This window comes from Hyla sarda, chromosome 2, assembly GCF_029499605.1.
Source record: "Hyla sarda isolate aHylSar1 chromosome 2, aHylSar1.hap1, whole genome shotgun sequence".
NCBI lineage: Eukaryota > Metazoa > Chordata > Amphibia > Anura > Hylidae > Hyla > Hyla sarda.
The window spans coordinates 148,522,079-148,594,167 of record NC_079190.1 but is presented as its reverse complement, the minus strand read 5'-3'; positions in this window follow the sequence as shown (position 1 = coordinate 148,594,167).

The window sequence follows — 72,089 nt, the reverse complement described above, 5'->3', positions numbered from 1 at the left end:
TGACGTTGCCTTGACGATGATGCACAGGGACGTTCATGCGCAAGCTGCGGAGGTGAGTAGAAAACTAAAGGGGGGGGGGTCTGGATGATGACGAAGGCCGCAGTGGTCTTCAACCTGAGGACCTCCAGAGGTTTCAAAATTACAACTCCCAGCATCCCCGGACATGCTGGGAGTTGTCGTTTTTCAACATCTGGAGGTCTGCAGGTTGAAGACCACTGAGAAGGGATTGACAGGCGGAGAGTTCCCTCGAGTATAAGCCGAGGGGGGCGTTTTCAGCACGAAACATCGTGCTGAAAAATTCGGCTTATACTCGAGTATATACGGTATTTCCTTAAAGTGTGTAAGCTGTTGTGTGCAGGGCCCTAACTCCTCTTGTATCGACCCTATTTTCTCTTAGATTCTCATAAATTGTGAGCTCTTATGCGGAGAGGGGGATATTTTTCAAAACCTGTGCAGAGGAAAAGTTGTACAGTTACCCATAGCAACCAATCAGATTGCTTCTTTAATTTTTAAAAGGGCCTGGGCAAAATGAAAGAAGCGATCTGATTGGTTGCTATGGACAACTAGTAAATTTTTCCTCCACACTGGTTTTGATAAATCTCCCCCATGGTTCTTACTCCTCTTGTACCACCATTATTTCCTCATAAATCGTGAGCTCTTGTAGACAGGGTTCATACTCCTCTTGTTTTAACTGTTACATGGTTTCATAGTACAGCTGAAAAAAGACATACGTCCATCAAGTTCAACCAAGGAGGGGAAGGGAAAGGGTATGGGATGATGAAGGGGAGGGGATATAAGCCTGTTTTAAAGCCCACAACTGTTTTGCTGTTAAAAGTTGTACGTAACGTTTTGTGATTTTATGTATACATGTCCCTCGAATGCTGAAAATCAGCAGAATATGTTGGTGCTAAATAAAAATCTTCACAAATTTATCTTATTGGTGCATTGAAGTATTATATTATCTTTTGTCTACCATGTAAAAAAAAAAGAAAAAGCTTATACTGCGTGAATCTGGACAAATGAAAAAACAAACAAAAAAAAACCCATAAGTTGCCCGCACTTTACACATGATGTTTGTTGTGTTTTGTGATCACATTTGCAATGTCTCAGTCCCTGGAATTGTCTGGATTTTGATACCGTCTCCCGCCCCCTTCTCTCTGGATGATTCCACAGCCCATTGGCTTGGCTTAAGTGCAGTTGGAAATGCCCTATAATGGCTCTTTGTTGATTTTCGCCTGTGCTACAGCCTAGTGTTGCTGTGAAGCACACTGCCATTGAATTTGTTCACTCAGGCAGAACACTCAACAGGAAGGAAGGAAACAGCCATTCTTTGGGATTCTATTGTCTGACCACCAGGCTTAAGCAATCAAACAGCTCTGTGGACTGAACTGTGGTGCTTGCGCTCCAATGTGTTATGGTGGGCGTAGAATGGGGAGGGAATCTGGCTCCTCATGGCTTTTGTTATTGATACACTACAGGAGAAATCTATTCACGGCTCAGAGCCTCAGGTAGCAACATACTGGCACTTTTCATTCCTGAATTCATTCCTGAACTGAAAAGTTGAAGAACCACTTTGCTATGCAGTGTGTAGCCGGCAGAATGTAGACAGGTGATTGACACTGGCTGTATTGTTCATAGAGAAAAGCTGCTCTGCTTGACTTCATCATTAATAAATGCAGGACCTGCGCTTAAGACATCGCATTGATTTTATTGTGCTGTACAAATATGAATCTATTTGTCATCCAGAACTGTAAAATAGATCACTCAGGAATATTTGATGCGAGCACATAGGCGGAAAAACACATAATGACTGTGAAAACAAGGGATCGTTGGCAATTATTCTTTACTTTTCTACCTAGTTCCTGATATACCGATTATACCGCTTATTAAACAAGCATGCCTTGGGGATTCAGGGATCTCCCTTCTCTGTCATCGGAGACAAATAGAACAGCACCAAATATGCCATCGGATACCAGTTCCTTCTGTAGCCAGTGGATTCTCACACCCATCACACAATCCTGGATTGGCTGTGCAAACATTAAAGGGGTATTCCAGGAAAAAACTTTTATATATATATATATATATATATATATATATATATATATATATCAACTGGCTCCAGAAAGTTAAAAAGATTTGTAAATTACTTCTATTAAAAAATCTTTATCCTTCCAATAATTATCAGTTGAGTTGTTCTTTCCTGTCTGGCAACAGTGCTCTCTGCTGACATCTCTGCTTGTCTCGGGAATTGCACAGAGTAGAAGAGGTTTGCTATGGGGATTTGCTTCTTCTCTGGACAGTTCCCGAGACAGGTGTCATCAGAGAGCACTTAGACAGAAAAGAACAATTCAACTTCAGCAGTTCATAAGTATTGAAAGGATTTAGATTTTTTAATAGAAGTAATTTACAAATCTGTTTAACTTTCTGGAGCCAGATGATATATAAAAAAAGTTTTTTCCTGGATAACCCCTTTAACTCCTTTACTCCTAACATTGCTTGTGTCCTCTCCCAGGAGCAATGTCACTTTATATCTGCTGTTCTATTTAGGTCACCATCCAGATGACAAGTGTATGGGTCCGATTTACTAATTCTGCGTAATACTAAGGGCATGTTACCATGGCTTATAACCGCATGCATTTAGGTGCAGAAACTGCGCCCATTTCTGCATCAAAAACCACACAGTTTAACCTATGAAAATCTTACTCCCATTGACTACAATGGGGAACAAGGTAATGTGCAGAATATAAGTAACATGTGGCTATGTTCTAGAGCTCCCATCAATATCAATGGGAGTTTAAGGGATCCCCACCACACTGCCAGCAGCTCACTCACAGGCACAGAATATGCCCATGTGCATATGCCCTAAGGATGTTTCAAACTTAAAGGGGTACTCCTCTGCCCAGAGTTCTGAACAAAATGTTCCTAACGCTCAGAGCCAGCGCCAGGAGCTTGTGATGTCATAGCCCTGCCCCCTCATGACATCACCTCCCACCCCCTCAATGCAAGTCTATGGGAGGGGGTGTGACAGCTGTCACGACCCCTCCCATAGACTTGCATTGAGGGGGCAGGGTGTGACTTCATGGGGGCAGCGGGACTAGGACATCCAGCAATAGAAAAACAGAGCTACTTTCTTTGAAAAAATCTCTCCCAGCCTGGTTCTGCAGCTCAGTTCCGTTGAAGTGAATGGAGCCAAGTTGTAAAACCTCACACAACCTGGAGACAGATGTTTAGCTGTTTTTGTACAGAAATGTACCATGGGGAAGATTTATCAAAACCTGTGCAGAGTAAAAGTTGCCCAGTTGCCCATAGCAACCAATCAGATTGCTTCTTTCATTTTCAAAAGGGCCTGTGGAAAATGAAAGAAGTGATCTGATTGGTTGCTATGGGCAACTAGGCAACTTTTCCTTTGCACAGGTTTTGATAAATCTCCCCCATATGTATATACATTTCTATCTCTATAGATATAAAGTTTCTCTAAATATGGTAAGTGACGTTTTTTTCATTTTCATTACGAAGACAGACATATTTGTCATAACAACTATTATTTGGCCTATTATGCACAATTATTTTGCATCAAGATGATGACAAAATTCTGTTGCCCATTGACATATGGCAGTGTTTCTCAAGCGCGGTCCTCAAGTCCCCCCAACAGGTCATGTTTTCAGGATTTTCTTAGTCTTTTACAGGTGATATAATTATGGTCAGTGAATCAGGAATCATGACAGTTATATCACCTGTGAAAGACTAAGGAAATCCTGAAAACATGACCTGTACTTGAGGACCACGCTTGAGAAACACTGCCATATGTCATGTCTTCGCTCACTGCATAGGAAACTAAAAAAAGGGCGAGCTGGCTGCTTCTTAAAGGGGTACTCCACAGGCTAGAGTTCGGAAGTGAATGTTCCGAATGCTGTTTTCGCACTGCAGTGGTCGGCCACGCCCCTTGTGACCTCATGGTCATGACCCCTCAATGCAAGTCAATAGGAGTGGGCGTGATGGCAGTCACGCCCCCTCCCAAAGACTTGCATTGAGGGGCCGTGGCCATGACGTCACAATGTGTTCAAAAAGGTCTGGGCATAAACAACTTACCAAATCTACTTCTCTATGGTTTTCAGTTTACCTTTGTATAAGTCATCATTGTATTTCGATATATGAAAACTGTGTTGTGCGTTGTTATTAGTTCACTTGTACAGTTGCTCATAATAGGACTGCAGGACTTTTGACTAATGACTAATAACAAGACTATACTGTATCTCTACTTCGGTGAGACAAAAGATAGCCAAATTAACACATATAACTGAAGGCCCTTTCCAGTTAGCGGGAGGTTAGCAAAGCCTGGTCACTTTTCCAAAGCAAAATATTAAATATGCATATGAATGAAGAAATAAACCATAGATTCTACAATAAATATTCTATTAGCATAAACAATGCAAACATTTCCTACTGAATATATTAGGGGAATAAAGAAGGGATATTTAAAGTACATTTTCTAAAGAAAAATGGACTAGGTTATGCATCACATAGTCTTCAATTTTTATTAAAGACTATGTGATCCATACCCCAATACTTTTTTACTTTAAAGGGGTACTCCGGTGGAAAACATATTTTTTTTAACCCCTTAACGACCACGGACGTACATTTACGTCCTGTGTATGACCGAGAGCATCGGAAGGGTGCTCGCGTCATACACGGCAGGTTCATACACGGGGTGCCACCCCTCCTATCTCTGCTATTGGTGGTCTAGACGCGACCACCAATAGCAGATCGGGGGCGGGGGGCTTTACTTTCGGTTTCCCCGTTCTGCCCACCCACAATAGGCGGGGCAGGACGGGGTAACCGCCAGGGACTGGCGCCGAAGATCCACTTACCCATCGGCAATGGCAGCAGGCGACAATCGGCGGCGGCAGAGGGCGACGATCGGTGGAAGAAGAGGACGGCGACGCAGCTCCCTGGATCCAACGGAAGCCGGTGAGTTACTTAGCAACATCTGGAGGGCTACGGTCTGAGACCACTATAGTGCTCTCTAAACTGTAACCCTCCAGATGTCGCAAAACTACAACTCCCAGCATGCCCAGAGAGCTGTTTAGGCATGCTGGGAGTTGCAGTTTTGCAACAGCTGGAGGTCTACAGTTTGAGACCACTGCACAGTGATCTCTATACTGTGAACCTCCAGATCTTGCAAAACTACAACTGATAGCATGCCCACACAGCAGTTTCTCTAAACTATAGCTGTGCAGTGGTCTCTAAACTATAGCTCTCCAGATGTTGCAAAACTGCAACTCCCAGCATGCCTAAACAACAAACAGCTGTCTCTGCATGCTGGGAGTTGTAGTTGTGTACCTCCAGCTGTTGCATAACTACATCTCCCAGCATGCCTTTCGGCAATCAGTACATGCTGGGAGTTGAAGTTATGCAACAGCTGGAGGCACACTGGTTGGAAAATACTGAGTTAGGTAACAGAACCTAACTGAAGGTTTTCCAACCAGTGTGCCTCCAGCTGTTGCAAAAGTACAACTCCCAGCATGCACGGTCTGTCAGTACATGCTGGGAGTTGTAGTTTTGAAACAGCTGGAGGTTTACCCCCCATGTGAACGTACAGGGTACATTCAGACTGGCGGGTTTACAGTAAGTTTACTACCTCAAGTATGAGCTGCGGCAAATTTTTCGCCGCAGCACAAACTCCTAGTGGTAAATTTACTGTATACCTCTGCCAGTGTGAACGTACCCTAAAAACATTACACTACACTAACACATAATAAAGGGTAAAACACTACATATACACCCCCTTACACTGTCCCCCCAATAAAAAAAAAAAACGTATTGTACGGCTGTGTTTCCAAAACAGAGCCTCCAGCTGTTGCAAAACAACAACTCACAGCATTTCCGGACAGCCACTGACTGTCCAGGCATGCTGGGAGTTTAGCAACAGCTGGAGGCACCCTGTTTGGGAATCACTGGCGTAGAATACCCCTATGTCCACCCCTGTGCAATCCCTAATTTAGTCCTCAAATGCACATGGCGCTCTCTCACTTCAGAGCCCTGTCGTATTTCAAGGAAACAGTTTAGTGCCACATATGGAGTATTTCCGTACTCGGGAGAAATTGCACTACTAATTTTGGGGGCTTTTTTCCTTTTACCCCTTATGAAAAAGAAACTTTGAGGTCTACACCAGCCTGTTAGTGTAAAAAAATATTTTTTTTTACATTAACATGCTGGTGTTGTCCTTTACTTTTTATTTTCACGAGAGGTAAAAGGAAAAAAAAGACCCTCAAAATGTGTAATGCAATTTCTCCTGAGTACAGAAATACCCCATATGTGGGCGTTAAATGTTCTGCGGACGCACAAGGCTCAGGAGTGAGAGCGCACCATGTACATTTGAAGCCTAAATTGGTGATTTGCACAGGGGTGGCTGATTTTACAGCGGTTCTGACATAAACCCAAAAAAATAAATACCCACATGTGACCCCATTTTGGAAACGACACCCCTCACGGAACGTAACAAGGGGTATAGTGAGCCTTAACACCCCACAGGTGTTTGACGAATTTTCATTAAAGCTGGATGGGAAAATGAAAAAGGAAAATGAAAAAAAAATGTTTTTTCACTAAAATGCTGGTGTCACCCTAAATTTTTCATTTTCACAAGGGAAAATAGGAAAAAAGCCCCCTAAAATTTGTAACCCCATTTCTTCTGAGTAAGAACATACCCTATATGTGGATGTAAAGTGCTCTATAGGTGCACTACAATGCTCAGAAGAGAAGGAGCACCATTGGGATTTTGAAGAGAAAATTTGTCCGGAATTGAAGGCCACTTGTGTTTACAAAGCCCCCATGGTACCAGAACAATGGACCCCCCCCCACATGTGACCCCATTTTGGAAACTACACCCCTCATGTAATGTAATAAGGGGTACAGTGAGCATTTACGCCCCACAGGTGTCTGACAGATTTTTGGAACAGTGATCCGTGAAAATGAAAAATTTAATTTTCCATTTGCACTGCCCACTGTTCCAAAGATCTGTCAAACGCCAGTGGGGTGTAAATGCTCACTGCATCACTTATTAAATTCTGTGAGGGGTGTAGTTTCCAAAATAGGGTCACATGTGAGGGGGGGGGTCCACTGTTCTGGCACCACGGGGGGGCTTTGTAAATGCACATGGCCCCTGACTACCATTCCAAACTAATTCTTTTTCCAAAAGCTCAATGGTGCTCCTCCTCTTCTGAGCATTGTAGTTCGCCCGTAGTGCACTTCAGGTCAACTTATGGGGTACCTCCATACTCAGAAGAGATGGGGTTACAAATTTTGGGGGGTTTTTTCTGCTATTAACCCTTGCAAAAATGTGAAATTTGGGGGGAAACACACATTTTAGTGAAATTTTATTTTTATTTTTTACATATGCAAAAGTCGTGAAACCCCTGTGGGGTATTAAGGCTCACTTTATTCCTTGTTACGTTCCTCAAGGGGTCTAGTTTCCAAAATGGTATGCCTTGTGTTTTTTTTTTGCTGTTCTGGCACCATAGGGGCTTCCTAAATGCGACATGCCCCCCGAGCAAAATTTGCTCTCAAAAAGCCAAAAATCCCTACTCCTCTTCTGAGCATTGTAGTTCGCCCGTAGTGCACTTCAGGCCAACTTATGGGGTACCTCCATACTCAGAAGAGATGGGGTTACAAATTTTGGGGGGTATTTTCTGCTATTAACCCTTGCAAAATGTGAAATTTGGGGGGAAACACACATATTTGTGAAAAAAAAAATTTTTTTCTTTACATATGCAAAAGTCGTGAAACACCTGTGGGGTATTAAGGCTCACTTAATTCCCTGTTACGTTCCTCAAGGGGTCTAGTTTCCAAAATGGTATGCCATGTGTTTTTTTTTTTGCTGTTCTGGCACCATAGGGGCTTCCTAAATGCAACATGCCCCCCAAAAACCATTTCTGAAAAACGTACTCTCCAAAATCCCCTTTTCGCTCTTTCGCTTCTGAGCCCTCTACTGCGCCCGCCGAACAATTTACATAGACATATGAGATATGTCCTTACTCGAGAGAAATTGGGCTACAAATATAAGTATACATTTTCTCTTTTTACCCCTTTGTAAAAAAATTGGGTTTTTAAAAACATGCGAGTGTAAAAAATGAAGATTGTGAATTTTCTCCTTCACTTTGCTGCTATTCCTGTGAAACACCTAAAAGGTTAAAACACTTATTAAATGTAATTTTGAATACTTTGGGGGGTGCAGTTTTTATAATGGGGTCATTTGTGGGGTATTTCTAAGATTAAGACCCTTCAAATCCACTTCAAACCTGAACTGGTCCCTGAAAAATAGTCATTTTGAAAATGTTGTGAAAAATTGGAAAATTGCTGCTGAACTTTGAAGCCCTCTGGTGTCTTCCAAAAGTAAAAACTTGTCAATTTTATGATTCAAACATAAAGTAGACATATTGGAAATGTGAATAAAATATTTTTTTTTTTTTGAATATCCATTTTCCTTACAAGCAGAGAGCTTCAAAGTTAGAAAAATGCTAAATTTTCAAATTTTTCATCACATTTTGGGATTTTTCACCAAGAAAGGATGCAAGTTATCAGAAAATTTTACCACTATGTTAAAGTAGAATATGTCACGAAAATACAATCTCGGAATCAGAATGATAACTAAAAGCATCCCAGAGTTATTAATGTTTAAAGTGACAGTGGTCAGATGTGCAAAAAACGCTCTGGTCCTAAGGTGTAAAATGGCCTGGTCCTTAAGAGGTTAAGGTGAAATGGGCTTGGTCATTAAGGGGTTAAATCAACTGGTGCCAGAAAGTTAACAAATTTGTTAAATTACTTCTATAAAAAAAATCTTTACCCTTCCAGTACTTATTAGCGGCTGTATGCTACAGAGGAAATTATTTTCATTTTTAAATTCTTTTTTGTCTTGTCCACAGTGCTCTCTGCTGACACCTGATGCCCGTATCAAGAACTGTCCAGAGCAGGAGAAAATCCCCATAGAATACCTGTGATGCTCTGTACAGTTCCTGACATGGACAGAGGTGTCAGCAGAGAGCACTGTGGACAAGACAAAAAATAAATTAAAAAAGAATAGAATTTCCTTGTAGCATACAGCTGCTAATAAGTACTGAAAGGATTAAGATTTTTAAATAGAAGTAATTTACAAATCTATTTAACTTTCTGGCACCAGTTCATTTAAAAGAAAAAGTTTTCCACCGGAGTACCCCTTTAACTGTTCCTTCTTTATTAACATTTACATTTTTTTACTGCTCCTCATTGACTTGCAGGTATTGATACCAATTCTTTTTGATATTCTCTTTTTCCAATTGTTGATTTTTATTTTTAACTTTTGTTTTCTGTACATGATAATGGGGCGGCCATCTTGCCTGAGCAGATTCTCTTTAGTGTAAACCAGTGGTCTCAAACTGTGGCCTTCAAGATGTTGCAAAACTTCAACTCCCAGCATGCCCGGACAGCCAACGGCCACATTTTAAGACCAATTTTGGAAACAGTTGCTTTATCCTTCATTTAGCGCCATTAAATACACATACATTCATCTCCTACAGAGTTTTTCACAACTTCCACCGCTGTTCTTCATCAACTTATTATGAGATTTAGTGACCAGATTGAAAATTGCCAAATTTTAGCAAGCCACAGATAGGAAGAAACAGTAAACAACAACAAAAAACATGGTCTCAAATGGCTGGAGGTGCTCAACCCCAAATGCAGTTTTCATTTATACTGGGGGAGCAGATCCTGCCCTTGTAGTCCGTTGCTAGGGGCAATCCCCAGCATACAAATGCATACAATGGAGGATGCCTGCAGTGGACTACAAGTGCCACAATAGAATCCTACACCAGATTGACGGTGTGGATGTGTAACAGTTGGAATAATACAATACAGAAATTTAGGTGCACTACTGTGATAGATGTATACAATGACATTGGCTATCCCTCAACACTGATGTTAAAATTTAGACATTCGCAAGTATATCCTTATATGAAGGACATACCAGAGCCCGCACACCAACACCAAGGTTTCTCAAATTGCACGGGACCTAACGCTAACCTACCTGTGCGTGATAAGCAAAAACCAGGGGCCAGTGGGCAATTACAGCAGCATTAGGCCGACATGCAGCCTGGCGTAGGATTCTATTGTGGCACTTGTAGTCCACTGCAGGCATCCTCCATTGTATGCATTTTTATGCTTGGGATCGCCCCTAGCAACGGACCACAAGGGCAGGATCTGCTTCCCCAGTATTTATACACAACCGCATTCAGGGTTGAGCACCTCCACCCATTTGAGACCACGTTTTTTGTTGTTGTTTAAAATGTATACTTGGAGGTGTGTAAACTCCATATGTAATGCGCCTTGAACATTTTCCAGGCAGCATTAAAGTTGCACCTGTGAGGCCATGCACCTATATCAGCCAACTTAGGTGGGGCTTGTAGCCTGTCTTTCCCTCCTCCAATTGTATGTGTGCTCAGTCACACTGGAGGCAACTGGGAGCAGGCTGCATGTCGGCCTAATGCTGCTGTAATTGCCCACTGGCCGCACAGGTAGGTTAGCGTTAGGTCCCGTGCCATTTGAGAAACCTTGGCGTTGGTGTGCGGGCTCTGGTATGTCCTTCATATAAGGATATACTGGCGGATGTCTCAATTTTAACATCAGTGTTGAAGGATAGCCAATGTCATTGTATACATCTACCACAGTAGTGCCCCTAAATTTCTGTATTGTAGTAAGAAACAGTAGTAAAAATTCTTAAAAAATAAAAAAAGTGAAAAATATAAATGGGGTATAAATTTTTTGGGGGGCTTTTTTTTTATCTGACAACATATTGCTAATGATTTTTTTGGCTATATGATAGAATTAATTGGTGGTTGGAGTGAGACATGATGTCCCAGATGTGCTCAATCGGATTCAGGTCTGCAGAACGGGAGGGCCAGTCCATAGCAAGAACTGATGACACACTCCAGCCACGAGAGGTCTAGCATTGTCTTGCATTAGGAGGAACCCAGGGCCAACTGCACCAGCATATGGTCTCACAAGGGGTCTGAGGATCTCGGTACCTAATGGCAGTCAGGCTACCGCTGGAAAGCAAATGAAGGGCTGTGCAGCCCCCCAAAGAAAGGCCACCTCACACCATTACTGACCCACCACCAAACTGGTCATGCTGGAGGATGTTGCAGGCAGCAGAAAATTCTCCACAGCGTCTCCAGACTCTGTCACGTCTGTCACATGTGCTCAGTGTGAACCTGCTTTCATCTGTTAAGAGCACAGGGCGCCAGTGGTGAATTTGCCAATCTTGGTGTTCTCTGGCAAATGCCAAACGTACTGCACGGTATTGGGCTGTAAACACAAGCCCCACCTGTGGATGTCGGACCCTCATGCCACTCTCCTGGGTTCTGGCAGTGCTCCTCCTACTCCTCCTTGCACAAAGGCAGAGGTAGCGTTCCTGGTGTTAGGTTGTCGCCCTACTACGGCCTCCGCCATGTTTCCTGATACACTGGCCTGTCTCCTGGTAGCAGCTTCATGCTTTGGACACTACGCTGACAGACACAGCAAACCTTCTTGCCACAGCTCGCATTGATGTGCCATCCTGGATGAGCTGCACTACCTGAGCCACTTGTCTGGGTTGTAGACTCCATCTCATGCTACCACTAGAATGAAAGCACCTCCAGCATTCAAAAGTGACCAAAAAACAGCCAGGAAGCATAGGAACTGAGAAGTGGTCTGTGGTCACCACCTGCAGAACCACTCCTGTATTGGGGGTGTCTTGCTAATTGTCTATAATTTCCACCTGTTTTCTGTTCCATTTGCACATCAGCATGTGAAATTGATTGTCAATCAGTGTTGCTTCCTGAGTGGACAGTGTAATTTCACAGAAGTGTGATTGACTTGGTGTTACATTGTGTTATTTAAGTGTTCCCTTTATTTTTTTGAGCAGTGTACTATCGATATTTCTAAACATTGTATAAAGACTGATCACATGTATCTTTGTATTTCATCTCTATTTTGTGTTTTTAAGGTTATGTTCTCATACTAGGTTCCGTTTTCCCCATTGTTAAGGTGCCCTGGCGTTACAGAGGGAATGATCTCAGATTCATATATGCGTTGAGACATGGTTAATTAATTGCAATCTGTGGAGTGGCCCCTCCTGTTAGTAATCCCTAAGATCTAAAGGATAAACTGGTGGAGGTCTAACAATGCAAGGTGTAGGCAATAAGATAAGCGGAACCCTGAGAAGCCGAGGTTTGGTAAATCCTTCCTTCATCCCCTTGTCCAAGAGTGACCAGGTGGCAGATTAATGAGACAAGCGTCTCCTGGTTTCTTTATATACCTTCCTTCCTTTTAACAATTATTTTTGTTGCGCCTGAAGACATTTTGTCAGGAACATGAGACGAAAAAGAGAATAAATGAAAATTTCCATTTCTAGTAGCAACATCCTAAAAGATAAAATTAGAAACCAACCTAACAGATGGCTATTAAGCATTATATCTGAATGCATCTCAATAAAGCGGATACACGTGTTCTTATTTCACATAAGTTTCAATCATATATTTATAGTTTCATGGTTTTCTAGGAAATTAGTTTAAAGGGAAACTTCGTTTTTTTTTTTTTTTTTCCCCAAATCAGTTGGTGCCAGAAAGTTAAACAGATTTGTAAATTACTTCTATTAAAAAATCTTAATCTTTCCAGTACTTATCAGGAAGTTGAATAGTTCTTTTCAGTCTGACCACAGTGCTCTCTGCTGACACCACTGTCCATGTCAGGAACTGTCCGGAGCAGGATAGGTTTGCTATGGGGATTTGCTCATACTCAGTTCTCGATATGGACAGAGGTGTCAGCAGAGAGCACTGTGGTCAGTAAAGAAAAACTCAACTTCTTCTGTAGCATACAGCAGCTGATAAGTACTGGAAGAATTAAGACTTTTTAATAGAAGTAATTTACAAATCTGCATAACTTTCTGGCACCCGTTGATTTGAAAAAAAAAAAAAATTCCACCTCTGGAGTACCCCTTTAGGCCAGTATTGTCTATACATGCTCCCCTCACCTCCTAGATCATTTTGAGGACTGGTGTTCTGTATCTATCGCAGACCAGATTCAATGCGCTTGTACTTTGCAGTTTTGGAAGAATTGCTGATATTTTGTAATTTTTTTATGCATGTTATGACTTTACAAGCACATGTCTAGCTCATTTTATGTATATTTGAGTTATACCTGGCAATTGTTCTGTATCAGTTGTTGGTCATAGCCTACCATGACCTTGTGTAGCTCTAGGAGGGATGGTATGTAGCTTATTTGGCAACAAACCGGACACTGGTGTTTTTAAATGTTTTTAACAGTGTTTGGTGTTTGTAGTACCATATTATAATAATAATAATAATTACATTTTCTGTGAGCTTTTAAATAGTGGTTGTGCACATATTGTGGGGAATATTGTATCACTGGTTTTACACTTTTTTTGGTGGTAAAAAGTTGCAACTTTTTTTGCAATGGGACAAGAAGATTTTTGTAGTATTTACTAAAGGGGTACTTCGGTGGAACACTTTTTTTTGTTAAATCAACTGGTGTTAGAAAGTTAAACAGATTTGTAAATTACTTCTATAAAAAAATCTTAATCCTTCCAGTACTTATTAGCTGCTGAATACTACAGAGGAAATAATTTTCTTTTTGGAACACAGTGCTCTCTGCTGACATCTCTGTCCATTTTAGAAACTGCCCAGAGTGGCATTTGTATGCTATGGGGATTTTCTCCTACTCTGGACAGTTCTTAAGATGGGCAAATATGTCAGCAGAGAGCACTGTGGTCATGATGTGAGCAGAGAGCTGTAATATGCCCCAAAAGCTTTTTAATCAACTGGTGCCAGAAAGTTAAACATATTTGTAAATTACTTCTATTAAAAAATATTAATCCCTCAAGTACTTTTCAGCTGCTGCATGCTTCACCTTTCTGTCTGACCACAGTGCTCTCTGCTGACACCTTTGTTCATATCAGGAACTGTCCAGAGCAGGAGAGGTTTGCTATGGGGATTTTCTCCTATTCTGGACAGTTCCTAAAATGGACAGAGGTGTCAGCAGAGAGCAATGTGGTCAGACAGAAAGGAAATTCAAAAAGAAAAGAACACATAAAGCAGCTGATATGTACTGGAATGTACCTTTATATGTATCTTTAATAGCAGTAATTTACAAATCTGTTTAACTTTTTGGCACCAGTATATTAAAAAAAAAAAAAATGTTTTCCAGTGGAGTACCCCTTTAAGATTAATACTTGCACGTTTCGTATCCATATCCAAATCCTGGCCAGACTGTAGCCCAACTGGAATCATTATAGATCCTGGAAACGCTGTCAGATCAGGTGATTAGACCCACATTTGGGCAAGCACTTGTGTCCACCACACGAATGCAGAATTGTGCCCATAATATACTTATCTTAAACCGGCCTTACTCTGTAGATGTAATTTCAAAGCTATCCTCCATATTTTGCTGTATAGAACATGGCTTTAGGTAAACATGAGACAAATTCACCGATGTGGTCTAAAATAGCAGATGATCCTCAACCCCAAGTGCAGTTGTGCACTGTAAGCTGGGGTAGAGGTCCTGCATTTATGGACCACAATATAGGTTCACTACTGTGGTAGATGTAACAATGTAATTGCTGTAATTTGGTTCCTGGTTTTGCCTATCATGCACAGGTAGGTTAGTTGTTAGGACCCGTACCATCTGAGAAACCTTGGCGTTGGTGTGCGGGCTCAGGTATGTCCTTAATATAAGGATATACTGGCTAATGTCTCAATTTTAACATCAGTTTTGAGGGTTAGTTAATGTCATTGTTACATCTACCACAGTAGTGAACCTATATTGTGGTCCATAAATGCAGGACCTCTACGCCAGCCTACAGTGCACAACTGCACTTGGGGTTGAGGATTACCTGCCATTTTAGACCACATCGGTGAATTTGTCTAATGTTTAAATTTCATGCATTCACACGTTCATCATGTGTAGGATGCCCTTGTGGTACTTGTGACCGTTTGCAGGCATCCTCCATTGTATGCATATTTTCATGCTGGGGATCGCCCTTAGCAACGGACCACAAGTGCAGGACCTCCACCCCAGTATAGGTGCACAACTGCACTTGGGGTTGAGGATCTCTTGCCATTGCAGATCACGCTATTGTAAGTTGTTTTAGGTAAACATGGCTAGAATGAAGGCTAGTGACCTCTTCTCCACTTCTTTCCAGGACTTTCCAGCAATATTGGAATATCATTGCCTACATTTTTTAATTCAGCATAATAAGGCCTTAGGCTTCAGAAGAATATTATTGAAGGCCATGTTTAGCTCTCTTACCGTATATTGTACTGTGATTGTACATTTTCAGGTACAGGACTGCAATAATTAATCTGGCCTGTGTTAGGCTGGGTTCACGTTCTGTATGTCCAGCATAGGTGAACTCAGCCTAGATCTCGACGCAACTGATGCCACAACTGATGACAAGTTGTCATCAGTTGTATGGCATCCGGCATCCAAGCTGCGTTCCCCTGTCCGGTGCCCTCCAGCGTGTCCAACCAGCCAGCATCAAAATTGAGACGCTGGAGGATTATGAACTGTCCCATTCAAATGAATGGGATCAGTTCTAGCATCAGTTTCCCCCTGGTGCATGCCGGAGGGAAACTATGCCGGATGCCTGATATATGTGTACCCAGCCAAATAGTTTACTGCAACCCAAAAAAAAAAATCCCATAAACCACAGTGGTCTTATACTCTTTCCTTCAGTTCCCTCAGGGCATGTTTTAAAGAATGTTGCAATGGTTGGAGAAGCACAGGTTCGAGAATACTTATCTAAATTGTACATTGCAATGTGTTGTTATTATTATTCATGAGATTAGGATATTAATTTGCTGGTTTTGGTCATACAGTAATATTAGCATATTTGGTGTATTGTTATTTCCCCTTTACGGAAATACTATAGTAAGTGACTATAATTTGACAAATAATAGTGCAGGATCCATTAAGCTTTTACTTTATTACCTATGCAGAAGACAAAAAAGAAATTCCATCCAGGCTTAGTACATATTCAGTTGATATCATACGTTGGCAAATGAGATTTTTCCCATATACCTAAATATTTTATAAACATCTATGCTCAAATATTTAGATACCAGTTCTAATGGTAAATATCACTCCTCAGAGGGGATATTTTTCTTTAATCACTGCAGTTCCTTTTGGTTTTATGCCACGGTGCATGAATTTTGTAGCGATGCACTAGTATTTTTAAAGTCACATAAATTATTTGTTCCTTCTCGTTGTCTCTCTACACCAATAGATTTGTTGCCGAAATTTCTATAACTGTCCCATTCAGTCCTTCAAAGACAAAGTCCTCATATAAAAGCGAGGTTCTGTAGAAACACTTTATGTTGCTCTGCTTTTTATTTTATTACTTTTTGTACACATTTGTCATTTTTCTTTATGTATTTTTTCATTTGTTATTACAGTGACCCCCTCGACCTACAATGGCCCTGAAATACGATCATTTCAACATACGATGGGAAGGCAGCATCAACATACAATGCTTTTGTATGTCGAGGCCATGGCATAAACGGCTATCCGGCAGCGCAGACTGCTTCAGCTGCCACCGGATAGCCGTTTACGGTGCTCCGTGTGGTCCGCTTATGATCACTTACCTGTCCTCGAGGCTCCGGCGCGTCCTCTTCGGGATCCCCTACATCGCCGGCGCTCTCCATCGTCGTCATCACGTCGCCGCGCATGCCGTCATCCAATAGGAGCGGCGTGCGTAGCGACGTGATGGCGGCGACGGAGAGTGACGTTCCAAGGCAGCAGAGACCTTCCCGGAGCGTCGTGGACACCACAGGGACGCGGCGACAGTGATAGAGGACAACATACAGGGTAGCGGTGACGGTCCGGAGAGGCGGGGACATGTGAGTATAACCTCCAATACCAGTGGTCTTCAACCTGCAGACCTCCAGATGTTGCAAAACTACAACTCCCAGCATGCCCGGACAGCCGTTGGCTGTCCGGGCATGCTGGGAGTTGTAGTTTTGCAACATCTGGAGGTCCGCAGGTTGGAGAACACTGTCCTATACTTTACATTGGACGGATCCCTCAACATACAATGGTTTCAACAAACGATGGTTCATTTGGAACGGATTACCATGGTATGTTCAGGGACCACTGTATATACATTTTCTTTCCATCTTTCTAGGACCAGTTGCCTTTCTAATAAACCTAATGTGTATGTGTTTATGGTTATTGTTACACTGTACATGAATCTAATGCTTTTGATTGTTATACCCATTGTGCTTAACACATTTTAGCAGCCCTATTTTATTGAGTAGTGCCTATTTGTTCCATTTACCAAATGTAAGTGTCTTTAGATACTTTGTCCCCAATGTAGTAGTCACAGTAGTATCATAACATCAGCCTCATAGCAATGCAGATAATGCCAGCTTCACAGCAGTCAACATGGTGCCAGCTTGATAATAGGCCCCACTGGGCCACATTAATTATGGTACTGGGAGTCTCAGCAACAAAGAAAAGCAAAACGTGTATCTCCTATTCTGCTATCCCACATCTCCACTGCCAGCAGTCAGGATGCTACATGTGATCATCCCATCAGCAACTATTAGAGATGAGCGAATTTACAGTAAATTCGATTCGTCACGAACTTCTCGGCTCGGCAGTTGATGACTTATCCTGCATAAATTAGTTCAGCTTTCAGGTGCTCCGGTGGGCTGGAAAAGGTGGATACAGTCGTAGGAAAGAGTCTCCTAGGAATGTATCCACCTTTTCCAGCCCACGGGAGCACCTGAAGGCCGAACTAATTTATGCAGGATAAGTCATCAACTGCCGAGCCGAGAAGTTCGTGACGAATCGAATTTACTGTAAATTCGCTCATCTCTAGCAACTATTGTGCGCAAATTCTTCTTTTGCTGAGTTGTTATTAGAGATTAGCACAGAAGAAGGGAGGAAAGGGATTTATTATCATTATTATTATTATTATTATTATTGTTATTATTCTTATTCTGCTCATGATACTAATGGACAATAGCCTTATTCACTTTGTATCCTATATAACCAATTATGAATACTCATCACAATAAACTTTGGGTGTCTAAATATTAAATCTACCCAAGTGAAATCTGGGAAGCCTTTTTACATACATGGCATTTATTTCCTATTTTGGTCATAATTTTCAAGTTATAACACATACTCAGCAGCAGCATAAGGAATCACAATTTATATAAATTACGTAGGGAAATAGAGAATCTTTAGTCGATTTGTGAAGAAATCCTGACTGCCTCCTTGCCGTCCGATTGGTGCTCTGATGTAGAGCCCTGCACCGGACTGATTTTTCAATCCTGCCCGCCCCTGATGATTTTATGACCAGACCACCCCCGCTCCCGCAGGGTGTTTGCTTCGCTCTCACAACATTTGGGTCCAATCCCGCCCACTCCTGCTAAAATGTTTGTCCAATACCCCCGCTCCCGCTAACATAGGAATGTACAGACACTAGGGTGCAATGCTCTGCACATACCTCCAGTGAATACTGCAGAGCATTGCACCCTAGGGTCTATAGAAGACACTAGTGTGCAATGCTCTGCAGTCTGCACATACCCCAGTGTGTTTGCAGTTGCACTAGTTCAGAGTCCTGCTATACACATGGTGGTATGTACAGAGCATTGCACCCCAGTGTCTGTAGAAGACACTAGGGTGCAATGCTCTGCAGTGCACTTACTCCAATGTGAATAGCAGTGCAGACAGAGGCCCTGGCTTGGAGGATAACAGACAGATGCAGTAAGTGCGCTTGCATACCCGGCCGTGTGTGTGAATTGTGAATGAGTAACATTGGTGGCAGTGTGTGTGCATGCCCGTCACACAAGCCCGCTCTGACCTACTGGGCCCAGCAGCAGAAGATGATGGATCATCTTTAGGATCATCTAAGATGGAGTACAGACGATCCTCCAGGGCAGGCTGAGCGCAGGCTCCACAAAATGGTTGCAGGTCACAAAATGGTCAGACATATTATACTGAGGCTGCTGCAGTGGTGCAGGATTTGTGGGACCGGCAGGCATAGAGCCTGACCGCCCGTAAAGTTATAATTTTTTAAAAGAAGTAAAACAAAATCAAACAAGGAGGGTATCATTTTAATTGTACGGACCTACAGAATAAATATAAGGTGTCATTTTTACTGACAAGTGCACTGCATAGAATCGGAAGCCACTTAAAATTACAAAAGGATGTTTTTTTTAAATTTTATCCCAAAAATAATTTCTTTTTGGTTTTGCCATAGATTTTGTGGTAAAATGATTGATGTCATTACAAAGTAAAACTGACAATGCATAAATTAAGCCCTCATATAGGTCTGTTGGTGAAAAACTGAAAGGGTTATGATTTTTAGAAGGTGAGGAGGAAAAAATTGAAAAATGCTAAAATGTAAAAAACCCTTAGGGGTTAATGGGCTTTTACCCGCAGATTCAGACAGAAGTATGAACATTTTCAATCTTCTAGTGGAATACAATAAAGTGTGAAATTTCAACTGCAGAAATTGCTATGTGAACAGAAAGAGCATTAAAGGGGTACTCCAGTGAAAAACTTTTTTTTTAAATCAACTGGTGCCAGAAAGTTAAACAGATTTGTAAATTACTTCTATTAAAAAATATTAATCCTTCCTGTACTTATTAGCTGTTGAATACTGTAGCGGAAATTCTTTTCTTTTTGAAACACAGAGCTGTCTGCTGATATCATGAGCACAGTGCTCTCTGCTGACATCTCTGTCCATTTTAGAAACTGTCCAGAGTAAAAGGAAATCCCCATAGCAAACATATGCTGTTCTGGACAGTTCCTAAAATGGACAGAGGTGTCAGCAGAGAGCACTGTGTTCATGATGTCAGTATGATGTCCACTGTAGTATTCAGCAGCTAATAAGTACAGGAAGGATTAAGATTTTTTTAAAGAAATAATTTACAAGTCTGTTTAACTTTCTGGCACCAGTTTCTGCGGCGATACCGGGCTGATCGGGTCTCTGGGACCCGACCGCCCGGTAATTTCGCATGATCCCCGCTGTCACAGACACCTCCTCCGATCCCCTGCGATTCTTCGGTTAGTTAACCGACCAATCGCAGGGGGGGGGGGGGGGGGGCGGTTACTTCCTCCCATCCTGCCCGGCCCCTGGAAGTCCGGAGAGGACGGGAGGAAGACCAGAGGACGCGGCGGGGGACGGGGGAGTGCTGGGGCCCGGCCCCGGTACTTACCTCGTCCCTGAAGACCCGGATCCCGGCGAGGAAGATGCGGCGGCGGCGACAGGTGAGTGGATCTTCAGCCGCGGTCGGGCCTTTTACAGCAATGCACGTCGCCGTAAAGCGACATGCATTGCTGTATTGGGACCCTGTATACTACAACTCCCAGCATGCCCAGACAGCCCTTGGCATCTGGGCATGCTGGGAGTTGCAGTTTTGCAACATCTGGAGGTCCGCAGTTTTGGGACCACTGTGCCCTTCCAGATGTTGCAAAACTACACATCCTCAGCATGCCCTTACTGTCCAGGCATGCTGGGAGTTGTAGTTCTGTAACATCTGGCCCTTCAGATGTTGCAGAACTACAACTCCCAGCATGCCTGGACAGTTTTGGCATACTGGGAGTTGTAGTTTTGCAACATCTGGAAGGGCACAGATTGGAAACCACTGTATTAGTGGTCTGCAAACTGTAGTCCTCCAGATGTTGCAAACTACAACTCCAAGCATGCTGGGAGTTGTAGTTCGGCAACATCTGGCTCTAAAGATGTTGCCGAACTACTACTTCCAGCATGCCTGAGAATGTTTGGGAGTTGTGGTTTTGCAACAACAGGAGGCACACTGGTTGGGAAACATTGTCTGTTTCCTAACTCAGTGTTTCCCAACCTGTGTGCCTCCAGCTGTTGCAAAACTATAACTACCAGCATGCACTGATAGACTGTGCATGCTGGGAGTTGTAGTGTTGCAACAGCTGGAGGTCCCCCCCCCCCCCTGTGAATGTACAGGGTACATTCACATGGGCAGGGGCTTACAGTGAGTATCAGGGTGCAAGTTTGCGATGCAGCAAATTTTGCGTGGTAGCTCAAACTCGCAGCGGTAAACTCGCTGTAACCCTTCGCCCTAAAAACACTACACTACACTAACACAATATAAAATAAAAAGTAAAAAACACTACATATACACATACCCCTACACAGCCCCCCTCCCCTCCCCAATAAAAATGAAAAACTTCTGGTACGCCACTGTTTTCAAAATGGAGCCTCCAGCTGTTGCAAAACAACAACTCCCAGTATTGCCAGACAGCCGTCGACTGTCCAAGCATGCTGGTAGTTTTGCAACAGCTGGAGGCACCCTGTTTGGGAATCACTGGCGTAGAATACCCCTATGTCCACCCCTATGCAAATCCCTAATTCAGGCCTCAAATGCGCATGGCGCTCTCACTTTGGAGCCCTGTCATATTTCAAGGCAACAGTTTAGGGCCACATATGGGGTATCGCCGTACTCGGGAGAAATTGCCTCACAAATTTTGGGGGGCTTTTTCCCTTTTCACCCCTTATGAAAAGGTGAAGTTGGGGTCTACACCAGCATGTTAGTGTAAAAAAAAAATTTTTTTTTACACTAACATGCTGGTGTTGCCCTATACTTTTCATTTTGACTAGAGGTAAAAGGGAAAAAAGCCCCCCAAAATTTGTAATGCAATTTCTCCCGACTACGGAGATACCCCATATGTGGGCGCAAAGTGCTCTGGGGGCGCACAACAAGACCCAGAAGGGAGAGTGCGCCATGCACATTTGAAGTAATTTGCACAGGGGTGGCTGATTGTTACAGTGGTTTTGACAAACGCAAAAAAAACAAAACCCCACATGTGAAACCATTTCGGAAACTACGCCCCTCACGGAATGTAATGAGGGGTGCAGTGAGAATTTACACCCCACTGGTGTCTGACAGATCTTTGGAACAGTGGGCTGCGCAAATGAAAAATTTTGTACAGCCCACTGTTCCAAAGATCTGACAGACACCAGTAGGGGGTAAATGCTCACTGTACCCCTTGTTACGTTCCTCAAGGGGTCTAGTTTCCAAAATGGTATGCCATATGGGGGTTATTTTGCTGCTCTGGCACCATAACGGCTTCCTAAATGCGACATGCCCCCCGAGCAAAATTTGCTCTCAAAAAGCCAAATGTGACTCCTTCTCTTCTGAGCATTGTAGTTCGCCCGTAGTGCGCTTCAGGTCAATTTATGGGGTACCTCCATACTCAGAAGAGATGGGGTTACAAATTTTGGGGGATATTTTCTGCTATTAACCCTTGCAAAAATGTGAAATTTGGGGGGAAACACACATTTTATTGAATTTTTTTTTAATTTTTTTACATATGCAAAAGTCGTGAAACCCCTGTGGGGTATTAAGGCTCACTTTATTCCTTGTTACGTTCCTCAAGGGGTATAGTTTCCAAAATGGTATGCCATGTGTTTTTTTTTCCTGTTCTGGCACCATAGGGGCTTCCTAAATGCAATATGCCCCCCAAAAACCATTTCAGAAAAACGTACGCTCCAAAATCCCCTTGTCGCTCCTTCCCTTCTGAGCCCTCTACTGCGCCCGCCGAACACTTTACATAGACATATGAGGTATGTGCTTACTCGAGAGCAATTGGGTACAAATATAAGTATACATTTTCTCCTTTTACCCCTTGTAAAAATAAAAAAATTGGGTCTATAAGAACATGCGAGTGTAAAAAATGAAGATTGTGAATTTTCTCCTTCACTTTGCTGCTATTCCTGTGAAACACCTAAAGGGTTAAAATGCTGACTGAATGTCATTTTGAATACTTTGGGGGTTGCAGTTTTTATAATGGGGTCATTTGTGGGGTATTTCTAAGATGAAGACCCTTCACATATTGTATATGTGAATAAAAAAAATAATATTTGGAATATCCATTTTCATTACAAGCAGAGAGCTTCAAAGTTAGAAAAATGCAAAATTTTCTAATTTTTCATCAAATTTTGGGATTTTTCACCAAGAAAGGATGCAAGTTACCAAAATTTTTACCAATAAGTTAAAGTAGAATATGTCACGGAATCAGAATGACAACTAAAAGCATTCCAGAGTTATTAATGTTTAAAGTGACAGTGGTCAGATGTGCAAAAAATGGCCGGGTCCTAAGGTGTAAAATGGCTGGGTTCTTAAGGGGTTAATGTCAATAGGGAAGATTTATTAAAATCTATGCAAAGGAAAAGTGGGGCAGTTTCTTCTTTAAATTTTCTGGGGGTTTATTTAAAAATTCAAGAAGCAATCTGATTGATTGACACAGGCAATTGCTCCACTTTTTCTCTGCACAAGCTTTAATAAATCTTCCCCTTCAGAACTTTCATTCAAGGCAGAATTCTGCAAGTAAATTCCTCGTCAACTACTCAGTGTGAACAAACTCTTATGGTGGGTTCACACTGCATTTTTGTTTCCATTTAACATATATACATTTTACACACTATAAAAGGGACAAAAAGCATACTTTATTTACCATACACAATAGCATTGTTGACTGTTTGTATACAGCTAAATTAGACGTACAGTAATGTAACGGAAACCGTGAAATGGAGACATCTTTGACTTAAAATGATGGTTCATCTTTACGCTGCTGTCAGAAGATGTGTCTGAAGGAGGTCTGAACCCTGTGACCTTGTGATAATTGATACAACAAGGTGGCCGGGGACCCCCTCTGAGTGTCATTCCTAATCATTCAACTTAAAGATCTTGGATTGAGAATTTCCTCTTTATGCCTATGTCGTCACATTGAGGAGAAGAGAAGTTTCTAAAGACAGACTTAGATATCCAAAGATCTCCAGACAATGAATCCTTCTTACCAAGGATGCTGAGCTCTCCACCTTGTATGTCCTTCATAAAGTAGATTGTTTACATTCACATCAGAAACATTTTTAGATAGTAATTGGGTCACCTTTTCATCAAAGTGAACAAGTACAATGTATCTGTTTGTATGACATGACAGATACTTTTATTGCTTGTGTTCCTTCCCAATAAATATTCACCTTGCAGACACATTGAGGGACATTTATCAATGTTTGCTTATGTTTTCTTTTTTTAGTACTTTTTTCCTTACTTTTTTTTGCTTATGTGTGACTTATTTATCAACTGGTTTCAGCCTGTTGATAATTTTCTTTCACGTAAGCAATTTTTCCTTTTTTACTTTGGTAGTAGCTTTTTCTGCTCCATGTTTGAGCTGGAGTAAATTTAGTCAATTTTTAACCCTGTTGCGACTTCTTTTTGCGCAGTTGCGACTGTCGCAGTTAATAAATACCTGACTACCCGTAGTCCATTTTAAAATTATTACTACGTAGTTAATTTTTGGAAAACTTGCTTTTCTCGCTTTCCAGTCAAAATGTTGCATGAAAAATCGTGTAGTCGCAGTTGCGAAAATTTTGCGACAATTATAGTAAAGAAAACCTGACTAAACCCGTTGATAAATGTCCATAATTGTGTCACAAGTCCAGTTTTTTCATTCCAGTCCAAAATGTAAACTCGGGGTTTATATCACCTTGTATGTGACTATTTTGTACAAGAACAGACATTGAAACGTGAATATTAAAATTTTCCAATTACCCCGTGAATCCTGATGCATTGGGCAACCCTGGAGATAAACTTTACTAGCAAAAACTCTTTCCCTAAGACATATAGCCTCATAAACAATGCAAGCATGAATATTGGTAGATTATTCCCCTCTCCCTGTCCTGGGATCTTCATTGGTAGCTAGGAAGGATGGGATGCACCACTGGCCCAAGTATTGTGTCCTTTCATTGTCTGCCTTAAAGATCTTTTAATGTCTGTTGTTAGAAGTTTCCATTCATTTCAACATACATGGAAGCATTGTTTATGGAGCAGTCTTGCAAAACCTATTGACTACAGCGTGGCCGCTAGTTGTGGCTTTACCCTAAGTCCTCTTTTCCTTGTTAAACCTAATCCCAATTGTCAGGAAAAAAAACATGGAGAGCAAATGTTCCATATATCCACCAGGATATGTGACCCTGACCTTACACTTCTGCTCCTTTATCTCCATCCCTTAAGATTTAATCCAACAGCACATCCATAGGCTTCATCCCACTAATAAAGAAAGAATAAACCATAAGGGTACGTTCCCACGTGGCGTGTTTTGCTTCGTATTTGCTGCGTATTTGGTGCTGCGTATTTTCCTATCCATTGACTTCAAGAGAGAAAATAAAATATGCAGCAGCAAATACGCAGCAAATACGCCGTGTGGGAATGTACCCTAAAACATCGTATTTACAATGCAGCATATGCTTGTTCATTACCCAAGGTCATGTGGAAAAATCACTAGTCTTGAACAGTAGCCAGCGGTTTAACAACCAGAGTTGTTTCCTTCTTTTCAGTTTCCTGAATACCATAATATTATTTATTTCCACTACATTTAAACCCTGACATGAAATAGATACTGTGCTATAATTGATACAAAGTATTTAAAGGTTAAATTACACCCCCTTCACATTCAAGCATAAAAATGATTACAGAATTCCATCCCAAAGGTCATTGCCTTTTCAGTAATTGTACAGTAATTACTACGATGAGTGGCGGTGTCATCACTTTGGAATTCAACCGCTTAGAAACTTTGACCCATTCTGTGCTGAAGCTGGAATATCAGAGCTATGCCATGCTAACCATAATAATGAACTGCATAGCAACCAAGGAGTTAAATAAAATAAAAAAATAAATAAATAACATGTCACCTCATCAGTTTGATAAGGATTACAATGTTGCTCATCTTTGCTCTAGAATTTTTACTAGTAGGCTTTTTTCTGAACACAATTACATGTGTTTGCATATTTAATTAGTAATAATGAATGGTTGAAGGTGACCTTATAGGAACTTGTATATATGTGTGTGTGTATATATATATATATATATATATATATATATATATATATAGATCGTTGCATAAGGCATTAATAATCATATGTTACACAAGTCAAATCATTCATGTGATCATACCCTTACTTAATTAAGGCCACTCACAATATCTCACATTAAGTAAGTACATCCCTCACATTTTTTGTAAATATTTTATTATATCTTTTCATGTGTCAACACTAAAGAAATGACACTCTGCTACAATGTTAAATATTGAGTGCACAGCCCGTATAACAGTGTTTACTGTTGTGACCCCTCAAAATAACTCAACACAGGCATTAATGTCTAAACTTTGGCAACAATAGTGAGTATAGTCCTTAGTTAAAATGTCCAAATTGGGCCCAATAAGCCATTTCCTTTCCTGGTGTCATGTGACTTGTTAGCGTTGCAAGGTCTCAGGTATGAATGGGTAGCAGGTGTCTTTGTTATCGCTGGTCCCTGGAAGTTCAACATGGCACCTTATGGCAAAGAACTCTAATAGGATCTAAAAAAACACACACACACACATTTGTTGATTTTTATAAAGATGGGCTGCAGCCTGGTGAGCAAGGTCTTACAGTGGTGTCACAAGACAGATGCTCCGTGTCATTTACAGCCAAATGTTATAATGTCATTTAAGAAATGATTGTGCAAGATCATTTCTCAAATGACATTCTAACATCTGGCTGTAAATTTGTGGCAAAAAAGAACACCGCCATAGGGAATCTAATATCGCCAAACTTTTTGTCAGGAATCCAGTATTTAGGTGGTTGGCATACAAGGGTAGTATCCAGTGTGGTTAAAATAGATGCCCATCCTGCAAATATATGGCCAAAACTCAGGAGATAATATTGTACCACACTAAAGAGAGATATCCTTTGCGTACATATCTGTCTTGTGAAACGGACCATGTGGTCTACAGTATTAATTGCACAGATTGTCAGGTCCAGTATGTGGGCTCTACCACGAGGAAATTGAAGAGGCAAATTTCTGAGCACCTGGCTGGCGCATGGGTCGTGGACACAGTTCAGGCCTGTGCACTTTCAGGTGTGTCAAGACATTTCATGCAATGTCATGTAGGGGGCGTTTCTTCCCTGGAGGTTATCTCGATTGAGAAGGTAACCCGTCCACCTCGAGGAGGGGACTGGAGGAGGAAATTATGAGTTAAAGAAGCTTTTTGGGTTTTCAAATTGGGGACACACGCACCAACTGGCATGAATAACCGTACAGATATTATGTATTTTTTATTGTTTCCCCAATTTCTGCATTTACTTGCTTTTTTGCTGCTATGTATCATGACATTTTGTATTGCACTTCTTTATCTGCATATGTATGTTTTTTCTAATGGTTTATACTGGTACATTATGAGGTACATCGAGGGTTATCTCTCAGCTGTGTGAGCTCCCGGAAATGTGATTGGGGTTGGATTGTCCTGAAATTTTGTATAAGATCTGGTTTCATACTGTGCACATCATGCCTTGAAAAAGGGTTTCTATCCCGAAATGTGTTGTTTTTTTTGCTATATATTTTAATCTTCCCCCAATTTTTGCTCATGTTTTTAATATGGATCAATAAAGCTTTCAAGTTTTATCATACGAAAGTGGACTGGAGTGCCGGTTTTTCACTTTTGTTGCCAAGGTTTAGACATTAATGGCTGTGTTGAGTTATTTTGAGGGGAAACAACAATAAACCCTATTAAACAGGCTGCGCACTCACTACTTTACATTGTAGCAGAGTATCATTTCTTCAGTGAAATTATATAATAAAAAATTTCCAAAAATATGAGAGTTGTACCCCTCCCCATTTACCCTAATCCTCTGCAGAATTAAAAACTGTGTTTTGCGGGACCTTTTTACATGGATAGATTATTTTAAGGAGACACATTAGACACTGTGCAGGTAACCTTCAGCTTTATACATTACAGTCAATGTGTGAAATGCAAACATTGTATTGAATACCTAAGAGATCTATATAATGCCTGACATTTTTAGTATTAAAAATGACTGGTTTTATTTCAATATACTATAATCTGCCCCTAGGCGTTGTATATAATACCTAGGCTTTATACAGAATGACAATTAATATTTAGACAAAGTATGAAAATAAAGTCATAAAAAGGCCTTTAGTGCAAAGACATGTATGAAAATGAAAGAAGAGATGAAAATCACGAAAAAAAGCCTGGGTGATTTAAATGGACATCTGCTGTGCATGGGGGGTTGCTAGGGTTTAATAAGACAAGCCACAAAGCAGGTTTTGTTTGCCCAGGTTTTGTTTCATTTATTTCTTCTCAAAGGGGATAGCCTGCCTGCAAATGCAGCCTGGAAGACCAAGCAAGAGTTCAGGCAGTGGATGGCGGTACATGTTAATGGGGAAAATGCAGGTGATCCTTCTGTTATTAAGTTTATGGGGATTGAACTGGTCAGACCACCAATCAGAAGTGGCTACTTGGATAAATCAGAAAGAGAACCAATAGATGAACACACTGTCACCTCTGGGCCTGAATAAGCAGCCTAATTTTGCTTGCTATGTCTGTTTTTCCCCCTTCTATCCACTCCCTTCCCTATGTATGACTTCTTTGTTGCATTGGTTAGTGTTCATCCTTTTAACTCAATACCCTGATGGGACCATGCAGTGATGAACATAATATATACAACACAAACTGAGATACATAATGTTCCATGTGTACTGGTGTTCACCTTTCTGGAGCATTTCATAAACCTGTTGTGTTATGGTGCTTTACTGTTGCCATTTTGTCCATTTCTGCACCCCCATATCTATACTGAATTGCGTTACTACAGACCTGTTTTGACTGTATATAGCGAGCTGTATTTGACTAGATATATAGTGGCAAACACTGGTTTTTCTAGGGTATTGCTTTATGATGTTACAAATTATGTCTTTTGATCCATATATTGCTGCACTTTTACAGATATAACATATCCTTGCTGGATTACTACATTGTGGAAGTCTTTGTGTATTCGGACCTCCTAGTATTCTGACCCTGGTTAGGCATGACCTTTTTTGCTGACATTTACATGATTACTATGACTACTATAGTGATCAAAAGAGACATTTGTGAATTTATGTATTTTTATTTATTTTGTTCATCCTCTTTGTATTGGGCCCTGCTTTGGTGTCAACAGAACCACTCTCATACTACTGACATATTTACTAGCCTGAAACCCCTTGTGTATACCTGGTCTAGATACCGGTGATTGAACTGTCACAGGCCACCTAGCAACATCACAAAACCAGAAGTGAAGCAATGCTAGAAGGAGTGTTCATCATACGAGTCCATGATACACAAAAATCTGCCCCTCGTTCTCTAAGATCATAATTGGGGCCAGTTTCTGTACTATTGAGCATCGCTTGTCACTGCAGTAAATTATCTATGAGAGCCAATTGGTTTCTCCCCCTCCTTACTTTATACTACCCATTTCTGTACACGAATAGGCCCAGATTTATCAAAGAATGTCTACGGTAGAGTTATTTTCCCACATTTATTTGGGTGGTGGGTTTGACTAGCGTGCATCTTATTTATCAAGAAGGTGCAGCAGGATGATGAATTTTGTGCAGCTCTGCTGTGGTGGGAAAAGCTCTACCACATACACTTTTTCTAGACACTTATGAGGGAGGGAAGTAGACACTTTCCCGGGTCCTGAATTTGGCAGGTTAGGTGTTTTTATTTACTTTCACAGAGCTGCCGGGACATTTTTACTTGCATTTTAGATGCTACAATCAACTTGATTGCGGTGTCTAAGGGATTAAAGCTGGGCATCATCATGATCGGTGATGTCTGGCATTAGAGATAGGTGCTGGTGGTAGATAGCCACCAGAACCACCCAGCTACAACCATCCAGCTATGACACACTGAGCGCGTGTCATAGAAGGGGAGTGGAACGCTGTCGTCCACAAGAGGTTAAAGGTTGAATTGTGGAAAGTAGTAGTGATTCTCACACCTACTGGTAGGTGGTGTAGCTTTGCGCCTAAAAAAAGTACCTTTGTGCTCAAAATAGCGACTTTTGACAAAAGTCGCAAATTATAAATACGTGACCACTGCATGGTCAAAGAGAAAAAGTTCTACGGGTAGGCAAAAAGAGTGAAACTGTCTATATCAAAAGGCGCATTAAAAGTTGCTAAATATGCTGCTTGTGCCTGAAGTGCGCAAAAAAAATAGACAAAAAAATGCTCTAAAAGCAATGATAAATCTCCCCCATAGGGTTTTTCCACAATAAGGTTTTTCCAGGGTCAGTACAAATGGGATAGCGGGGGCAGGGGTCACCCTTTTAGGGCAGTTTCCCCACTGGTTCCCTGTTCAGGAAGGCCTTTGCTACACACACACATATATATATGGCGCATTACACATTTTTTCCCACATTCCTACCTACTTCTACCTCTGACGGACGTTATCTTTTGCGCATCTTGGGACATTGTGGACCACTCCAGACTGTGAATCAGGTGAGAAATGTCTTGTTTTATATGACATTGTTGGATGTGCTTTTATAAGCCAAGGCTGCTATGTTGTGAGGTATATGTTTTACGTTGTATTTTTAAAAGTTACATTATAACAGGCACACAACCATCATTTTTACAATCTTCGTGTTCAGTGTATCTGTTTTCCATCTGCCCTCTAATTTAGGTCATTGGACCCTGAAACTGATATCTGGTTTCTGCTGCCAACATATCCTGCTTACCCTTGGCCTCCTGATTACTGATCCATGGATCTAACTCATCCATTAGTTCAGGGTCAGGTTAGGGATTTACTTTATGCCCATCCATTAAAAAAAAGAATTTACACATTACCAGATTTTGGTATTAACAAAGAGCGCCTTGCGAGCTAAATGAAAATAAAAAGGTCACTGGAGACATCACTGGTAAAAGTATTTTATACTTTCTTATGAAGTATGTTAGAAAGGTTAATATTTTGCCAAGATGTACAACATATCAAAAGTTTTTGAATCTGACAGTGCTATTTAAGTAATGCAGGTACTGTTATGTACCATTAAGATCAGTGAAGCTTGGCACTGTATCACTAGCAGTTGACACTACGCTAAGATAAAGGTGCCATACACAGTAAATGCATGTATCCTAAATTTTAGTCGTATTGACCAATTATTCAATCTGTATGGGGAGGGTGAGGTACTAATTCTCCCCTGATAACAGCTAGGGATAGGGAAAGAATATTTGGGCATTTTGGAGGAGAGAATTCATGTCATCTCTGGAGGCAAAGCAAAATCCCTATCACACCTACAATTATTTGATGATTGTAATAGTACTGCATATTCACAAGGTCAGTCTTGCTTTTCTATATGGAAATGTTGGTCCTTGACTATTTATGATTTGTCTTTTTTGTGATTATATCTTCTTTTCAAGTCGATTCTTATGTTAGATGTCTTTTAATGTATTTTTAATATTAAAAAATAGTGTCTTTTTATCTCCAAAAATCTCAAAACAGGTTTTCCGATTAAGAGAGAATTTATAAATGTTAGATGAATCATTCAGGGTGTCTTCTGGTTCACTGAGCTGAAAAGAATGACTAGAGATAAAGAAAAGTAGGACTTGCACTGTCAAGCTGTTAGAGGTGAAGCCAAGCACAGATTTTGATTGAGTAACCAACGTTGAAAATGTTCCAGTACAGTATTATAAGGTTGGAAGCTGAAACTCTTGGCCTCGGGCTTCCCATACATGAGGTGATAGGATTCAAAAACACTAATCTTAAAGGGGTTCCTTTCTCAAAAAACTGCAGCAAACACCTTGAAACAGTTGAAGTGTTGACAACTTAAGGAAAACTAAAAAATGATTTATTGCTTCAATTTAGTTTTCTTGTTATTTCTTCTTTACTTTTTCCATTATGCTATCTATATTTATATTTTAAAAAATACTGTAGTTTTTATTTTGCCTATTATTATTAATGCTTTAAGAGGTACTCCGTTCGAAACATCTTATCCCCTATCATAAGATGTTAGATCACGGCAGTCCCACCGCTGGGGACCCCCGTGATCTCCAGCACAGCACCCCTGTCATTTGGTGCACGCAACGAACTCCGCTCCCTGCCCAATGAATGGCAATGCAAGCCACTACGCCCCCTCCATTCACTTCTATGGGAGGAGGCATTATGACTATGTACTAACTGCAAGCTTCCATGTTCTGGACGCCGCCACTGCTGGCCTAATGTTTTCTGTTTTATTTGTGTTTAAAAAAGCTGCCACTAGCTGTCTCCCAACTTGTCCAGAGCACATTTCCCCCCATCTCTTGCACAGACCTTGGACTCCAGCTAGACCTTGGAACCAGCCTGGCAGAAGTCCAAAATCAGGAAATGCTGTCTGGAGTTCTGGGGGGAGGGGGAGTGCAACCTTAGCCAATCATAACTCATCTCACACTGAACTGCTCTGGGCTGTGTGTAGAAGAGTGAGGGAGGAAGTTCTCCCCTGTATGGCTTCAGATGATGTCACGCCTTCTGGGTAACACCCCTTTCCAGTCTGTGAATCTGAGCATATAAGCATACTATAAAACTGAGACTGAGCATACTATAAAATACAGAGCAATATCAAGGTAGAAAACTAAATAAAAATAAAGGCAGGGGGTGGTTTATCATGATGGGGGCAGTGAACTGGGAGGATTATAAAATGTAACAAGATCATGACAGGTACTCTTTTAAGAGCTTCTAACTTTTAAAGGAATTCAGTAATTAATGTCACCTGCACTAACCTGTCAGTACAGACAGATTGTGTAGGTAACACTGATGACAACGATATTTACCATGTCCTGTTCCGTGCTGTGGTTCTCTGGCTATCCTCTTTGGTATCTTTAGCTCTGGGCCTGAATTGGAGCATGAGCGGAGCTTAGTGAAATCCCTGCTGCTGTTTGCCAGCAGCAGGACCCAGCAGAGAACAGCAGTGTATCATGCCAGTATGACAACCTAATTGTGATCTATAACATTGTGCACAGCAAAATACAGTTCATCTCCGGCAAGTTTGTTGCACCTGTACATTGTTTAAGTCAGCAGATAACAAAGGACAACACAAATACTCATTCTGAATCACCAGGCACCTCAGTCTACAGATCGCCCTGCAACTATCCTCAAGCACTCTCAACCTGGCTGAGCATATATGTGTTGTGAATTTGGTGACAACTTATCTCTCCAAAAACAAAAGGTTCCCATTTCAGAAGGCAGCTAACACATTAGATGTAGTGGAGTAGAGAAAAAACGAGACCGCACATGTGGCACCTAGTGCATTACCCCAAGCAAATAGGAAAATGCTAGATGTCGGGGCTACCAACACCTCTAGTAGGTGGCCGCTCACCTCAAGAAAAGGATAAATGCGCCTAGTGAATAGGGTACCATGTGATGAGATCCGCTGCTGAAGCCAGGAGGTCACAGGAAGCCGGAAGGCTCCAATCCTGGAGAAGTTGCAACATATTAGATGGTCACTGATCTGTCAAACATTGTATTTGGCCAGTTTAAGACTCTTTGCACATTGTGTGTGAGCCCTTTTTATTATGGATAGTCAGGACACAGACACCTTAAGGTCTTAGTTGTCTATTTCAACCTGTTGTACCTTTTTTATCTTCCACTTTTGTGAAGAAATACATACAGCCAATTATTAATATACTAAGTATATTAGTTGGTCTGCACTTCCGTTGGGGGTGGTGCTCGTGGTGGATCAGGTCCAGAAACAGTGTAAATAAAGTCCCAGCACTCACCGAATATATTCAGGAATAAGGAGCTTCATTGCATATCCTTCAAATCAAACAGGACACATTTCGGCGGTAGCCTAGACAGCAGAGGAAGTTTACTGCCGAAAACCCGTTCTGTTTGATTTGAAGGATATGCAATAAAGCTCCTTATTCCTTAATATACTTGGTGAATGCTATGATTTTATTTACAATGATTAATATACTATTTTAAAAGTGTATTTATGAGTTAATATTTTGCTGCTTTTAACATGGTGTTTAAGGATCACAGCAAGCTAATTCCCAATATTCACAGCACCAGATGTTATACCCCAGGAATAAAATTAGTTTTTCAAAAATTCCATTCAACATAAATTAAGAAGTTTGACTATATCAGATTATTACATTTAGAGAAAAAAGAAAAAACAGGTGCGCTCCTAGTGCAATATTGTCGGCTAAAATTGGCCCAAAAAGGTAAATTAAGGCTTACCAGAAACGGTTGCGCTAAGAGCACAACACCTCTGCAGGTATGTAAAACTCGTTCTGATGTCGAGGTCAGCTGCTCCAGAGTCCCTTTTGGGTGACGGTTGTCAGACCAAAACTTATGTAGGTTATGTGGATATTGCGTTCCAGCAATAAAAATAGGGATCTATTTATAATTATTTGTATCTGTTCTATACTCCATAACATCTAATCATTATATATATTACGATTAGTATCATTCTACTCGCTAAACACAAATAAACATGCCTTTGAGACCAGATAGACACTTACCATACTCTGCAAGAGAAGATCTCCTGGGTTACAAGCTGCCATAGTAATTCTACTACGCTTGTTGTTTACGGCCGTTTTCGGCCTCGATCTGAGTTTCATTCATTACGAAGAGTACGGTCACGGCCGGTCACAGCCTCATCTTGGATCCTTACAATAGGGACCCAACAGCGCGGGCTCTGGATTGAGTACATCCAGCGCTGCTTTTTTTTTTTTTCGCACCGCTCAGACAGCGATCTCAGTACCAGTGAATGCATTCGTTATGGTCACTTGATTAGGTATTTTCTCCTTTTTATAACATATAATACATGTTTGTCACAATTATTAATTTTACCTTTTTTATATAAAACCCATGTTTTTTTATTAAGTCCCCATTTATGGTTTGGGATTTTGAGCCAATTTTTGTATTTTCTGCATATTTATTGATTTATTTAATTTTTGTGTGTGACGTCTCATGACCCCTGACCCGGTGGTACAGTCTTCCCGGTCTTTTTAAGATCACATTGTCAATTGTTTGTATGGTGCCTGATGAAGAGACCTTCCTAGGTCTCGAAACTTTTATGTTGCACAGAATAAAAATAACCATGTTTTAAAAGTAACTGGTCGTTCCTACGATTTTTCATCGGAGGGGAAGCGCCTGGATAAAGTCCCTATTTTTATTGCTGGAACGCAATATCCACATAATCTAGATTATTACATTTGTCATTTCCAGGTCATTTAGAAGAGGTCCAGAAAAAGTTCCTATTTCCAAATAAAAATGTTATCTATTCATTTGGGGAAAGCCACCTTATATTGGAGTTGCCAGAATAAAGAAGTAGGACTCTAGGCTACATACAAATTGTGAAACATTTCCAGATGCACATCAAGACTAATAACATCATGGAAATTATGCATATCACGCACATATTGAGTTCTAACCACAATCCAGTTAAGTCTTAAAGTCCCCAAATTCAGTAATTGTATTATTAGTGGTCTGTAAAATCTCAAGATTGTAAAATGCTAGCTTCTTCAGGGATTACTGCCACTTCATTAGCTGGCTCATACTGCATGCCAGGTGTATGTATTTCAAATTGGATTATTGGGCACTGTCCATACCACATTGTTGTTGTTGTTTTTTTTTATACAAATTTATATTCAATCTGATTTTATTAGGGTTTACGCGTGCAAAGACAACACACCACACATTTAGTAAACTTATTTGTAAACAGCAATCTAAATCTCAGTATTTATTTTTTCTTTAATCACATCACCTTAATTGCTTATACAGTATTTAATAATAAAAGTGACAAAAAGGGGGAAAAAGAGGGAGAAAATAAAGAAAAAACCCCACATGTATAGTCTCTGTTCATTTGGAAAAACATTTACAAAAGCCGGAAAAACTAAAAAGCAAACAAATAAGCTTTTTTGGCTTTATACTTTTCAGAACATTTCCAGTCTGCCATGCGCCCCACCAGCATTTTCTAAGCCCCCCCCCCCCAATAAACTGCAATTCTTCAAACCATTCTACCAATGGCAGAAAAATGGTATACACATTTAGATCAATGTCATACAAGTGTTTCAATAAATGTCTGTAAGGCCACTTTTACATGACATTGTCTTGGTCATTTATTGACATCAATATTTGTAAAGGTAGGGTCACATGTAACGGATCCGCAGCGTATTTTACACTATGGATCCGCCAGTGACCTGACCCATAGTGTGCCTCCAGCTGTTGACACCCCCCCCCCCCTCTGCAATGTCTGAGTACACTATGAGGGCACTCTGCAACTTGCAGGCCCCTGTGTGGCTGCTCGGAGAGACGGATTGCCGCTGCGAGCAGGCCAGGGGGCAGGGGGGTTGTCAACAGCTGGAGGCACATTATGGGTCGGGTCGCTGGCGGATCTGTTGTGTAAAATATGCTGTGGATCCATTACATGTGACCCTACCCTAAGTCAGAATCTGGAGCATAACATACAGAAAGTTAGTACAGGATGTCCCGTTCACTGAAGGTCTAGAAAAGCTGCCATAGCTTTTAGCTAAGGCTAATGAATAAATTTTAATGAAATTTGGTGAAAACATATTTTAGTTGATAAAAATCAGGAACCCACTATAGCATGCACTGGAAGTGTCCTCTGTTTGAGGTCAAGTGCACAGAACTTGATACTCCATACTGCTGAAGACTCTGGTAAGGATGTCCAATGTCACTGCAGCAATTTTATGTACAATGTTTCTTTCTAATTGGTTTGAAGCTCTTGTCATTGACTATTCACATTTTCTAGATGTCATGTGATTTACAGATGAGGCATGGTTTTAACATAAATGGGCATCTAGTGAGATAGCTTGTATAAAAAGATTAAAAAAAATTTTGCCTCTGCTCCTGGCTTTGGTTTACCAATACCTATTTTATATCTGAATAATTGAAGCCCCTTGATGACCTCATTGTGGTTTGGTTACTCATATATTATTATTCCTTCATTGATTATTCCATAAATATTCCTACCTATAGTGACTCCACAAGTATCTATGAGCAGAATAACTTTTCTAACTCCTACCTATTGTTTTATTACAATTTACATTGATATGTCCATGTTCTTAATTTACACTATATCTCCATCCACATTTGTAGTTGCTCCTCTCCAATCTAATGCCCATCTTGTATCCAAGTGAGGAATGAAAAGTCAGACCAAAACCCAAACCTAAGCTTAAGGCTTAAAGGGGTACTCCACTGAAAAACATTTTCTTTTAAATCAACTGGTGCCAGAAAGTTAAACAGATTTGTAAATTACTTCTATTAAAAAAATACCAATCCTTCCAGTACTTATCAGGTGATATATAATACACAGGAAGTTCTTTTCTTTTTGAATTTCCTTTCTGCCTGACCACCTCTGACACCTCTGTCCATGTCAGGAACTCTCCAGAGCAGTAGAAAATCCCCATAGCAAACCTATCCTGCTCTTGTCAGTTCCTGACATGGACAGAGGTGTCAGCAGAGATCACTTGAGATAACTTCCTGTGTATTATACAGCAGCTGATAAGTACTGGAAGGATTGAGATTTTTTAATAGAAGTAATTTGCAAATCTGTTTAACTTTCTGGCACCAGTTGATTTAAAAGAAAATTATTTTCCAGTGGAGTACCCCTTTAAGTCCCTGAGATAATGTATAAGGCTTTTCCAACTTCTAATCTTAGGCACTATGACCATTGGGTCCTCACCAGCCCCTCCGAGTAATCTATTAACCTATTAATATGTTAAATCCAATTAAAATGATGCAGTGTTCAATAACACTAGTCTTTATAACATACTATCCTACCTGTAACCTTATTAAAAGAATCCCTCACCACCAGCACCTGTCTGTACTGTGTTATACTCCTATTCCCCACCTTATTCTAGCAGATATTCCCGTGGCTGTTTTTCTTTAGTAGTGTTAGAACCCATTCAATCTATGTATTTTCAGAGTTTTGCTGTGGAAAATACTGTGCAGTAGCCTCCCATCGTTTTCATTGGGATTCTGCTGCACCACCCACACTATCGAATTTTAGAGGCAGAAATTTCGAACACCCGACTACTTTGAAAGAATAAACATGTTCATTCTTTCAGCATAATGTGCTTGGAAATGCATTGTTGTCTTTGGAAATGGCACGTAGCTGAGTGGACCTAGGCAGCACTTACTGACCCATAAAGAAGCCTGGGGGCCAACATGTGCATAGGTGGCATGAGAGTCCAGCATGAGGCTAGGGGGGTGCAGCATGCTATAGCTAGAAAAGGAAACACATTTCTATGCAGGGCATTATAGAGGAGAAATAGTGCAACATTGCATTTGTTCGAATAAATGCTCAACTATGTGACATGGTCATGTTTAGTTCTCTTAAAGGGGTACTCCGACGCTAAGACATCTTATCCCCTATCCAAAGGACAAGGGATAAGATGCCTGATCGCGTGGGTCCAGCCGCTGGGTACCCCTGTGATCTTACACGCCGCACTCTATTAGAATCAGCCCCCGGAGCGTGCTCCCTCCGGGTCTGATTACTGGCGATCATGGGGACGGAGCATAGTGACATCACGGCTCCGCCCTGTGTGACATCACTATGCTCCGTCCCCGTCATCGCCAGTAATCAGACCCGGAGCAAGCACGCTCCGGGGGCTGATTCTAACGGGGTGCGGCGTGGAAAATCCCCAGCGGTGGGACCCCCGCGATCAGGCATCTTATCCCCTATTCTTTGGATAGGGGAGTACCCCTTTAAGTGAAAGTGGCTCTCTGGTCTGGTTAAAAGAGAGGCTTTAGGATAGGACACTTCCCTCTATTATGTCTATATGCCATAATAGGGAGGATTATGGATAAAGGTTGTGCACATGGAATGACCTTTTTAGGTTTAGTTTATTCTGCACTAGTAATAAAATGCCACAAATCTCACAGTATATAATTCTTATTCTGACATTTGGGAACTTTGTGGTGCAAATAGACAGCTAGCCTTGCTTTATTCAGTTGAAAATTAAGTGGTTAATAAACATAGATGATAGACAAGTATTCATATCTGTTAGCTACCCCAATATTTAATTTTAGAAATATATTTTGTAGACAGATTTGTAGAAAATGTACAGTAAGATACTATATGACAGGCACATTTCATCTTAGTATAAGTAACAGAAAAATATATTACCTTTTCAGCTGGAGTATTCATTTTTTCCCTCATAAAATAAGCTGTAACCTATAATTGAATCTTCTGGAATAAATTTCTTGCGCTGAAAAATCAGGAATATGAATGTGCACTGGCTGTTTTTCTTCCAAATGGTATAGCAGTCATTAAGAGGGTCTCTAAATGGAAGTTGCGATCTACAAATATAAATCTGAATGCTGTTACTCATATGGGGACATTACAAATAGTAAAGTTTCCTTAAGTTGACACACATAGAGCATTCACTTTCAGGCCTGTATGCGGTCACTGCAGTATAACTACTAATTACAGATAGACCCAAGTACTAAGGCTCAGCGACTGTGCCTGTGGTTTTTACCTCCCTGTTTCCATTTCTCAGGGTTCTTTACTATGGTTCTGCTAAAAGGTTGTTTTATGCACCGTTTGTAGATTGACAAGAAGATAATAACTGAAATAAAAAAGCACAAATCGGTAACGCTATGTGTGAACTGTGCTTACCCCATAAAGTTGTACTACGTCCAAGTACAACAATGGATCAGGGTATATCATCGGGGTGTCTCCGCAGCTTCTTCCCGCTGGACTAAAATCACGATAAAAACAAGATATCTCCAAACAACAAAGCGGGATGGATAGGAGCGCTGAGACCAGGTAAAGACTTAAAAAGGTTTATTCCCACAATGCAACGCGTTTCGCGGTGACCCGCTTCCTCAGGAAGCGGGTCACCGCGAAACACGTTGCATTGTGGGAATAAACCTTTTTAAGTCTTTACCTGGTCTCAGCGCTCCTATCCATCCCACTTTGTTGTTTGGAGACATCTTGTTTTTATCAAGAAGATAATAAGACAAAAATCATCGTTGACGACGAGAAATGCCGATTGCGTCTCAATCCAAAATGAGCGCAGAATGTCCATCATGGACACATTTTTGATGCTTATTGCTATAATCAATGTCAGTAATCTCGTCAATTGTTTCTACAGTGTGTCTTGTGTTCTCTGATATTTTACAAATGAGGTATGTGCCAGGTGGATGTTAATACTTAAGCCAGCTGGTCTTCCAGATGGAAGGAAGTAAGTGGAGTTATTTATTAAACAGTCTAAAACCTGTTATTAGACACATGATTGAAGACAGTATGCATATTGCCGTGCGATTAGATCATTCAAAGTAAATTATAATCAGATCATGTTCTGTGGTGCAAGCAATACAAGCAGAAGGGACTGAAAGAAATGTTCTCGTATCAATGTTCCCTGAAGACCATACCACTCTCTTATGTTCCTTCAGAAAAACAGGGGTTTCTAGGTTTCCTTTTGGTTTTCTCCTCTTACATTTATGTCATACAACTCAATTTTTTATTTTTTTTTTGCTTTTTATGATTTTTTTATGATTTTTTTTTTTTTTTTTTTTAACAAGCTATTAACAGGATGCATGCAGTGGAAGAACTGTAAAGGAAAAGATCAAATGAAACGGTAAAATAAGTCCTCCAATTTAGGAGAGAAGATGCTGTGTTCAGTTATTTAGTTTAAATTGAAATCTGCATCATAAAATCTGCAGCTTCAATTTCTGCACATCAAATATGCACAGTACACTGTATGTGTGAATAGACCCCAAATATAAAATCAGAACCATTTACAGTGGTTACTATACTACATTATGTGGTTTTAGTATCTGTCTATTTATGTTGCCCAGAATATACATGTCCATCAAGATGAGAAGCAAAACCACACTCAGATGCATAACTATAGGGAGTTCAGAGGAAGCAGTCACACCAGGGCCCTGGTGCCTAAGGGGTCCAAAAGGTACCTTTTCCCCATAAGAAGACACTAGTGTTATAAATGGTGCACTGTAAACACAGGGCCTTGTTGCAGATTTTTTATTGGGGCCCTGAAGCTACATGTTAGGCCTCTGGCCACACTCTATACTACAGGGTGGGCCATTTATATGGATACACCTTAATAAAATGGGAATGGTTGGTGATATTAACTCCCTGTTTGTGGCACATTAGTATATGTGAAGGGGGAAACTTTTCAAGATGGGTGGTGACCAAGGCGGACATTTTGAAGTTGGCCATTTTGAATCCAACTTTTGTTTTTTCAATAGGAAGATAGGGTCATTTGACACATCAAACTTATTGGGAATTGCACAAGAAAAACAATGATGTGCTTGGTTTTAATGTAACTTTATTCTTTCATGAGTTATTTACAAGTTTCTGACCACTTATAAAATGTGTTCAATGTGCTGCCCATTGTGTTGGATTGTCAATGCAACCCTCTTCTCCCACTCTTCACACACTGATAGCAACACCGCAGGAGAAATGCTAGCACAGGCTTCCAGTATCCATAGTTTCAGGTGCTGCACATCTTGTATCTTCACAGCATAGACAATTGCCTTCAGATGACCCCAAAGATGAAAGTCTAAGGGGGTCAGCTCGGGAGACCTTGGGGGCCATTCAACTGGCCCACTATGACCAATCCACTTTCCAGGAAACTGTTCATCTAGGAATGCTCAGACCTGACACTCATAATGTGGTGGTGCACCATCTTGCTGGAAAAACTCAGGGAACGTGCCAGCTTCAGTGCATAAAGAGGGAAACACATCATCATGTAGCAATTTTGCATATCCAGTGGCCTTGAGGTTTCAATTGTTGAAGAATGGCCCCACTGTCTTTGTACCCCATATACCACACCATACCATCAATTTTTGTGTTCCAACAGTCTTGGAGAGATCTATCCAATGTGGGTTAGTGTCAGACCAATAGCGGGGGTTTTGTTTCTTAACGTCACCATTCAAAAAAAAGTTTGCCTCATCACTGAACAAAATCTTCTGCATAAACTGAGGGTCCTGTTCCAAATTTGTTTTGCCCATTCAACTGGCCCACGACGACCAATCCACTTTCCAGGAAACTGAAACTGTTCATCTAGGAATGCTAGAGTTTTTTCAGCAAAGATGGTGCACCACCACATTATGGGTGTCGGGTCCGAGCATTCCTAGATGAACAGTTTCCTGGAAAGTGGATTGGTCGTCGTGGGCCAGTTGAATGGCCCCCAAGGTCTCCTGATCTGACCCCTTTAGAATTTTATCTTTGGGGTCATCTGAAGGCAATTGTCTATGCTGTGAAGATACGAGATGTGCAGCACCTGCAACTATGGATACTGGATGCCTGTGCTAGCATTTCTCCTGCGGTGTTGCTATCAGTGTGTGAAGAGTGGGAGAAGAGGGTTGCATTGTCAATCCAACACAATGGGCAGCACATTGAACACATTTTATAAGTGGTCAGAAACTTGTAAATAACTCATGAAAGAATAAAGTAACGTTAAACCCAAGCACATCATTGTTTTTCTTGTGAAGTTCCCAATAAGTTTGATGTGTCACATGACCCTCTTCCTATTGAAAAAACTAAAGTTGGATTCAAAATGGCCAACTTCAAAATGGCCGCCATGGTCACCACCCATCTTGAAAAGTTTCCCCCTCACATATACTAATGTGCCACAAACAGGAAGATAATATCACCAACCATTCCCATTTTATTAAGGTGTATCCATATATATGGCCCACCCTGTATATTGGGATCCGCAGCCACCTTGTCCCTCTGGCGCTTGGGCACTTGATCCCCGGTGAAATGCAGTCTAGAGCAGGACAGTAGGAATTACTGAACCAGGAGAAAAACAGGACTTTTCTTGGGGTGCTGAACCACAGGATCCAATTTTCATGAAAAGACGGATTTTATTGGAGAAAGATGCTACGCAAAACAATGTAGCGTTTCTACCCCAAGAAAATTCCTGTTTTTCTCTTGGTTCAGTAATTCCTACTGTCCTGCTCTAGACTTCATTATCCATCATAGGCTTTACTGTGGATAGCTGCAACAGTGAATCCAACCCCCAGTCTGCCAACAGGAAGGAGCCTAAAGGTGGGACCAGCACTTATCACACATTTAATGCATATCCTGTAAACGTGCCATATATGTACATAATGGGAATATCCCTTTAACCATGTTCTCTCTATTTAATCCTGTTTATTACAGAGCATACCAACTGTTGTTGTTCTTGAGTTCTTGTTTAGCACCAGAAATTTAAATCTGACGTTAGGAGATGGCATGTTGCCAAGGCAACAGAATGATGCCAAAACAATTGCTGCAAAGCTTATATACATGTAATGGCTGCCAGATTTAAACTTAAAACGCCAATTACATTAAAATGAATATGCTTTATAAAAAAAAAATATATATATATATAATAATAATAATAATAATAGTAATAAAAAAAAAACTAACACTTAATTATGGTGAAATTCAAGGTAAAAAAGTCAAGTTGTCAAGAATACCATAAAATGTAGATTTCAAAGCATCACTAATAGTTAATTTATTTCTTAAAGATAAATTGCTATTTGGGAGCATCCCGTGTAATTATAGACATCATAGAGAGATTATACAGATAATTATAGTTTACACTCCAACCTGCTTTGTCTCTCGATGGAGCGTTTTTCCAAATCCTCTACCTGAAGCAGATGTGAGCTGAACATGCTGATCTGTAATTACTTGGTTTTGGTCAAGCCACACATTTGGAATTCATGATCTTATTAAAGAGAGATTTGTTTAGTAACAGCAGTTTGAGGGAATATTGTCACTTCATTGTAGAGGAGATTACACATTGTGTACTGTGCATTTTGCTGATGACTGAAATTATGTAGTTCCCATTTCATTTAACACCATTTAAAATTAGATTTTAGCTTTGATCATTTTTCAAATCCTCTATGATAACCTTTTGACTTTAAAGTTAATTCGCTGAACAGATAAATACTATGTTGTCAGGTTAATGCACTTTTCTTAAATGGCTAATTTTTATAATTCCATTCACGTAATATATTAGCTTTGTGTTATTTAGGTCCCCCGCTGCTTCTGTTTACTAGTCTCCAAACTGATGTATTGCCCATGCGGACAACATGACCATGGTGACTAATCATGGCCTACTATAGTGACGTCACCAAGGACCAAAGTCACTCTGGTGAGCAGGGATTGGTTTTCACTCACTATAGACTATATGACATGGAGTATGGGGAATTAATCACTGTATGTGTAAGTAAAGTAATTTTTCCGCCGTTTGCCTGTGTGTCATGGTTGCTTTTGCCAAATTTATCAAAATGGTGCACATTTTTCATAAATAGCTAAATAACTTATATCCAAGTATGTTTTTGAAGAGTAGATCAGACTAGAGTGAGACTGCGGAAAAATTAGTGAGGCTTTAAATTGTTGCCTTTGACACATGCAACTTGCTATACTGTATAATGCATTTTCTAAGTCTATCCATAACTTGTCGACTGCTAAATTTGCATACTTTTTTATCACTCCTATTGGTGATTGTCATTTGTATTGTTAATATCATAAAAAAATAAAAATATTACCGTATATACTTAAGTATTAGCAAACCCAAATATAAGCCGAGGCCCCTACTTACACCCCCAAAACCTGGGAAAACTTATTGACTCCAGTATAAGCCTAGGGGGGAAAATACATCATCCCCCCCTGTCATCATCACCCCCTGTCAACCCCCCCTGTCATCATCACCCCCAGTCTAAATCCCCCTGCCATCATCCAGACTACCCCCTCCGTCATCATATAGGCCCCCCTCGTTGTCTACTCACCTCCCCAGTTCTCTCAGTTCTGTTGCTTAGTAGCTACAGGGACCATCCACATTCCGGTGGGGAGGGTGAGCCGGTCTGGGCCATCCATCTTCACTAGGAGGCCCTCTTCTCTGCTCCGGGCCAGCTCCAGACAAGTGATGCTGCATTGATGCCGCCGTGCGGGGACATCCATGTGCAGGGACACCCCTGACGGCAGCGTTAATGTTGGATGGTCCCTGCAGTGAAGATGGATGGCCCGGCAAACTAGATACACAGATTGGGCCAGGCACCAATTAGTGGTGCACTGGCCCTTTAAATCTTAGGCGAGGTGTGCGCCCTAGGGAGCAGGGCCGCGTGCTCCGGGAAGAAGCAGCAGCAGGCGTGTGGTAAGTGACATGGGACGCGATCCGTGAGCGGGCACGTCCCGTCCCACGGATCGCGTCCCCTCGGGTGACTGGAGCACTGCATACCGAGGGACGCCGCGAGCGCTCCGGGGAGGCAGCGGGACCTGAAGCGTTCGGCGTTACAGTACCCCCCTTAGGTCTCCCCCTCTTTTTGGAACCCAGAAATTTACAAATGAGTTCCTTGTCAAGGATATTGGCCTCGGGTTCCCAAAACCTCTCTTCGGGGCCACAATTCTCGCAATCAATAAGAAAAAATCTTTTACCTCGGATAAATTTGGAGGCGAGGATCTCTTTCACAGAGAAGACATCAGAGGATCCAGAGATAGGAGCAGGAACAGTGACCTTGGGAGAATAGCAGTTAAGTATGAGAGGTTTGAGAAGAGAAACATGGAAAGAGTTGGGAATACGAAGAGAAGAAGGAAGCTGGAGCTTGTAGGAGACAGAATTGATTTTATTTTTGATTCTAAAAGGCCCGAGGTACCGAGGACCAAGCTTGTAGCTAGGGACACGGAAACGGTTGTATTTGGCAGAGAGCCACACTTTAACACCGGGGGCAAAGACAGGAGGAATTCTTCTCTTTTTATCAGCATGTCTCTCCATGCGAGATGAGGCCAGTAAGAGCGACTTTTGAGTTTCCTTCCAGATAAAGGAGAAGTCTTGTGTCAATTCATCTACGGCAGGAACTCCAGATGAAGTGGGAATTGGGAGGGGGAAGCGGATGACGGCCGTACACCACAAAAAATGGAGATTTGGAGGAAGACTCAGATTTTTTGAAATTGTATGAGAATTCAGCCCAGGGCAGAAGGTCGACCCAATCATCTTGACGGGAGGAGACAAAATGTTGCAGGTAGCCACCAAGAATCTGGTTCACTCTTTCCACTTGTCCATTGGATTGAGGATGATAAGCAGAGGAAAAATTTAATTTGATTTTTAATTGACTGCAGAGTGCTCTCCAAAATTTTGAGACAAATTGAACGCCTCTATCAGAGACGATATGCGTGGGAAGCCTGTGGAGACGAAAAATTTGCAGAAAAAATTGTTTCGCCAATTGTGGCGCAGAAGGAAAACCCGGAAGCGGGACAAAATGAGCCATTTTGGAAAAACGATCAGCGACCAACCAAATGACCGTGTTGCCATGAGATGAAGGTAGATCAGTGATGAAGTCCATAGCTATATGGGACCATGGCTGTTCAGGCACCGGCAGAGGAAGGAGAAGACCAGCAGGCTTCTGGCATGGAGTTTTGTCACGTGCACACACTGTACAGGCCCTTACGAAATTGGTCACATCTTTCTCCAGGGAAGACCACCAATAGTGTCTGGCAATTAACTGTATGGACTTTTTGATTCCAGCTTGACCAGCCAGATGGGAGGAATGACCCCATTTGAGAGTCTGGAGGCGAAGACGTGGAGGAACATAAGTTTTTCCCGGAGGGATTGGCACCAGAGAAACGGGAGCAGAGGAAATTAGACACTCTGGAGGTATGATGTGCTGAGGAAGAGGTTCGGATTCAGAGGCATCGGTGGAACGTGATAGAGCACCAGCCCTGACATTCTTGTCCGCAGGACGAAAGTGGATTTGAAAATTGAAACGGGCAAAAAACAACGACCATCTAGCCTGGCGAGGATTTAACCGCTGGGCGGATTAAAGCTAAGACAGATTTTTATGGTCTGTGTAAATGATGATGGGATGAAGGGATCCTTCCAGAAGATGTCTCCACTCTTCACGTGCCAACTTAATGGCCAATAGTTCACGGTCTCCTATAGAATAGTTTTTTTCAGGAGGAGAAAAAGTTTTGGAGAAAAATCCGCAAGTTACCTTTTTTCCCTTAGCGGTTTTTTGAAGAAGGACTGCTCTGGCTCCAACTGAGGAGGCGTCAACCTCAAGGAAAAAAGGCTTCAGAGAATCTGGCCTGGACAAGACTGGTGCAGAGGCGAAGGCGGCCTTGAGGTGATTAAAAGATTCATCCGCTTGGGAAGGCCAGGACCTCGGATTTGCGTTTTTCTTAGTGCCACAATTCTTAGGAGCAACAATGGTGGAGAAGTGGGGAATGAACTGACGATAGTAGTTGGCGAATCCGAGGAAGCGCTGGATAACACGAAGTCCAGAGGGGCGAGGCCAATCCAACACCGCAGAGAGTTTGTCAGGATCCATTTGAAGACCTTGACCGGAGACTAGGTAACCCAGGAAAGGAAGACAGCTGCGTTCAAAAAGACACTTTTCAAATTTGGCGTATAGATGATTTTCATGAAGGCGCTGAAGCACTTGACGGACATGGAGCTGGTGTTCCTCTAGGTTGGAGGAAAAAATTAGGATGTCATCTAAGTAGACAACAACGCAGGTATACAGTAAGTCCCGAAAAATGTCATTAACAAAATCTTGAAAGACTGCAGGGGCATTGCAAAGTCCAAAAGGCATGACGAGATATTCGAAGTGGCCATCTCTGGTGTTAAAAGCGGTTTTCCACTCATCACCTTCACGAATTCTGATGAGGTTATAAGCGCCCCTAAGGTCAAGTTTAGTAAAAAATTTTTGCTCCGCGCAGACGGTCAAAGAGTTCCGAGATGAGAGGCAGAGGATAGCGTTTTTTTACTGTGATTTTGTTAAGGCCACGATAGTCTATGCAAGGGCGTAGAGATCCGTCTTTTTTGGCAACGAAGAAGAATCCTGCTCCGGCTGGAGAAGATTTCCTGATGAAACCTCTCTTAAGATTCTCCTGAATGTATTCAGCCATGGCCTGAGTCTCCGGTGCTGAGAGAGGATAGATTCTGCCACGGGGTGGTGTGGTACCATGGAGCAAGTCAATAGGGCAGTCGTAGGGTCTGTGCGGTGGTAAGACCTCTGCCTGCTTCTTACAAAAGACGTCAGAATAGTCCTGATAGACCTTAGGATGGCCAGGCAATGGTGTAGCGATGGGGACTTGGCTGGTAGGTGCAAACTTAAGGCAGCGTTTGTGGCAGGAAGAGCCCCAAGTTTTAATGTCACCAGTGATCCAGTCTAGGGTAGGAGTGTGAGCCAGGGCAAGCCAAGAAGAATTTCAAAGGTGCAGTTAGGCAAAACAAAGAATTCAATTTTTTCTTGATGGAGAGCACCAACGGTCATGAGCAGGGGTTCAGTGCGGTAACGCACGGTGCAGGCCAGATTTTCTCCGTTTACAGACGAAATGAAGAAAGGTTTGATGAGACGGGTAACAGGAATATTGAATCTGTTGATGAGTGAGGCTTCGATAAAGTTTCCTGCTGAACCTGAGTCCAGGAAGGCCACTGCAGAGAAGAAAGAATTAGCGGATAGTGAAATCCGCACTGGTATAGTCAGACGTGGAGAGGATGAATTCACACCTAGCAACGCCTCTCCCAAGTTAACTAGGTGCATGCGTTTCCCTGACGCGGAGGACGAACAGGGCAGTCCTTTAGGAAATGTTCAGTTCTAGCACAGTACAGGCATACATTTTCATTTCTGCGGCCAATCCTCTCTTCTTGGGTCAGGCGGGACCGATCCACTTGCATAGCTTCCTCGGCGGGAGGCACAGGAATAGGTTGCAGAGGACTCTGGAAGAGAGGTGCCAAGCGATGAAACCGCCTGGTGCGAACAAGATCCTTTTCCTGCCGGAGCTCCTGGCGTCTTTCATAGAAACGCATATCAATGCGGGTGGCCAAGTGGATAAGTTCAGACAAGGTAGCAGGAATTTCTCATGCGGCGAGAACATCTTTGATGTGGCTGGATAAACCTTTCTTGAAGGTCACGCAGAGGGCCTCATTGTTCCAGGCGAGCTCAGAGGCGAGGGTGCGGAACTGTATGGCATATTCGCCCACTGAAGAGCTCCCTTGAACGAGATTCAGAAGAGCCATCTCGGCTAAGGAAGCCTGGGCTGGCTCCTCAAAGACACTGCGTACTTCAGAGAAGAAGGACTGGACAGAAGCCGTGGCAGGTTCGTTGTGGTCCCAAAGCGGTGTGGCCCAGGACAAGGCCTTTCCAGATAACAAACCACGAAAGCCACCTTAGACCATTCTGTGGGGAACTGGTCCGACATCATCTCGAGGTGCAGGGAACATTGGGACAGGAACCCACGGCACAGCTTCTCAGGAAGAGACAGGTGGACTCTAGAGGTAGAAGCGGCAGCTCGTAGTGGAGGAGATGCTGGAGCTGGCGGAGGAGATGGTAGAGGCTGTGGAGGCAGAAGCTGCTGGAGCATGGCAGCCAACTGCCACAGCTGTTGTCCTTGTTGGGTGATCTGCTGAGACTGCTGGGCAACCACGGTGGTGAGGTCAGCGAGACTTGGCAGCGGCACCTCATCCATGGCCGGATCTACTTTCAGGGTCCGGACTGGTATGCGGGGAGGACACGGGAGTGGATCCTCTGTGTCAGTGAGGCGATGGCGTGGGCCGTACCAGGGGAACGGAATCTAAGGGGTTACTGGTTTTCACCAGAGCCCGCCGCAAAGCGGGATGGACTTGCTGCGGCAGGTAACCCCCAGGTCGTTCCACCCGATAGCGACTCAACCTCACTGACAGCTGAGACAGGCGCGGTACACAAGGACAAGGCAAGGCGAGGTCAGACGTAGCAGAAGTTCAAGGCAGGCGGCAAGGTTTGTAGTCAGGGGCCACAGCAAGGGGTCTGGATACACAGGCTAGGGATACACACAGAAAAGCTTTCTCAGGGCACAAGGCAACAAGATCCGGCAGGGACAGGAAGGGGGAGTTTTTTTTTATGTGTTTTACACAGATTGAGCAAGGCATCAATTAGTGGTGCACTGGCCCTTTAAATGTTAGTAAGGTGGCGCGCGCGCGCCCTAGGAAGCGGGGCCGCGCACGCCGGGAAAAAACAGCAGGCGTGTGGTAAGTGACATGGGACGCGATCCGTGAGGGGGCACGTCCCGTCCCACGGATAGCGTCCCCTCTGGTGACAGAGGAGCAGCGCTCGCGGTCAGCGGCGCTGACCGGAGTGCTGCATACCGAGGGACGCCGCAAGCGCTCCGGGAAGGCAGCGGGACCCAGAGCGCTCGGCGTTACACCAGTTGATTAAAAAAAAAAAAAAGACTCTCTTTGCTCATTGCTGTAAACATCGAATTGGTTAAGGGTAAATAGAAATCTGTCATAAAAAGAAATTTACCATTTTATATGACGGTCATATAGTTTGTACATTTTGTACATTGTGGAGGAGATTGATCAAAAACTGTGCAGAGGAAAACTTGCCCAGTTGCCCATAGCAACCAATCAGATCGCTTCTTTCATTTTTGGGAAGGCCTGTGAAAATTGGAAGAAGCGATCTGATTGGTTGCTATGGGCCCCTGGATGCTTAGCTTTGTAGAAGCATTTAGCAAGTTATTTTTGCTATGGCGTAATTGACATTAGCGGGAAGAAATCGCTGAGTTTTTTTGCTTCATGTACCTTTTGAAAGAATATAAGATGTGTCAATTAACAAAATCCAATATTTGAAATTGTACGTGAAAAATATGAGATCATTTCCTCAAGGCAATCTGTATCTAGGAGCAGCAATTCAATCAGACCTATCCATCTGTCTGATATTTAGAATGACTTTCCAAGCAGCCAAAGGAATCTAACACCTCTTAATATTTTCTTCACATGCTGTAACTAAGTATTGTTTTCCTGAACTGTGATAGAAAAACGCATTGTAATAACCGCCTGCATTTTTTTTTAGAAGCCACAAGTGGAATAATTGCAAATAATGCAATACACTTTGCAAAGTGGCAGCAATGTGCTGCCACTAATCAGATTACCACATGTCAGACCACCACATATGCCCTCCCCAGTAGTTAGATGTGTCCTTAGGAAGGTAGCCCCCTATAGGTAGGCAAGTCCTTAGGTATGCTGATCATGGCATCTAATGTATAAGGGGGGTGTACAGAGATTCATCGGACCTCCTGCTGCGCAGGGGTCAGATTAGTCAGGATGGTGGCCGGAACCCTACTTACCAGCTCCACAGACGATCTGGCAGACCTTAAAAGTAGAATGTCAACATTACAGATTGTTACTATGCCTTTGCATTGCACTGAACAGTAAAATCATTTAATAGATTGATATAAATAGTCCTCTGTGGGAACTTTTGTGGGCAAATTTAATTTTTTTAAATAAATGTGAATAAGTCCCTCCCTGATTAAAAATAAATTCTTTTCACATGATTTCATATTTTTAATTTTTACACATTACATCCAAAAAGAAAAGGAATCAAAAAGTAAAAAAATCTAAAGGAATCAAAAAGTCAAAAAGTCAGGAATAAAAAGGGGTACCAATGAAAACTACAGATAACAGTACAGAAAATAGTCCTTCATACTCAGCCCCGTATACAGGAAAATATAAAAAAGTTATAGGGGTCAGAATAGGGTTATTTTAAACCAACTTATTTTGTTTCAAAGTTTATCTTTTTTAAAAGCAGCATAATAATAGTAAATCATGTAAACATAGATGTCATTTTAATTGCATTGACCCACAGAATAAAGAGAACATGTCAGTTTTACCGTAAAGTGCACTGTGTAAAAAGGAAACCCCCCAAAACCTGCAAAATTTAGGTTTTCTTTTTAATTTCCCCCCACAAATAATATGTGTTTGGTTGTGCCATACATTTTATGGTAAAATGAAAGGTGTTATTACAAAGTACAATTTGTCATGCAAACAAAACAATCTTTCAAATGGCTCTGTGGGTGGGAAAAATAGAGTTATGGCTCTTTAAAGGCAAGGAGGAAAAAAAAATGCAAAAGTGAACATTTCTTGTGTCCTTAAAATAGGCTGTGGCTTTAAAGGGGTAGTTTTTTTTAATTTAATTTGTCTATACTACAGGGGCCATAAAGATAGTCATAATATAATGTTTGTCAGGGCCGCCATCAGGGGGGTACAGCTAGTACCACAGTAAGGGGCCCGAGCTCCCAGTGGGCCTGGCCCTCACTGCTCCCCCTTGCAGCAGCTCTGGCAAAGAAACAGGAGAGGACTGACAGTCAGTCCCAAGTAACCCCAAGTCTACTACCCCTAACCCCTCAGTCCCCCCCTCCTCCATGCCCCTACTCACTTAGACACCGATGTAATGAAGAAAACTGCCTTCCCGTAGCTGAATGTGACTACAGGGACACTGTCTCCCTCCCCGCTCCCTTTCACTCCAACCCCGCTACCTGCTCGCTCTCTCGCCACAGGACAGGGATTCATTTTTTCCGCACTGCTTCCTTCCACATAGACAGACTGTGGAGCACAGCCAGAAGAGCGCACCACAGCCTTTCTCTTACTGGCCCACGCTGCACATCTACCATTTGCATGCTAGTTGTTGCATGACTATGACCCCAGGCATGTCCTGACTGTAAGGGCATGTTGGGAGTTGTAGTCTTGCAATAGTTAGCAGGTGGGTGGTAAATGTTCAGTACGAGTGGCATATGTGCGGCACAGGCGGGTGGTAGATGTGCAGGTGGGAAAAAGGCTGTGGAGTGCTCTTCTGGCTGTGTGTCACAGTCTGTCTAAGCAGTGGGGAGATGTGCGGAGGTAGCAGGTACTGGTATTATTATTGGTAATATTGGTCCCAGTATAGAGGATTTGGTCAGTAACAGTACGCTGGTAATATGTATGGTGATAATATTTCTCCTTGTATGCTGGTATTATTGGCATACTTGGCGGGGGGGGGGGGGGGCAATGGGGAGGCTGAGGCCCCCTGGTCAGAAAACACTGGTCTATTGCATGGAAAGGATCACAGGTGTGTTTCAATGGGTGGGTGGCAGATATGTAAGAGGGAGAAAAGTTAAGCAGATTTGTAAATTAATTCTATTAAAAAGTCTTAATCCTTCCTGTACTTATCAGCTATTGTCTGCTCCACAGGAAGTCCTTTTATTTTTTAATTTCCTTTCTGTCTGACCACAGTGCTCTCTGCTGACATCTCTGTCCATTTTAGGAGCTGTCCAGAGCAGGATAGGTTTGCTATGGGATTTTCTCCTACTCTGGACAGTTCCTAAAATGGACAGGGGTGTCAGTAGAGAGCACTGTGGTCAGACAAAAAGGAAATTAAAAATGAAAAGAACTTCCTGTGGAGCATACAACAGCTGATAAGTACAGGAAGGATTAAGATTTTTTAATAGAAGTCATTTAAAACTCTGTTTAACTTTCTGGCACCAGTTGATTTAAAAAAAATTTTTCTAGGGGAGTACCCCCTTTAAGTGGTTAAAATTGTCCTATTTTGACCCCTATGTTTTTATTTTTATTTTATTTATTTAGTTTTTTTGTGTACACAGAGTGGGCTGAATAAAGGGCTCATTTTATGCAATGGGATCTGGAGGAAAACAAAATTTTCACATCAACTGGTGCCAGAAAGTTAAACAGATTTGTAAATTACTTCTGTTTAAATATCTTAATCCCTAGTACTTATCAGCTGCTGTATGCTGCAGAAGAAGTTATGTAGTTCTTTCCAGTCTGACCACAGTACTCTCTGCTGACACCTCTGTCTGTGTCAGGAACTGTCCAGAGTAGGAGCAAATCCCCAAAGCAAACCTCTCTTCCTCTGGACAGTTCCTGAGGTGGACAGAGGTGGCAGCAGAGAGCACTAGGGTCAGATTGGAAAAAGCTACTCAACTTCCTATGGAGCATACAGCAGCTAATAAGTCCGGAAAGATAATATTTTGAAAAAAAAAAGTAATTTACAAATCTGTTTAACTTTCTGGCACCAGCTGATTTGAAAAAATCTTTTTTTTCTGCTGGAAAACCCCTTTTAACTGAAAACCAAAAACAGAAGAGAAAAAATTCTAAGTGACCCCCCCCCCTTCTAAACACCACATTATACAATGTGTATAAGTTTTCATTTTATTTTATAAATTAGGTGCATAGCATAACCAATAAGCTTAAGAGATTTATGTCTATGTTTTACTTTAAATTGGCATGCTTAGAGTCATGTGATATGACATTTATTAAGGGAGTATTCCGGGCAAAAACATTTTATCCCCTTTGTCCCCAAAGGATAGGGGATAAGATGTCTGATCATGGGGGGCCCGCTGCTGAGATCCCCCACGATCTCCCTGCAGCACCCGCATTCTATGCGGGTGTTGAATCTCCAGTTTCGGAAACCTCCGTGTTTCCGATACTGGGGACGTGACGTCACGCCATGCCCCCTCCATTCATGTCTATGGGACATGAATGGAGGAGGCGTGGCGTGACGTCACGTCCCCAGTCCTGAAAACCCGGAGGTTTCTGAAACTGGAGATTCAACACCTGCATAGAATGCGGGTGCTGCAGGGAGATCGTGGGGGATCTCAGCAGCGGGCCCCTCGTGATCAGACATCTTATCCCCTATCCTTTGGGGATAAAGGGGATAAAATGTTTTTGCCCGGAATACTCCTTTAAAACGACGCACCATTTATCAAACACATGTCTAATATACACCCCATTTGTAAACAAAGCCAGCAGGTGATCAACTGATAGCAAAAGTGGCTTTTTGCGACAGGTAGCCACATGTGACCCCTCTCTATCGGCCACTTCAGCGATCAGCTGATCTCCGTCCAGCCTCATTTCCCCTCTAATATTTGATAAAGTTCCAAACAAACAGCAGCCTACCTTTATATTTGCTGAGAAATGTTTCCTATTGAGTATTCTGCAACCTTTTAGAAACTACATAGATCGACAATAAGCATGACAGTTTTACACAGTCCAATTCATACAAGTAACAGCATGGATAGCAGCGTGCCAGAAATCATTCCAGTCTACTGGCAAATAACTGAAATGAATCAGACGCGAATAGTTAAATCAAATGTTTCGCTCTATATTTCCCCATATTTATTTTGTCCTTGTGGTTTATATTGCTGAACTGGTGGCAGCTTTACAACTCTGATTAGCTGTAAATTATCTCTCCTTCTTGTCTATTTGTTCCTGCATTGATTCATAACAGGAACAAACACGATAAGACTAATAAGCTTGGGTATAGATTTATTCAGTCTTTTGGCTCTCAGACAATTCCTTTTTGTAATATCAAGTATGAATTACATTTTATTTGATTACATTATAGTCAGACGGAATAATGTTCCTTTTTAGAGTCTGTTTTCTTAAGCTACTAGCTAGATATACTTAAATAAGCATAAAGGGCTCTTTCAAGGGTCTTAAGTTTCGGTGTTTGACAATGCTGATAAACTATGTGTATATTAACTTCTGTGAAAATATTCTAATCAAAGATGTGGATTATTTTTTGTGCACTGTTTAATCGAAAGTTTTTCCAGTTTGAGGTTATAGAGTTTGGTTAGAAAAAAAAAACTAGATCAATTATTAATCACACTTCCTTTTTTTTTTTTTTTTTTTTTTTACAAATAAAAGGCAGAACCCCTTTTGAACATTAAACAGGTAAAATAGGTTAAAGGGTACTCCCCTAGAAAACATATATTTTTTTTAAATTTAAATCAACTGGTGCCAGAAAGTTAAACAGATTTTTAAATTATTTCGATTTACAAATCTTAATTCTTCCCTACTTATCAGCTGCTGTATGCTCCACAGGAAGTTCTTTTCTTTTTGAATTTCCTTTCTGTCTGACCATAATGCTCTCTACTGACACCTCTGTCCATTTTAGGAACTGTCTAGAGTAGGAGCAAATCCCCATAGGAAACCTATCCTGCACCGGACAATTCCTAAAATGGACAGAGGTGTCATCAGAGAGCATTGTGGTCAGACAGAAAATTAAAGAACTTCCTCTATAGTATAGAGCAGCTGATATGTACTGGAAGGATTAAGATTTTTTTTTTTTTGTGGAGTACCCCTTTAAAGAATACACAAATATGGGTCATCATGAACAGTATTCTACAACTAATACAGATTATCCTTTCTTGACTGAATCAGGCTTTGAGGATCTACTACTTGCCTTGTTCTCAAGAATGCCCCACACCTGATCAACTGGTGCCAGAAAGTGAAACAGATTTGTAAATCATTTCAATAAAAAAACCTTAATCCTTCCAGTACTTATCAGCTGCTGTATGCTCCACAGGAAGTTCTTTTCTTTTTGAATTTCCTTTCTGTCTGACCACAGTGCTCTCTGCTGACACCTCTGTCCATTTTAGGAACTGTCTAGAGTAGGAGTAAATCCCCATAGGAAACCTATCCCGCTCTAGACAGTTCCTAAAATGGACAGATGTGTCAGCAGAGAGCACTGTGGTCAGACAGAAAGGAAATAAAAAAATGTAAGAACTTCCTCTATAGCATAGAGCAGCTGATAAGTACTGGAAGGATTAAGATTTTTAAATAGACGTCATTTACAAATCTGTTTCTGGTGTCAGTTGATAATGTTTTCCAGCAGAGTACCCCTTTAACGACCACGGACGTAAATGTATGTCCTGGTTTGGCGGAACTTCACTGCAATAGGAGTATTGGAGCGGTGCTCGCATCATACACGGCAGGTTCTGACTGCTATCAGCAGCTGGGGACCTGCTGGTAATGGCAGACATCCGCGATCACGTGGATGTCCACCATTAACTCCTCAGATGCCGTGATCTGTACAAATCACGGCATCTGCGGCAATGTGCATGATTAAAATAGATGATCGGATCGCCCGCAGCGCTGCTGCGGCAATCCGATCATCTGTAATGGCGGACGGAGGTCCCCTCACCTGCCTCCGTTCGTCTCCCGGTGTCTCCTGCTCTGGTCTGAGATCGAGCAGACCAGAGCAGGAGATCGCCGATAATACTGATCAGTGCTATGTCCTATACATAGCACTGAACAGTATTAGCAATCAAATGATTGCTATAGATAGTCCCCTATGGGGACATAAAAAGTGTAAAAAAAAGTTGAAAATTTTAAAAATAAAAAGTAAAAAAAGGGAAAAATACCCTCCCCCAATAAAAATGAAAATTCTGCCACCAGTTGATTTAAAAGAAAAAAGGTTTTCACCGGAGTACCCCTTTAACCTATTGTGGACGACAGCGTCCCACTCCCCTTCTAGGACACGCGCTCAGGAGCTGGGGACGGGTCATAGCTGGGTGGTCCTGGCAGCTATCTGCAACCAGGACCCATCTCTAATGCCAGACATCACCAATCACGGTGATGCTCGGCTTTAACCCCTTAGACACCGCAATCAAATTTGATTGTAGTGTCTAAAATGCAAATAAAAATGTCCCGGCAGCTCTGTGAAATTAAGTAAAAACACCTAACCTGCCAAATTCAGGACCCGAGAAAGTGTCTACTTCCCCCCCACACAAGTGTCTAGAAAAAGTGTATGTGGTAGAGCTTTTCCCACCACAGTAGAGCTGCGCAAAATTCATCATCCTGCTGCATCTTCTTGATAAATAAGATGCACGCTAGTCAAACCCACCACCCAAATAAACGTGGAAAAATAACTCTACCATAGACATTCTTTGATAAATCTGGGCCATGGAGACTATTCACAAATATATGGCAAGAATATACAAAGCTCTTACAATCAACAGTTATCACACTGCGTTCCCTTGTCCAGTGCCGTCCGGCGTGTCAAACCATCAGGTGTCAAAATCGTAATGTTAGATGATGAATGGGATCAGTTCTAAGATCAGTTTCCCTCCAGTGCCCACCGAAGGGAAACTATGCCAGATGCTTGACATATGTGAACCCAACCTTATGGACTTTGTAGTTCTCCAAGTGCCTCTGGGTGTCTCTATGGTGGGTCTATGTTATAGTATGCTTTTTGCCTTTTATGGCAGTGTGGGCATAGCCAGCACATGAGGGACAGTGATACCTGCTGATAAACTAGTCATAAGTCTGAACCTACTGGTGGAAGAATAACAGGATTCTGGAAATAGGTAGTGATGTAGCATTCACAGACCTCCGGAGGTACATAGTATATAAGTAGTGGCTTTTGTAACCCTGCAAATAACACCAGGTGGGAATGCTATGGTAGTTATTAGAGATGAGCAAACTTACAGTAAATTCGATTCGTCACAAACTTCTCGGCTCGGCAGTTGATGACTTTTCCTGCGTAAATTAGTTCAGGTTTCAGGTGCTCCGGTGGGCTGGAAAAGGTGGATACATTACTAGGAAAGAGTCTCCTAGGACTGTATCCACCTTTTGCAGCCCACGGGAGCACCGGAAAGCTGAACTAATTTATGCAGGAAAAGTCATCAACTGCCGAGCCGAGAAGTTTGTGACAAATCAAATTTACTGTAAGTTCACTCATCTCTAGTAGTTATAGTATTCTTTAGACCAGCGGTCTTCAAACTGTGGCCCTCCAGATGTTGTAAAACTACAATACCCAGCATGCCCGGACAGCCGTTGGCTGTCCGGGCATGCTGGGAGTTGTAGTTTTGCAACATCTGGAGGGCCACAGTTTGAAGACCACTGCTTTAGACACATATTGTCACATGCGAGGTTCAAGCAAAAGCCAGAGGCCATCTTGGGCTTGACATGAGCAATAGGCCTCAACTAAGGACTGTTTGATGTCTTCTGCTTGTATACCACAAGAGTAAGTGACAGGGATATCATGGGAATAAATAATATCTGTGTATATGCACATGTACATAATCAGCTGCGGATTTCTTACTGTAGATTTTATGCTGCAAATTTAAAGGGGTACTCCAGTGCAAAGTGTTTTTTTTTCCATATCAACTGGTGCCAGAAAGTTAAACAGATGTATAAATTACTTAAAGGAGTAGTCCAGTGGTGAAAAACTTATCCCCTATCCTAAGGGGATATCCCCTATCCTGCGATCTCTCTGTTCGGGGGCCAAGCTCTCCGGCCAGATAGCGGATGTCGACCCCCCGCACGAAGCGGCGGCCGACACGGCCCCTCAATATATCTCAATGGCAGAGCCGGAGATTGCCGAAGGCAGCGCTTCGGCTCTGCCATAGAGTTGTATTGAGGGGGCGTGTTGGCGGCCGCTTCGTGCGGAGGTCGACACGCCCCCTTCCCGCGGTCTGTCGGGGCTCCGTACAGGAGATCGCGGGGGGCCCCAGCGGTCGGACCCCCGCGATCTGCAACTTATCCCCTATCCTTAGGATAGGGGATAAGTTGTTAACCACTGAGTCACCACTGGACTACTCCTTTAAGTAAAAAATCCTAATCCTTCCAGTACTTATCAGCTGCTGAAGTTAAGTTGTTCTTTTCTGTCTGACCACAGTGCTCTCTGCTGACATCTTTCTCCATATCAGGAACTGTCCAGAGCAGGAGAGGTTTGCTATGGGGATTTGCTCCTACTCTGGACAGAACCATTAGGATGAGGTCACACTTGCTCTATTTTGCTGCGTGTTTGCTGCTGCGTATTTTCCTACCCATTGAAGTCAATGGGTAGCAAAATCAACTGCATATTTCGCTACCCATTGACTTTTTTTTTTTCATATCATTTGGCTCCAGACACCTCTGTCTGTCTCAGGAACTGTCCAGAGCAGAAGAGGTTTGCTATGGGGATTTGCTGCTACTCTGGACAGTTCCTGACACAGACAGAGGTGTCAGCAAAGATCACTGTTGTCAGACAGAAAAGATCAACTCAACTTCAGCAGCTGATACATACTGGAAGGATCTTTTAGTCTTTTTTATGGAATACCCCTTTAAGTGTGCTGGAAAATACACAGCAGCAAATACACAAAAAAGATGACATGTTTGACCCTAGCCTTAGGGTGTATTCACACGTACAGGATCTGCTGCATTTTTGATGCTGTTGATTTTATGCTGCAAATTTCTAATCTAAAGTTAAGATTGAACAAAGCATCAACTCTACAGCAGATTCTGTACGTGTGAGCTCTTCTAAATATAAAAAAAATGCCACAGAATACCCCTTTAACATCAAAATAACCATCGTTTGTTGAAACCATCGCATGTTGAGGGATCCGTGCAATGTAAAGTATAGGACAGTGGTCTACAACCTGCGGACCTCCAGATGTCGCAAAACTACAACACCCAGCATGCCCGGACAGCCGTTGGCTGTCCGGGCATGCTGGGTATTGTAGTTTTGCAGCATCTGGAGGTCCGCAGGTTGAAGACCACTGTTAGAGGAAGTTGTACTCACCTGTCCCCACCGCTCCAGTCCTTCACCGCTCGTCACCGCTGCCCGGGATGTTGTCCTCCATCGCTGTTGCCGTGTCCCCGAGGTGTCCCCGACGCTCCGACAAGGCCTCTGCTTCTCCGGCATCCGCGCGCTCCAACGCCGCCATCACGCCGCTACGCAAGCCGCTCCTATTGGATGACGGGATGGCGTGCACAGCGACGTGATGACGTCGATGGATAGTGCCGACGATACAGGGGATCCCGAAGAAGACGCTCCGGAGCCCCGAGGACAGGTAAGAGACATCACCAGAGCTCACTGGGCACCGTAAACGTCTATCCGGCGGCAGCTGAAGCAGTCTGCGCTGCCGGATAGCCGTTTATGCGATGTCCCCGACATAAAAAAGCATTGTATGTTGATGCTGCCTCTGAGAGGCCATCGTATGTTGAAATTATCGTATGTCCGGGCCATCGTAGGTCGAGGGGTCACTGAATCTGCACTTTTGTAGGAAATACAGCAATAATTCCATATAGGGTTCATAGGAAACCAGGATAAAAGATGCTGAAAGTGGAGATTTTTATTTTGATAAATTATATATAAAGAAAATAATGTAAGTACTTGTGGAACCTAAAAAAAAAACAAAATCAAAACATAAGGTCACCTCTGAATGTGTAGTACTCACATGGTACGTAAGACAGGAAAAGGGGAGTAGCAGTAATGTCGGTAATTGGGTAATACAGTGTTGAGTCAAGGCTAAACATTTGCCAGCAATCTTTGATGTAAAATCTGCTGATGTCTAGAAGAGATGCTTCCTTCATATTTTGCTAATTGATTGAAAGGCCAAATGATCCATAGGAAAAGTTGCATCATTAACTTAATTGAGAGCAAAGCCTTATTAGAGGGGAAATGAAGGAGACAGAGCCAGGGACACAGCAGGCTTTCATCTGAGATGTTAACAAACAGACATTGTAACTAAAAGCAGACAGTCAGTGCGCCGCTTCATTTACATCTTCAGTTTCACCGTGAAAGAATGTGCAGAGACTGGAGGAACTGGAGGCTGAAACACAAAGACAAACAACATTAATGAAACATATGTCTGAGGATAAAACATCATCTGTACTTTATACATATGAAGTATAGACCTCACAGGTTCAATTCTCCTAACAGTCCAGGTATTCAAGATCCTTCTAACCAATTATCATGGAGCTAGGGAAAAACAAAACGCCCTGCTGGTGGCTCTTTAAAGCTTAACCGGTAAAGCCTATATCAAACATGTTAATGCCTTTCGTTTGCTTGGCTTTCTCGTAGGACTGCAATTTTCAAGTCCCATTTGACTCCAGCAATCAGTCAGAGCCCCGGGCAGTTGTGTTTTGCATCTCCTCTTATCTCTTGCATATCCCTCTAGCCAGATGCTGACAGAAGAGGAAACAGTATATTGGTACCTGGTATTTGTCTTCATGAAGCTGACTCTCTCCACAAGTAATACTTTGTTTTCCCCTCAGAAAGCCTCTAATCTCTTTTCCTAATCTTAAAAGGGAAGCCTTTTTATTTTTTTTGACATCACAGGATATTATTTGTTTATATTCCATCAAACAAAGTTCATTTTGGATTATTTTTTTTCTACAAAATTAAGGGCTCCTCCTTATAGTAAATAGGATGGAATCTATTCTGAAGGGGGAAGGATAAAGAGTTCAGATCGGAAAGGTTTCCATTTTGCCTCTGCAGGGATTCTTGAAACGTGTGTTTCAAGTTAAGCTTTACGTTAATTACAATTGTAATAAATAGCTGATAAACCTACAAGTATACAGTCTGGTCAAAAGTTTTGAGACTGGCACAATTTTTTATTTTTTTTTAAGTTTGCTGCTCCAGTGATTTTAGATCTTTTATTCAGAGGCTTCTATGTCAGTTTTTCCCAACCTTTTTCAACTCGGGGAACACCTCGAAAAAATATTTTTTCGCGGGGAACCCCTACTGAAGCTGACTAGCAAAATAGAAAAATAAAAAAAGGAAAACAGCCGCAATGCAATGCACAATATCAATTTATCTGGGGCTATGTAGATTACAGTGCTGATTTATACAGCTACTCACAAGTGATGTCTTTTAAAACCAGTGTGGTTTCCTTCTCTTCTCCATCTGGTCTGGGCCATCATGATGATTTCTTCCAGCCGCAATTCTTCACTGTTAAACCTGCAAAGCAACCCTATTAGGCTCCGCACTTTTCCAGCATCAGCTTCCAGATTCCCCTTTTAGAAGTGAGGAGGAATACAGGGGTGTATAGGGGTAAAGGGGTAACAGAGGGGTGCAGAAAGGTGTACATGGGTGACAGGTGTGTAGAGGAGTGTATATGGGTGACAGGGGGGTGTAGAGGAGTGTTCATAGGTAACAGAGGGGGTGTACATGGATGACAGATGGTTGTAGAAGAATGTACATGGGTGATGAGGGCATAGGGGGTGCAGAGGGGTGTATGTCGGTGACGGAGGAATGTACATGGGTGACAGGGGTGTACATGGGTGACAGGGGTGTAGAAGAGTGTACATTGGTGACAGGGGGGCGTAGGTGGTGAAAGAGGGGTGGACAGGAGTGACAAGGTGGTAACAGAGGGGTGGACAGGGGGGACAAAGGGACAAAGGGGTGAATAGTGGGGGTTGGACATTGGTTATAGGTGGTAGATTGAAGGGTGGTCAGAGGGGTGGTGAACATGGGTGACATGGGTGGACTGATTGGACATGGATGACAGGAAAGTGGACAAGGGTGAAAGTGGGTAACAAAGGGGTGACAAAGGGGGGTGAACAGGGGTGACAGAGGTGAAAGGGTGCACTACCTTAATTAAGCTGAGCCATTCTTCTGTGGGGGGTAGGGAAGAATCGGTGGGCCAAGAAGAATCAGAGGGGCTGGGTAGAATCAGATGGGCCGGGTGGAATCAGGCAGGCCGGGAACAATCTGGGGGGTGGGAACAATCTGGCGCACTATTCCCATTCTATTCATCCCCTTCCCGGCTTGCGCGCCTGTGACTCATGGCACCGCAGGGGGGAGGGGGACGAAGTGTGGGCAGTGTGCACGTACATGCAATGCGCACTCAGGCTTCCCTTCCCCCCTGCACCACCATGATTCACAGGCGTGCGGGCCGGGCGGGAGATTTAAAAAAAAAAAAATAATAATCACTGGGAATCACTGTTCTATGTTATGATGACGTACAATAGGTTTTCATAAATATTTAACATTTTATCGACAAATACAACAAGTTTATGTCTCAATATTTTCAGTATTGACCCTTCTTTTTCAAGACTATTGCAATTGTCCCTGTCATGCTGGATATCAGCTGCTGGGCCAAATCCTGATTGGTGACAACCCATTCTTGCCTAATTAGTGATTGGAGTTTATCACAATTTCTGTGTTTTTCCGTTTCTCCATCCACTTTTTGAGATTTGACCACAGGTTCTGAATTGGATTGAGATCTGGGGTGTTCCCTGGCATCCAAAATTGAATGTTTTGTTCACTGGGCTCCTTAGTTATCATTTCTGCCTTATGATGCTCTATCATGCTGAAAAAAACATTGTTCATTGCCAAATTGCTCCTGGATAGTTAAGAGAAGTTGCTCTTGCAGGATGTTTAGGTACCATTCTTTATTTATTTTAACGTTTATAGACAAAAGTATGAATGGAACCACTTCCTTGAATTAAAAGCAACCAAACACATGAATGGTCTTAGGATCCTTTACTGTTGGCATGATACAGGACTCATGGTAGTGCTCAACTTTTCTTCTCAAGACAATCATCCTTCCAGATGTTCCAATCATTCTGAAGTGACTTTATAAAAAAAAAATAACTCTACAGTCCTCTGTAGTCCAATCCCTGTACTTCCTGCAGAATCTTGATGTTTTTCTGGGAGAGAAGTGGCTTCTTTGCTGCTGTTCTTGACTCCATGCCAGCCACCAAAAACCTTTGCCTGACTGTGCATGCATTTGCCCGGACACCTACGTACAAGCTCTACACTGGTGTTGAATCGATCCTGTAGCTGTATCCTCTTTAGAAGATGGCCCTGGCATTTGCAGGACTTGATGATCTCCTGATGAGTTCCTGACCAGCTTCTACATTAAATGGTTGTTTTAGGCGCATTCCTACAAGCAGCAATATCCTTGCCTGTAAAGCCCTGTTGATGAAAATCAATAATAACTAAATGGGCTTTCTTGGAGGTTAACAGAAAAGCACCATGCCCCCCTTTAGAGCAACCAACCTGCTCTTATAATTAAAGCTGTATGATAGAGTGATATCAGCCAATGTTTTCTTCTTAAATAAAGATATTAGTGGGTCATTTTGTGGCAGTATCGAAATTCAGTGGAAATTGTGTTTTTGTGATTAATTTAACATTCATGCCAAGGAATGACTTAATCTCATCACTCTTCATTACAATCTTAATGGAAATTGCCACTATAAGAACAGAAGCAGTAAACTTGAAAAAACTAAATTGGCCATCTAGTCTGGACCAGTTCTTTAAAAAGTAGCCTGACTGTGTAGTCTGGACCACCTATTTTGCTGTTTTTACGAATTTTTTAAATTTAATTTTAAATAAAACCCAGCAACTATAAAAACATTTCACAAAACTCCAAGCAACGGGTCACACCCTGAATATCATGTAGTTTTTAATTGAACTGCATGACTGGAATTTCATTTAAAAAAATGTATAGGAAAAATCAGTAAATATAGCCTTACACTTCAATCTATTGGACATCATTTCAGTGTAGTCAATATACATGAAATACTGTACTATCAAGGTGCCAACACAGTTTATTAACCCCTTCAGGGTGCGGCTCATTTTGGCCTTGGGAATAAAACAGTTTATTCCTCTTTTGTTTTGCTGCATTTAAACTGCCATAGAAATTTTTTTGTTGTTGTTGCTCGATGAAGTGTTTTGATTTCACCTGTCAGTGGTTTGTTGTAACTGGTGGGTGTATTTATTCCATCACATAACTTCCAATGTAAAATAAACAAATGCTGGCTCGCTGCGGCAGTGGCTGTTGTGACGTCACGGCCAAACCCTTGTGACATCACACCATTCCCCCTCCATTTATGTATATAAGAGGGGGCGTGTCAGGGCAGGGATAGGGGATAAGATGTCTAGCAGCAGAGTACCCCTTTAAGGCATTGTTTAAGTCAATGGTATTGTGGTTGCAGCACTAGTCAAAATACAGAGTCAACTAAAATATGCAAATGATAAGCGTATCCGAAATGCAATTTATTTATCCAAGCCAAGTGTGTTCTTTTTAAGTTGGAAAGTAGTGAGGGAGTTTTAATGCCCAGATAAATCTCAGTCTGTTCTTTACTATTAAAACAGACCAAAGTCTATAGTTCTGACTAGAACAGATACAAAGGAAAGTTAACTTGAACCAATCAGCAGATTTTAGCATATATATATCGCTCGACAGCACATTATATATGCTAAAATCCTTATTCTCACCATCCCGGGGGACGTTTGTGCCCCCAGGGATGGTGAAGATATTAAGTTATAAAGTCCCCCCCTGGCCAACTGGCAAGTGGTCCGCTGGGCGGGGACTTACACTTACTAGCTCCCGTTGCTCTGGCCGTGGCCCCACCCCGATGGCTTGAATGACGGCTTGCGTTATCGCTCTGTTCCCTTAGCAAACGTTCCCCGGGGATGGGGAGGATAACGATTTTAGCATATATAACATGTTGTTGAGCATTATATATGCTAAAATCTGCTGATTGGTTCCCTTTAAAGCAATACCCATTGTTTCAGTACATTCCAACAATAGTCTTTCAAGCTATCTGGGCCTCTTTGTCAAAAATATTGCATAGAACACCCAATGCCAATGTTAGCAATGCAAACCAATGGCACATGGATTTTAAACTTCAAACACAATAAATGACTGCAAGTTGTAGGTGTAATAAGTGTAACACCCAATAGTTGGAGCTCTATTAGACTCCTGATTAGTACTTCAGTATCCAACAATATGTGTGTGTGTGTGTACTGGGCTGTAGGCAAACGCTTTGTAGCACAAACAAAATCAATGCCCAATTGGGCTATGATTCCAGTTGAATCCTTTAGTTTCTTCACAAGTTAATCCTTGCATAGCATAAAACACTTAAAAAGTATAATAGAAAGGAGACATTACATTCTGGAAGCTTTATGTTTTCGCACTACATTTTGGAGGCGGGCTCTGCTCTATTTACGTGTTTTATTCTATGCAAGGATCTACCTGTAAAGATTAAAGTAATTATTCAAATAAACTGAAAAATTCTACAAGAATTGTAGCCCAATCAGGCATTGACTTTGTTTGCTGCTACAAAGTATTTGCCTACAACCCAGTACACACAATATTGTTTGATACTGACATGGATATAATACAGCAGTTTAATCTTAATGTCTTCAGCATTTTTTCTGATCTTGACAGGGAATAATCTATAAGCGATATAACTTGACAGAGAGATACTTTGAAAGAAATAGATAGATAAAAAAAATAGAGAACAAGAGCAAGTTTGGCCAATCTTAGTCTAATGTGCATGGCCACCGTAAAGGTTGCTCGACAAAATTGTTGTCCATAGGCTTAGGCTGGCATAAAAACAAAACAAAAAGATCATACTTATCTGCCTTAATCCCTCATTCTCATTGTGTCCATCCTGATGGTGCCTGGTCCCGACCAGCTTAGCAGCACACATAAGAAGCACCGCTATGGCAGGTCACCGCTATGGCCAGTATTTAGGTGGGTGGATGCTTCCTCCATGTCAAGAAGAAAGGCAGAAGTACTATTAAGAGAGGGCTGGGTACTATCAGGATGGATGCGGTGGTGGATAAGGGAAAGTAAATATAGCCTTTTCTTTTTCATACCAGCCTGAGCCCATGAGCAAGAATTTTGTGGAGCCTAAAACTATCCTAAAAATAAGGCTATATAGGTATTTATTATAAGCCAAAGTCACTGCCCTATTACACTTAGGCCCATTGAATTATTAAAAAGTATATAGAATACTTACTGTTTATTGTAGATAATATGTCTAGAAATGCCATAACAAATCTACACACAATATAAGACTGCCTGCGTTTACACCGTTATTGATGAGTTTAATAATCTACTTATTTGTGACAAGCATAACTAAACACAACTGCAAATGTGTAGTACAGAACAAACATACATATGTACTGTCAAAGAGATAGCTGCGTACAGCCACCAGAATGGAAAACAGATGAACGTTGGGTCAAACCTCTATTCACATTCCATATAATAAAAGGCTGACTGCAGGCTTTGAGCTTTGCTTCCAGTCACAGACAAAAGCAATTGCAGAGCAAGACTAATAACAGGATTTAGTATAAATCCGCCTCAGGAAGTGAAAAGTTGTAGAGGCAAATAATTAGCTGGGGAACTTTTATGGCAACATCAGGATGCTCCGCACAGCTTAGCCAGAGGAACAATGTAACTATGAAAATAAGTTCATTTTCTAGAAGGAATTTATTTACTGTCAGCAATGTATTCTAAGCAGCTTCCTGCATGTCCCATTCACAAGTCACGGCCCATCGTTTTAGGGATGTTCCTGTGCATACTTATTGTTTTTCATCCTATTGCATTTTGCATGTGTATGGATTGCTTATTGTGTATTGAAAGACTAATAAATAGGTTCTCTCAAGCACTTAGACTCTGAACATTTGCCAGTTTGCCAAGGATGGAGAGGGGTTGTGAATATCAAACAGCTCTTTACAAACAGTTGCTATACTTGGTCGTGATATTGCTCTTGTTTTTCACAGAAGTCTTTGACTGCAAAAAGATAGTAAACAACTAAAACCAACCTTTGGTAACCCATGACAAACAATGTGCAGACATGGCGACGTCTAATATAGAAGGTATAGGCATAGAATCTATTCAAAATATACCTTTCTGAAATAAATGTCAGTAACAACACCCTTGTCAAATAAGATGATAGGTAATTATTATGTATGTTAAATGGATATGTATTTTCATCTTACTGGTGTAAATGCTTTACAAAAAATAAACAAGCAGTAACTTCTCCAATTCCATGCTGATTCCAGGTTCAGACTCCCGTTGGCACCCTAGTCTTCCTCTTTGAGCAGTCATCATGTGACTGCATAGCCATTCAGCAGCCTTGGCAATCACAGGCAGTACTTTAACCCCTTAACGATGCAGGATATAAATGTACATCCTGGTGAGGTGGTACTTGGACGTACATTTACATCCTGTACATGACCTTGTGTATGGCAGGTCCCGGCTGCTATCAATGGCGGACATGAACGATTGCGCTTATGTCTGCCAATAACCACTCAGATGCCTTGATCCGATCATCCATAATGGTGGACGGAGGTCCCGTTACCTGCCTCCGTCCGTCTCCTGGGGTCTTCTGCTTTGGTTTGAGATTGAGCAGACCAGAGCAGAAGATCGCAGATAATAAAAAGTGTAAAAAAAAAAGGAAAAAATTTTAGTAAAAATATTAGAAAAATCCCCTCCCCAATAAAGATGTAAATTGTCCCTTTTTCCCATTTTACCCCAAAAAAGTAGATAAAAAAAAAAATGATAAACATATTTGGTATCGCCACAGATAACGGTGCAAAAAGTTAGCCCTCATAATGCCACTTACACGGAAAAAAGAAAAAGTCTGAGTCCTTAGGGGTTAAGCATCAGGGCTCCTGTGAGTACGGCCTGTGAAAATTGAGGCCGCTGATTGGCTGTGGTTGTCATGTCATGATGACCGCATCTAAAGGAAGCCTGGGGGTTCCAACAGTAACCTAAACAGGGAATTGGTATCAGATCAGAGATGTAAGTACCTACTTGGTTATTATTTGAAAACATTTGGGGCTCTATTTTATTTTTATTTTTTTTTCATAACCCCTTTTAATAAAACAACCATAAGAAGAAGAAAAAACAATTACAATAGGCAAAGGCTACATAAGTGACAGACTGGTACCCTGACTGCAAGGCCTTTCAATCTGAAAAGAAAGGGAGTTAGAGACAGGTAAGGGAATAATGTTTAATAAGGATAATGGAGAGGGAACGGAATAATGCTTATATGGTAGTGTAGTGACAGCTGGGTTAATGTAGGTTGCATGTTTTCTGACGAGATGGATTTATAGGTGTTTTTATTGTTGCACAGGTGGTTAAAATGTCATGTTGTGGGCAATGAGTATGGGGGATGCACAAAAGAAAACCTGGACAAGAGGAAGAGCACAGACAAAGATCATGTGAGGATCAACAGATTATGTGTGTAGGAAGGAAGTATAGGAAGACTAGGCCAGGAATTTATGGAAGGTACAGGTTGTGAATAGCTTGGAATGTCATTGGTAAAGTTTTTAACTGAATTCCTAAACATCCATATCTCTTTTAGGTAACTATAACGGTATCGTCAGGCTATGGATACCAGTGGCCAAGTGGTAGGTAAGGCTCCCGTCAGCAGGAAATTATTCAGGATCCCTGGGGGTCTCCTGACATGTTATTCAGAAGTCTACCACTCCAACCATTGCTTCTGCATTTCAGCTGACCTTTATTGTCACTGAGCAACTGAACTCTTTCATATTATAACCACTGCTTCATCTTACAGCACCTCCATGATCCTAAGGCCTGTCAAGGTTTATCAGTTTATCATTTATTATAAACTCTGTTCCTACACCTTATTGTGAAGTAATTTTTATCCATAACCTCCTTCCTGGCTACTTTTCAGAGAGTTTTTGAAGAACATAGTAGTTCCTCCTCTGTAGGCCAATCCCTACTGCATCTATACCAGTAGGCTTCCAAGATTTATTAACATACCATCAAGCCCCACACCCTGGTTTCAGAGTTGGTATGGAACAATGAGACTTTCTAGGAAGGACTGTCTGGCCACATCAAAGATGAATCAGTGGATTGGGATCTTCCCTCAGGCTTGATGACTTAATCTCTCTAGTAAAGAGTAGATATTCATTTCCAGGAAAGGTTCTTCCTGCTGAGAAGATTTGCTTCTTTATGTTCATGGGTTACAAGCTTACCTTTAAAAGTGGCAACATCTATTGAAAGCTAATAAATTCCCATAACCATCTTAACTGTCCATAAAAATCTGGAATTTCTCCAGTCTGACTTCAGCCTTTACCCATGTCAGCTTTGCTGGGCTCTCTTTTTCTCACAACGAGGCTTTATTCTTACCTATTGGCCTGCAGAGAAGAACCAAAGATGGACTTCCTCGCAGGCCCTACTTTTTTCTCAGGACCCCCAACATGTCATTGACCCAAAATATATATTTTCCTTGACAAATATCACTCTTGAAAGACCACAAAGAGAAAGATACCTCAGTCTGCTCAATAAGGTGTTGTTCTGTTTTCGACTTACTGCTATAATCGCACCCAGGTATTAAGCATGCCAGTGATCTCCTCTCCCATTTTAGTCAGAGACCAGGGTGCAAATAATGTGTCAAAAATTTTGTCTCCTGTAGTTCTTCACTTCAAACCATCCATCCATAAGTTGACATTATCACTAACATGTAGGTTAGTGTTACCCAAACCCATCCTCAAGTACCACCTACAGCTCTTGTTTTCAGGATGTCCTTAATCTTTTATAGGTGATATAATTATAATCAGTTGATCAGTCATCACAAGTGTTCTCTGTATTGGATATCTTCAAATCATGACCTGTTGGGGGGTACTTGAGGACTATGCTTGGGAAAGACTAATCTAGGTGGTAGTGAAAAGACCATCATTGGCCCATTTTGTTTCCATGGTCTCCAAAGGTACTACAAAAGTATCCTTGTTAGGTAATAGGGTAGATTTAAATCTAATAACACAAAAGCCCAAATGGGGCCCAAAAACCGTTTCTTTGATTCCCTAACCCATAAAATGTAACTTTTATTTTATCCAGATAAATATATATATATATATATATATATATATATATATATATATATATATATTTAATCGCGTAATTGATGAGTTAAAATGTTCAGGGAACACTAGATTCTATAAATTATGTAGCACCAGTGCTTTGTATCATGCTCCTAATAGCTACCTTGTAGCCTTTTTAAATATGCTAGAGTGTACTGTATGCAACTATCACTGTCTAAATATAGTGAGTTACTGTCTGCAGTACAGCAACATTAAATCGGGTCATTCTTGGTTAAAAATGCAAACACACAAAGCCCTCCTGACATGTTTCACTCCATAGAGCTTTTTCAGAGGTCTGGGGCTAATGGCCTCCGAAGAAAACACTCTATACAGTCATCTAACATAAGAATATAAGATCACAGTAAAAATCCAGGGTAGGTATAACATTTAGGATGGGATGGGTGAAAAAAAAAAAAAAGACACTTTGATTTATGAAAATTAGTCCTTAAAGCACTGTTTTATACAAGTCAGATTGCTGCATAACTTCAACTCCCCAATCCTTCCAATTCTTTTGATCATCTTTTAGATGCTTCTATACCCTGATTGGCATCCTTTTATGGTAAATTCAGTTAATCGTTCATGATGTGGAAATACACAGACCTGTCTATATAAGGTCTCACAGCTGACAATTTATATCAGAGGGGAAAACAAACCATTAGAAGGAAAGATCTGCCTATAGAGCTCAGAGACAGGATTTAGTGGAGACACAGATCTGGAGAAGGGTACAAAAATCTGCTTTACTTAAAGTTCTCAAGAACACTATTGCCTTTATAATTCTTAAATGGAAGTTGTTAAGAAGCTTAGAACAACAAGAGATTCTTAACTTCATGTCTGCCCAAAAACCAGTCAAACAAGATGGTGGCAGCATCATTCTGTGGCAGTGTTTTTCAGTGGCTGGGACAGGGAGACTGTTCAGGGTTAAGAGAAAGCTGAATGGAGCAATGTACAGAGATATTGTTAGTAAAAACCTGATATAGAGTATTCTGGACCTCAGACTGGGATGAAGATTCGCCTTTACAACAAGACAGTGACTCTAAGCACACAGCCAAGACATCACAAATGACTCAGGGACCACTCTGTAGAAATCTGAAAATGGCTTCAACTGATTGTCCTCATCCAACTTGACAGAACTTGAGAGGGACTGCAGAGAAGAATGGCAGAACGTACCCAAGAAGACCAGAAGCTGTTATCATTGCCAAAGGGGATTCAAGAACTGAGTAAAGGGTCCGAATACTTATGTTAATTTAATATTTACAGGGGAAGCTCGAAAAATTAGAATATCATGCAAAGTGAATTTATTTCAGTAATGCAACTTA